Source organism: Gouania willdenowi, chromosome 9, assembly GCF_900634775.1.
Source record: "Gouania willdenowi chromosome 9, fGouWil2.1, whole genome shotgun sequence".
NCBI lineage: Eukaryota > Metazoa > Chordata > Actinopteri > Blenniiformes > Gobiesocidae > Gouania > Gouania willdenowi.
Window position 1 is genome coordinate 16,150,792 of NC_041052.1, and position 72,089 is coordinate 16,222,880.

A 72,089-nucleotide genomic window follows, 5' to 3' on the forward strand; every position below is an offset into this window, starting at 1 on the left:
GTCACTACCTTCTGAGAGAGACACACAGAGACATTAGCAACAACAACAAAAAAAGAAGACATATATAGTAGATATTGCACGGACATGTATGATAGACTGTACATCTTTCACTTTTTACCTGGTGAAATATTTATAATATAAACCCCCTTGTAAAGTGAGCACCACCTACCGACTGAACATTGTCCCTTCTTTCTTCAGCTGTTTTTCAATCCCATCACAAAATTCCTCCACTTCATTGTAATGTTAGAAAACATTATCACTGCATGGTTGACAGAAATACTGGTAACACGTGAAAAGGGTATATTGACTAACACTGGTACTCCTATTTTAAAGGTGTCAACTACTTGTATTTGTAATTGGTTAAAATAACAAAAAATACATATAGTAGAGCAAGCCATGTTAGACAAGTACGTACACAAGTAGTGACATTAAGGCGGGCTAATAATTTAGTCTTTAACAGTGCAGGAGGACAAATATGTATAATAATATTATATGGTGAAGCCTACCTGCAGAAAGAGAACACCACAGATGAACTGTGGTGTTGTGGTGTTGTCCGAGTTTGATCACAGTACCCCTGCTGGACCCCCTGCAGTTTGCCTATCGGGCAAACAGGTCTGTCGAGGATGCAGTCAACATTGGTCTGAACTACATCCTGCACCACCTCGACTCCCCAGGGACCTACGCTAGGATCCTGTTTGTGGATTTCAGCTCTGCATTCAACACCATCATCCCGGACATCCTTCACCAGAAACTCACCCAGCTCACAGTGCCGGCCTCCACCTGTCAGTGGATCACCAACTTCCTGACTGACAGGAAGCAGCAAGTAAGGCTGGGAAGCATCACATCTGGCACCCGGTCACTCAGCACTGGCGCCCCCCAGGGGTGTGTTCTCTCCCCACTGCTATTCTCCCTCTACACCAATGACTGCACCTCAGGGGACCCCTCTGTGAAACTCCTGAAGTTTGCAGACGACACCACCGTCATCGGTCTCATCCGGGAAGGGGACGAGTCTGCCTTCAGACGGGAGGTGGAACAGCTGGCTCTTTGGTGCAGTCAGAACCATCTGGAACTGAACCCGTTCAAGACCGTGGAGATGTCAGTGGACTTCAGAAGAAATCCCCCCCCCACTCCCCCCCCTTACCATTTTAAATAGGGAATTGGCTACCGTGGACTCCTTCAGGTTCTTGGGATCCACAATCTCACAGGACCTGAAGTGGACCTCCCACATAGACTCAACCAGGAAAAAGGCACAGCAGAGGATGTACTTCCTGCGTCAGCTGAGGAAGTTCAACCTGCCCCAGGAGCTGCTGATCATGTTCTACACCTCCATCATTCAATCTGTTCTGTGCACCTCCATCACTGTCTGGTTTGGATCTTCAACCAAACTAGACAGACACAGACTACAAAGGATAGTCAGGACTGCAGAAAAGATCATTGGTGTTGATCTGCCCTCCATCCAAGACTTATACCTGTCCAGGGTCAGGAAACGGGCAGGTAGCATCACTGCAGACCCCTCACACCCTGCACACAATCTGTTTAAACTCCTCCCCTCTGGCAGACGCTACAGATCACTGTACGCCAAAACAACCCGCCATAAAAACAGTTTCTTCCCCCAGGCTGTCACTCTGATCAACACTAAACAGTCAAAGAGTGTCAGACCTGTTTCTGTGAAAAAACCCTGGAACCAAACATAACAACCCTGGATCAATCTGACACTGAGAATGTTCATGTACATACCTTTAATTTAAATGTTCTCCTGCACTACTTATCAATGCTCTACTGCACTATTTTCCTTTTATTAATATTATATTTTATTATTACCTTTCTTTTCTATTATTTTTCCCTTCTTTTTATCTTATTTTTTTTTTAATTTTTATTTTGTATTTATTTATTTTTTTTATACTATTATTATTATTATTATTATTATTATTATTATTATTATTATCATCATCTTGTTATTTGCACATTCTAGTCTAACTACTGTTTTTATTTATACTTATGTTTATACTTATTATCATCTCTTCTAGCTGATTGTTTATTATTGAATTGTTTTCACTATTGGAGAAACATCTGTGAACCTCAGCTGTGTCGGAGTTGTGTGCAGTACAGTCTTTAAGAAGGCAAAGAGCTTGTCCTGTTGTTCCTCACCATGCAGGTAGATGGACGTCTGGGAGGAACTCTGATGAACCGAAGTAGTGAGTTTGCCACAGAGTATTTCCTAAGGGAAAACCAAGGTACAGAAACCATGAATTTGTGGAACTTTGGTATTCTTTTAAAACACAGCCATAAAATGTTATGTCCACAGATAGTATTAGCAACAAAGGCCCAAAGTGAATCTTTTCTGAGTTAGTCTGCAATAATGAGAAAACCGGAACATTTTCATTTCTCAATTATACATTTGAAATGTGTTCTTTGTCTTCAAAATGAATAGTACATTGCAACGACAGAAGCATTTGGAAAGGGCAGTTTCTTCTTTGTGTAAATGTTTTTTTTTTTTTTAAACTAACAAACTCAAACCCTTGGTTTGTGACAATGGAAAGTGTGTACTGTAATAAAGGATGGAAAACACAGCATTTATTTTGCAGTGTTGACAGACGCTTCCACATACTTAGTTTAAAAAATGTGACTTTACCATAAGCATAAAAATCCCAGTCATTTCCATTAATCTGGCGTGTCAAGCCCTAAAAGAAAGAAAAAAAGGAAGTTAAAAAAAGGTAAGATTAGATACATAACTGAAAACTGCTGGCTTCTCAATCACAGGATGACTTTTATATGAAGTAAATAGTGTCAGGGTGGGGTTTTATTTTGTAGGTCAGATCCTACATCGACAACAAGTGTTTTTTCCCTGCATTTGAATGTTCTTCTTGTTTATCCTCACTCCGTGTTTTTGAGTACCTCTGCCTCCCTGGACTGACCACCTGTGTGCCGAATCCCTGCTTGCCTGACCATGCCTAAAAGAACAATAAATATTGGTATAATGCACCTGAACTCCACCTCCGTCCCTGCCACGTCTTTCAAAATGTATTTTACAGAGTAAAAGTTTTTTTTTTTTTCACACCCCCCCAAAAAAAATAAAAAATTCTATCCTGAAATCAGTGATAAAATACTGATAAAAAAAAATAAAAAATCTTCTGAAACAGATAGCTGTGACGACCACTGAGAAATACAGCAATCAGAAAGTGGTCAAAATGTAACCGTTACAGCCTGAAACACAGTCTGCAGTATGAATATAAACATGACAAACAGCAGTGACGTGACGTGCCGTGACCACTAGGGTTGGGTAGGCAAACGAGACCACCAATGACAATTTCATATGTTTCTCCTCAGTGAAGCTCATCCACAAAGCCAATCCTTCCTTTTGTACCATTCACTGTGAAAAGTATGAAACATTTTCTGACCTTACCTTTGCTGAAAGTCTGGTAACTCAGGTGTTGGTCTCCCATCTTTTAGATTTCTCTCTTGACTCCACACAGGTGACCCTTATCCATTAATTAACTTCACTAAAATAACACCATAAAAATATGAAAAAATGACTCATATGCAGACATGGAGCATGTAGGGGCAGCAGGTGTGTGTAAATGGTTATGGAAACCCATTGGAATAAGAAGGACTTTAACAAAACGCTTTGTGAATCACTGAGGCAAAGTCTTTGGTACTGTTTATTTTTAAAAAATCAAATCTACACTGTACCAACATTTATATGGTGCATCTGTTTATCATATCACTGCCATGTCGCTATTGATTACAAATGAGCCATCACTAATCATCTGACCTCTGTCTCCTGCATTAGAAAATCACACCTTTAAAAAAAAATCACAAACATAGGAATTTGCTGTAAATTATCATTGAGAATTGTTCTCGCCAATCAACAAGATGACAACTTGTCTTTGTGTTCTTTCTTCCTAACAAGTGCTCGATTTGAGTACCAGCAGCTTTTAGGACAAGTGAGTTTTTCTGTTTCTTTAGAGCTTTGTAAAGCTCATTCTGAAATAATACCAAAGCAAATCAAGGTGTGAAAAATCATAAGCTTTTCCAGTCCAGTCGAGCAAGTCTCAGAGTATCCTCCTGGTATGAAAAGCTTCCTTATATCTCCAATTCATAACAGTTTTCCTTCCAAAGCCTTCTGGGAACTTATTCATTTGTACTCCAACAGATGGGCTATCATGAGAAGCAGAGAGTCTGGTTAACATCCTTCATTTTCATTTTTGCAAAGAAGATTTGGACCATCTGGCAGATGTGATCAGCCACCTGTCAGCGGATCACTGGACTCCCTGTAGGATTCATGCAAAGGGATCGGACACTCTCCAGCACTGATGGGATGAATCCCAACTGCTTAAACCAAGAGGAATTCTGAGGATGGAGATGATGAGGAGGAGGGAGCTGCTGGAAGGGTGAAGGGTCGTCAAGACTATCCTAGAAAACCTGCTCAGCAGGTGCTGCTATGTGCGAAGCTGGCAGTTGCTCGTAACCACAGTGCATTGTAGAACCATCCCCTTGGACAGTCAGTCAAGTCAGTCTTGTCTTCCATTTTTGATTTATCTTCCTCCAGTGTGCTCCATGGCTGAGAAGTCTGGGACTCAATCTGTTGTCAATATTAAAAACTCCTCAGTGTCTGGGTCCGAGTTTGAATATGGAGTATCTTGAAAGTCTCAGAGGAAAGCATCACATTTACCATCTGCAGTAGACAGAATGCAGAGATTCATCTTCAAGTTTCATTATCCCAACACTCGGAATGATGCCATAAATAAAAACTTCCTTTTTGCTTTACTTTTCTGCTGAACAATATTTTTAAACGGTGACACTGAACACTGTGCAAAAAACAGAAAAACTGTGACAGCATCACGGACTTCTACACTTACCGGAGATGATTACCTTTGCTGTCAGGAAGATACCATTAGTAGAAGCAGGCTGAGGTATATACTGTAGTCTGTGTTTACTCACAGGGATGACGTTTATATAAAAGCTTTTGATGATTCAAATACAGCATCGGCTTCTTACATGCAGCTGTACAATGCCAGACATGGACAACTGGTGACAAGTCTCTCTCTCTCTCTCTCTCTCTCTCTCTCTCTCTCTCTCTCTTTTTATTTATTTTATTGATCCCATATATAACAGAAACAACACCATAAAACAAGAAAACAATGCAGAATATCTACAAGCGATACATATAACCAAAAATTAATAAAAACCAAACAAACAGTGCTTGATACAATGATAATGTAACCTTTTGGGGTTAAGGGACTTGCTCAACATCCCACAGTGATGCCCAGGGGAGATTTGAATCATTGACCCTCCAATTACAAGCCTGCTTCCTTAACCACTAGGCCACCACTCCCCTACAAAAGGGTATTTTATGAAACAACTGAATTCATAATCAGAGCTAAATAAACCAGAAAGCAGTCCCATTACTGTCCAAGCTGTCAGGTTATGTTTAGTTTGTGTTTAGCCCTTGTGTGATTCTGAGTCTTTGTTCTGTTTTCTGCTTGTGGCTCCACCCCCAGTAATGTCTGTGTGCTTGGTTTGTGACTGATTACCTCCCTCATGTTTCCACCCAGGTGTGGCCTCCTCCACTATTTAGCTGAGTGCTTGAACACTGAATGTTTGCTGGTTCATTGTCTTATGTCAACCTCCTCGTGTCTTGCGGCGTTTTGTTCCCTGCTCCCAGTTTCCCCCGCGCTTCCTTGTGTCCGTTTGGAGTTTTATTACTAAATGGACTATTATCAACGCTACACCTGCCCGCTTCCTCCATCTCTCTCTGCATTTGGGTCCGCGCCATCACCTTCCCGTGACACAAGCTGCGTTATTTCATTTGGAAAAAGGCACACCTCAGGCTTGGCGAATGATCACGTCGTTCATTCAGCACGCGCTCACACAGTACAGTATGCTGTTTGACCCACAGGTGCTAAAATGTGAGCTCAATTTTAAGTTGTGCTCAGAACAAGAAGAGAGATGGACAAAAGTGAGAGAGAACAAACTGCTGTTATTACTAGAGGACAAACCCCTGCGTTCCTGTCATGTGTGTCGCAGCCTTAAAATGACTTCCGCTTAAGTCAAGAGAGGAGCACAGTAAAGGGTCTCACAAGAGGCACAGGAGGTGCTGAGAGGTTGGTAACAACACACAGAGACCAACAGGAGAGCAGCAGGGTTCAGAAAGGCGAGAATGTTGAAAGCAGGGTTTTTCGGAAATTACAGCCTCTGTGCAACAAAGAAAAGAACAGCCATTTGCCATATACGCATTGGTGTATGTGATCTTGGGTTTAAGACTCCACACAGTTCATTTAGCTCAGGGCTCTGGGGTAACACCTTTATATTGGGGTCGAGATAAAGAAGCTTTAAATGTAACACCATGTGCTACTTCCATTGACAGCTCCTTATTTTGTCTGTGAGTGTAAAAATCTCATCTTTAGTTGATGAAAAGAGCCTCATTATGTCTAAATTATTGATTCCTAGCATTCAGTCTGCATCACGAGGACTTTTTAGTTATTATGTGTTGTTTATAACTGTCAACACACTGAAACCACACAACTGTGTCTGATCCGATCAGTTACGTTATTAAAAATCAAGTCACCATTTGGAATACTGACCAATAGGAGCATTGATACAGGAAAGAACAATGGGGTTGGTGTATTATTCTGTCATTTTGTGTACTTTTGCTGTTATTTTGTGTTTAATGTGGTAGTATTTTTCTTTCAATTTGTATGTTTTTGTTGTAATTTTATGTAGTTTTGTTTTCATTTTGTGTATTTTTTTTTTTTTTTTGCGCACTCTGCAAGTCCGTTCTCAAAGTCTGGTCCCACGAGTTCGTACCCAGGAGTTCACAAGTACGGAGTGTGCATACTAAGAATTGAGAAACGGCCATTGACAATGATCCAATCATCATTCTGTGTCCAAGCAATCAGGTAAATAGTGAAGGAGGCTTGATTGGGACCGGGCCACACCTGGGTGCAAAACATGAGGCAGCTAAGCATTCACAACCCAAACACACTGACATCACTGGGAGGTGGAATACATGGGAACACAAAGACACAAGAGGTAAAACATGAAACAAGAGCTGAAACTACACAAAATAAACATCCCATGCCTGTCATTTCCCGATCCCGTTAGATTTGGATGGGAGACCACTGAGAATTTCAGGTGCCACAGCAGGGTGGCAGTCACCTCAGTGGTATCTGTCATTGTGTCCTTGGGCAAGACACTTCACCCACATTGCCTAGTGTGACTGTAGCGTGTGAGGGAGTGTTGGTGGTGGTCGGAGGGGCCGATGGTGCACTATGGCAGCCTCGCCTCCGTCAGTCTGCCCCAGGGCAAAAGTAGTTTACCACCACTAAGTGTGGAGTGAAAGAATAATCCCTTAATTCTGTAAAGCGATTCTGAGTGTACAAAATAGCGCTATATAAAATTGATGCATTATTATTATTAGAGAACTAAGGGCCTATGTTACTAATCTAGATTGGATTGATCTTCGTTAAATGGGTTCAACTAACCAAACATTCCCTGTCAGACAGGAGCTGTCTTACGACCGTCGATCACAACATGCTAATTTAAGGCAAGTGATTACAGCCTCGCTACGTGCGTGTGCTTATGAAAGGGGAGGAGATTGCAGCGTCTGACCAATCAATGAAGAGAACTGGCAGACTGAGCGTTTTTACAATGAATGGAGGAGCAGCTTATGATCTTAAACAAATAAAATGAATATAAATCCATAATGACAGTGCAGAGTAACAGTGAGTTAGTGCAGCGCACAGCAGAAGGCGGCGCTTTTATACCCGCTCAGATCTGATCCACTTCATAACTTAAGTTTGAAATGATGAATAATTAAAATCCATAATTCAGAACAAAGACAACCCTGTTGTTACAGAAAAGGCAGGAATGAGGGAACACAGGGAGGAAGCTGCTGACATTGTTAATGTGCAACAGCGTGAGATTATTTATTATATTAATCTATTCGATGATAAACGTTCAGCGTTAATTGCCATAGTGATTAAGCTCTAGCGAGCTTTATAGTCCAGCACACACTAATTAAATCCCGGAAGTTAGCGCAATAAGAGGTGATCTAGATTTGTAGCACCCCTTAGAGAACTAAAAGAGAACCACAAGGGCTAAACACTAACAAAACTACACAGACCCTGACATAAACTAGACTATAACTGAAATAATCCTGAAGAATAAATTTCAACTAAAACTACATTGTATTTTAGTCAGATGACTATGACTAAAACAAAATCCAAATTTGCTGTCAAAATTAACACTGATGTTAAGCTTTTAATTTTTGTATTTCTGATGTTCTGGCTATTTTAGTTTCTGAGAGCCCTTGTTGAATGATAAGTACGCATTTGCCCTTGAATGTTGTAAATTTGTATGATTTATCATAATATCATAGACAATATTGGAAAAACTGCTATAATTGTGAAGCCCTTTGGTTTCTGCATTTTGATACTTTTCCAAACAAACATCTTTAAGAGCATACTCAGACGACGCATGTTTCTGCCAAGGCCAACACTTCATCTTATTTTATGTAAATCTGAAGCAGCAGCAGCCTATCGAGCACTTCTCAGGCCCTGTAGAAAAACACATTTTTTCCCTGAAATTTCTGCCATTTTGCTGCAATTTCTGACTGATGGATGTCTGACGTCATGGCGTGTGCACAAAACCGATGTGGAAAAGCACTTAGAAGTTCATGGACAGACAAAATGCTTGTATCCTTCTCGTCTGGCTCGGAAATAAAAGCGGTTTTTGAGGACTGAAAGGATCTGATCACGTCCTGGTTGTGTGAGGTTCATGCCTCGATGGGTTGGATCTGCAAAAGGGAGACTTACACACTATTAGACATGTGATTATTTTGTTATGGCTGTTTTTGTGGTTTCATTTAGTCCTCAGATACATATACTATAGGCTATTTATCCTTCTGCTGATTGGCTGTAAGACATCACATGATTCTTAGATATCAAAGGAAAACACATGTTTTTTAAGCAGTCACTGATCAGAACAAATATGTAGAATTAACCACTAACGCGATACAAAGCCCTGCTGATCCACAGTCAGACGGAGCTCCATTCTTTATTATCAGTTCATCCTAATGAGCTCATTTATCTGCACACACACAGAGAAATCCTCTGGGCACATCTGAACACAGACCTGATTTAATTCATATGGCTACTTAATGTCAGCGGTGTAGGAGAGCCGGTTCCCAGAGGAGAACAATCTGGACTTCTCTGTAATCCTACAGGGCTTTCTGAATGAGAACATCCAACTTCTTGTCAGTGAACGCTGAACAAGCGGAGTATCAGAGCCAAAATGTCAGCATGGTACCAAAGAGGGAACACGTTTCAGGGGTTTTCTACAAAGCGTGAAGCAGAAGATGGATAACATGCGAAACAACTGATCACCACAGACTGTAACACCACAAGAGTGCATGTGGAGCTTTAGGCCCAGCTACAATTTACCAAGTAAACCTGAGTTTTAGCATCAGGACCAACCATCACCTGTTACCCAACCTCACAAAAAGAAAGACTCTTTTCATATAAACCTAAATCTCCATTTTAGCATGTCAAAAAGAGAAAAATGCTCGTTTATCTCATGGTGATGTACATATTGCTCTGCCAAATCAGCTGCAAATTGTTTGTCCCATAGATATAAATGGGACAAACAATCATTCATACATACACACCATAGGCACATATGGAACAAAATTATCCACACAAGGCTCGACTTTAGCCTTTAAAAATAAAAGCATAAAAACACACATTTAAAACAGTGATAATGTGCTGACACTGGATTGGTATGAGTTATTGCACTGGGTTTATAATAAATTATACTTAACTTTAGCAAACAAACAAATAAACAACCAATTATTGACCAATAGGTTCAATATTTTATCAATCTTTTTTTTTTTTTCCCCCAGCAAATAAAATAAACAAATAAGCAAACAGTCAAATGAATGAATCAAACCAATCCTGGTCTGATAAAGTCTGATGTTGTTGATGTTTGTTGATGATTTTAAATGTTTTGTTGCCGACTTGAATGTTCTTATTGATTTTAAGCTGTTGTCTGTTGCACTTTTTGATCATGTAAAGCACATTGAGTTGCCTTTTGCATGAAATGCGCTATACAAATAAATTTGCCTTGCTTTGCCTTATATTCCTAAATGTAAGGCAAGGGAAATGTATTTGTATTGTGCATTTCACACACAAGGCAATTCAATGTGCTTTACATGATCAAAAAGTGCAACAGAAAACATTTAGCGTTTTCAAAATCAATAAAAACATTCAAATCAGCAGGAAAAACTTTACATCAACAATAATATGATTCCAAATCTCCCTCTCAGTCATACGCAGTGAGAAAAATGAGTGCCTTGAAAATGGATTTCAAAATCTTCACATTGGATGCTGACTTCAGCTCTGCTGTACATTAATCTACAAGTATATTATATTTCTTATAGGATTTTCAACGCTGGTGAAATTCCTAATTTCCCCTGAGGGAGAGAAGCTGCTCAGAGGGATAAAGAGTAAATCCCTAACATACAGTTTTATAGACATGTAAGTTATTATTATTCTATTGTATGTAACTAAATGTTATCTCCCAGAGTTCAGAACATCAATAGTGTTAATATAATATTTTCCTGACACAGCGACGGCTCGACCTCTTCTTCAAAGGATGACGTGTGAGACGCACTTAGACATGTCCATCCGACGATGATGAGGGTGATGATGAAGATGACGGGGGCGCGCACCGCGTTTCGCCTCTTAATCCAGCGCGCAGCCGCTCGCTGGAATCAAACGAGCAGCGGGACGGAGCGCAGCGTTGACGAGTGTGCGAGAGACGCTTCTGTGCGTAAAAGGCGCGTTTCGGTCTTTACGCACGGCTGAGGAGCGCAGGAAACAGCCGGGTGAGCCGCTCTGAGGACCCAGGCTGAACATCTGATCCACTGTGAGTCCTCCAGAACCCATGACGGACAAACTTTCCATCTGACTCTCCTTGTTTCACATCTGCTACAATGGACCCGCTTTTCAATGCCACCTCCGCGCCAAACTGGACCACCAGTGACACCAACAACGGTACCGAGTACTGGAACCAGTTCGTGCAGCCCGTATGGAGGATCGTCCTGTGGGCCATCGCGTACAGCTCCATCGTCATCGTGTCCGTGGTGGGGAACGTGACGGTCATCTGGATCATTATGGCACACAAACGCATGAGGACCGTCACCAATTACTTCCTGCTGAACCTGGCGTTCGCAGAAGCCTCCATGTCCGCCTTCAACACGGTCATCAACTTCACCTACGCCGTGCACAACGAGTGGTACTTCGGTCCCGTTTACTGTCGCTTCCACAACTTCTTCCCCATCGCGGCTGTGTTTGCCAGCATCTACTCTATGACTGCCATCGCCCTGGACAGGTGAGTCTATATACAGCAGACACATTAGGGATGAACCAGTGTCAGAAAATCCAGCAAAAACATTTTTAATGAATTTATCAAATTTGAATCTCAGACATATGTGATGGAAAGGCTAAGAAAAGGATGCATTCATGCCTGTCAACCTTTTTTTTTTTTTTTTTACCTGGGAAAAACCAAAGGCGCTGCATTTAATCCACGTTTATCAAGATGCGAGCTGTATCATGAGCCTGTCTCATAAATACCCTCCAAAAGCAAAAGGCAGCTTCATATTTTGCAGGTTGAAAATAGAAATCTGAATTTCCTTATGGTTTGAAACATATAAAAGCTTGTTTGCGCACCTCTTATCAGATTTAATTTACTTTAGAATTCTATACTGTACAGGTGTGTGTGTGTGTGTTTACAATGATACAAACAAGATCATCAAAACTTGTGAAAGAGAAAATGAGTATTATGCAGGTGTGACGCGAAATCCCCTAATTACACAATTTGGTGATTTTATATATATTTATTTAATGATATTTAAAGTATATAATTGTTTTGATTTATATTCTAGTTGATTTCCTCCACAGTCTATGTTAGTCAAACCGTGGTGGGGGTTGTTGGCTGGGCAGTATGGACCAAAATTCATACCAATATGTTTTCTTAAAATGGCAATTAACGATATAAGTCTCTATATTTATTTCTCAATAAACTCTCAAGCAAGATGTTTCAGGGTCAAAATCACTGGCGCAAAATACTACACAGGCACTTATTGATGTCCAGCTGCCCCATATCAACATGTGGCACATAACAATGTGCTCATTGAGCTGATTCATCTCCATGGAGACAGCATGTGTGAGTAAATTCTGTGCTGTCTTTTAGGGCAGGTCCTGTTTTGTAGCATGTAGTTCTTGGTTACACTCAGCAATTTAATCAACTTAACAGCCTTTTGAGCTTTTGGTGCGTGGCCCCTTTAAGAGAGGAGGGGCCGCGTCACCACATGTGTAAAAGAGAGAGACTGAGTGAGAAGTGTGAACTGAGACAGAGTCAGTCAACACTGTGTCCATCCTCTTTCTTCTGCAAAGGAAGTGAGTGAGGGCATGGTGTTGCCAGGTTGGCGTGGATTTCTCCCCAATTTGAGCTTCTTTTCAACACAATGAGCTGGAAGGAATAGCATTTAGACTTTAAAACAAAATGTAAAATAGGGATGGGCGGTATACCGGTTCATACCGAATACCGGTATATATTTTTGTTATATGAAATTTTAATATACCGCCGTACCGGGGTATTGGATTACACTGCTTTCGGAACGCTACGCTGCGCCGCGTTTCAGACCGGACCCTTTTCAATGTTACACTTCTAGATAGGAAGTTAAACATGGAGAACAACACTCACGGACACGGAGGCACGGTTAGCTTAGCATGTCGGCAATTCAGCAGCCAGTAATAAACCAAAAAAGAAAGGATCGCAATTTGTAATTCCTATAATGCGGAAATAAGTCCTGTTGGAGCTGCAAACAAAACGCTACCTTATTCACCATAAGAAACCACCTCACGACTGAGTATGCAGCATTTGAAGCTAGAAATCAAGCTAATGCTAAAGCTAAGCTAGTGCGGCAAAGAGCCATTGGGCTGCTGTTGCAAACTTGTATTACTACTAGTGGAATTATTCTGCAATATTTACTCATCAAGACAGTAAAATATACCATCCTAAGTCAATCTACTGCAGTAATTCCTCTCAACCAGTAGTAAATGCTGTGAAAACCCGATTATGCATGAAAAAAAATACAGTATTTTGAAAAATACCGTGATATACATTTTTGGTCATACCGCCCAGCCCTAACGTAAAATAACAAAAGCCCCAGCTGAGATTCTTACTATAAGACTTTTAAATTATGTGCCGACACAAGTGTGACTAAAAAGGCCAATATCCAATATGCCAATGTTTTACATATTATTTGGCCGATAACCAATATTTTTAACTCCAAAGATAAAGTAGCTTTTGTCGTGGAATTAAATACAGAATTGTTCCGCATACTCTTTATTTTGTTGGCCCGTTGGTAAATGCAGAAAAATGACAAAGCTGAAAATATATGACAAATATTTTCAAGCAAAATAAATATAGATACTGTACTTGCAACCTATCCTACTTTAAACATTTACTACATACTTACATGTTGTAAAAAAAATGACATTTTTATGAGATCCAAGCATTCTGTGTCATAGCTCTAAATGAGGAAAGGTTCAAACAATTTGGAAATCAGTAAATTAAGTGAATCATTCTACTTTGAGATTGTTGAGAGCCTCTTCCCTCCATTGATTTACAAGCTCTCCTGCAGTCTGCTGCACACGCACAAGATGGCGGCGCTTAGCCACGCCTCTACATAGGCGTTGAGGCGTCTACGTATATATGATGTCTATGGATTGATCAAGGAAGCAAAGCCTGCTATTTTATTGCTTAATTGTATCAGCGTTATGTTTGATCTGCTCATTTTAAAGCCAATATCGTCCGATAACGTGCCAATAATAACAGGTATCACTAGTGACTGATCAATTTCAGTGCTGACAGTTGAGTTTTTGACAGACGGAAAAGAAAAAAAAAACATTTATCTCATCTGTATCTACTTCCTAAAATGTAATTTCCAGCCAAAAGGAAAAATAAATTGAATCATAACGGTGCCTCAGACAATGAAAAAAAACCATCTGCTACAGGACGATGCAGCTGATGAGAGAAAAAGCTTTTAAGCGTTTGATTGGAAACATGTCCTTATTTACAAGATGTTTTCTGAGACCCAAAAATAAAGTCACTTAAGGAAAACATCAACACGTCTTGGATTTTTTGCCAAGCGCTCCTATCAAATATCTGGATGCGACCATATAATAAATGAAATAATATAGATAAATATAATATGAAGCTCTGGTCCTAGGTCCCTCTAAAAGGTTTAGCTCATTGTCAGGGTGTCTATAGAGCTGCCAGATGACACATTAGTTACACTCAGCAGGAAAGTATGCAAAGCAGGCAGGACCACAGCCCTCCAGGTGTTTACAGTGACATGCCTAATTTACTGTGGATAAATGAAAATAAACAGTGCTCTGTCTCACTGTTTGTGTTTGTGACTAGTGTGTGTTTGAGTGCATCGTTTTGTGTGATTCATAAATCTGTGTTTTGGTGTGCATATATATTCAGGATGAACGTGTGCGTACAAGATGCCAAGTGTCCACACATTCGTAATAAAGGACACATGGAAGAATCTATTGAGTGAATACATGAATGAAGTGTGTAAAAGGAAAACCTTTACCTTTTTTACACAAAACAATTAGGCCTGGGCCAATTATCAATAAATCAGTTAACCGGACAATAAATGAAAATGAACTCGATAAGTTTGCCGGCCTCGAGGTTCACGTTGGCAACGGATATAAAACGGCAGATAATTCAGTCAGTTCTAATAATTTCACAGTGAACCTGCAGCGTAATTACTCTGAACTAGTATACGACTGCCAGACAATCTTAGAGTTAGGTAAATCAAACAGTTATTGTCAGGTAGATGTGGCAACTCTGGGCCGACTACGTAGCTTCGGATTGTAGTGAAAAGTAATCCTAATAAAGGTCACTTTTAATTTGAAAGGCCTTCATTGATAAACAATGTAACAGGTTGATTTGATCAGATCATTGATCAGATTATTGCAGTGTGACTGAGTCACAGTTAAAATCTCTTTCCTTGATCAGCACTTCATCATCAGCATCATCATCATCATCGTTGGAGATATGAGGAAATAACGCGGCCGCAGAGTGTCCTGCTTTAATACAGAGGGATGTTTGCAGTGAAACACAACTATTGGCTTCCATAATACGCAGTTTTAAGTATAAATTGTTTAAAGTGACCTGAGCTGAGCCTCATTAAAATATGTGTGGGAACAGTTTGTGGTCTATTCTCATCCACATGACAACTTGTTTCACTCTGTGGTGGATCAAACTGTGACTTTACGTTGGACACAGTATGAAAATAGTTGAATCACTGTGACCAACGTGGACAGAAGTCTGCATCTGTCAAGAGTTTTAATTAATCACACAGCAGCAGCTGCGTAATCACAGCTGCTGCTGCCCGACGCACGAGTCTGTGTGGCTTGAAATGTAACTAAGTCCATATTTCTAGTGCAATATAATGTTTCACCTTATAGGGGCGCTGCACTTATTCCAGGGTTAGAAGCGCGTAAGAGGAAAAGGACTTACGCACACCGGAGAATGCAGGAGCGCAGCGACTGACTTAAGTACAGGGGAAGAATAGCACACAGCCAAAAACAGCACCGCTGCACGGATTTTTGGACTTACACACGGGAGATAGAGCCCTAATAGCGTAGTAAATATTTACACATATACGTACAATATTTTGCTACCTTAAATTTTCCTACTATGATAAACCCTTATTCTAACCCTAACCCTAAAAATTAAAGGAAAGATTCTTACTTTTTTTCAACATGACGGACGCGCATGCGCAGTTCGGCAGGTGCGCATGCCCATTGTGTACCGTAGGAAACTTTCACAAAAGGATTATTCTACACTACACCGGCTACACCCAGCAGAATGTGAAGCAGCGGAGCCGCGTACCAGCAGTGTCCGCCAGCAAAGGAGACGTAAGACGTAAGCATTATGATATGTCATTATATTAGTGGTTAATGTGGTCTAAAAAAATGTCGACAATGTCGTTTATCTGCAATCATTTGTGGGATAATATATCGTCCAGCAAAATCTGTTATCGGCACAGGCAACCGACATTGATAATTGAATTGAATGAATAAATGAACTCTGATCTTGTCTCGTCTGTTCTGGAGAGCTGTGGGAAGCAACTTCCTTTGGCTTTTCAGCCAGATATGTGAGTGTGTGTGTGTGGCTATGATTGTGTCTGCATAGAGTGACCTTTACCAAGATTTTCTTCTTGTTCCCTCTCAATGACGAGAGGGAGGATCAAGAAAACGGAAGAATGGGAAGACCAAAGGGCATACGCGCGCGCACGCACGCAGCCAGGCACGCAAAGTTTTAGACTCACATACACGGTACAGGCACACAGTCTTAGAGTCGCTGCATTTCTTTAAACAATTTCATGAAGCAATTTAATTAAAGTTGCTAAATATTAACATTTCTTGATTAGATAAAGACATAGTGTAGGTGTCATAAATAAATAAATTGAAGATCATTTGCTCAAAGAACGATGTAAAAGGTTAAAATCGCCGCTCAAAATTTTCTTTTGGTCTCTACTCAATTTGGTGTAGAGTTTCGTAAAACGGATGTATAGAAATGTTTTTACCTCATTCTTACCATAATTTCTTGTGTTTCTTCGGCAGACAAAGAGGACAGTGATTCGTTTGACGCCTTTTTTGTTTTAGTTTGTTCCTGGGATTCCCGGTGATATCACCATACTCGGCTTTCAGTTTTGGCTGGATTCAGATCTTTCTGTGTAAACCAAAAATAAACACAATTTTCAGTTCGTGAAAGTACCAGAAATGTGTTGGAAAGGGACTTTGGTTGAGTTTTGTGGGGCAAACACAAGATATCACGTTAAGAATGAAGTAGAAACACCTTTATGCATCTGTCTACGGGACGTCACATTCCACAATGCAATGCGGAATGTGAAATTTTCCGACAATATCAATTAGAGAGTGTTTATAATTAAGATAAGAAGTTTGGGCAACAATTTAAATTTTTTGCATGTTTTTTCAAGCAAATGATCCTCAATTTATTGATCTTTGAGGCCTACACTGTCTTAATCTGATCAATTATTTGTCTACAGCAGCTTTAAAATACAATAACACTCAGATGGACTTTTCAAAGCAGGTGATAACAGTCCAGAAACCACAAGACACTTTTTTTTGCTAATTTGGTATATATTGACTTTTAACTCCCAATCTTTTTATTGTATGACTGTATTAATACCTGTGGTATTCACACATCATTGTGGGTTTTTCCTTTGCAAGTCTTCTCTGTTTATACTGATGCTCTATGCTGCTGATCGCTGCTGGAGGTGATTTCTATCTCTGATCATATAGCCTCATCTTATCCCTGAGTGACATCAATTCCTATCTGCTCAGAGATGACAGGTTGGTATTAAGGAAGATGATCATCCTAAACAAGTGTAAGCGATGACACAAGCGTGCATTTTCTAATGCTTATTTCAATGAAAAAGTTCTCAATCATGCTAATTAGACAGATTGAGGCTGAGATGTATGCTAATCTGCATATCTAATGAATATCTTCAGTAGGCTCATTTACATAACTGTATCTAATCCAATAAAGCAAGTTCAAAGGTACTTTAGTAAGATAGGCCATAATAGACAGCCAGACAAAAAACTTCAAACATGATTACGTATAAAAGATTTTAAACTAATGGAGAACAGTCTAATTACCAAAATGTAAATTAAATTAAAATGAGCAAATCTAATGAAGCAAAAAACAACCTAAAGATCTACCCAATCATTTATATGTCCTTGCCTACTCAGACATGAGAAAACTAAAATTTAGAACAATGATGGTTCTAAATGAGTCTGAGTGACAACACGATTGTGCATTTTCAAATGCCCGTCTCAGCAAAGAAGCTCTTGATCACACTAATAGGACAGGATGAGGCAGAGGTATATGCTAATCAGCATGTCTAATGATGATCCACTGTAGGATCATCTGCATAACTGTAACTAACACAATTAAACAGGAACTGCTTAAAGATACATTGGAAAGTGTTTTATGCTCTGCGTACTTAATAATCAGACATTCATTTTGAAGAGCTTAGAACAAGCCACACTGGCCTCAAAACTCAACAACAGCCAACTAACCAATAAACAATCAAACCAAAATACAAAACAACCAACCAACTTACTACCAACCAACCAACCAACCAATAAGCAAATAGGCCAAAAAACCAACCAACAAAATCCCCAACCAATAAACAAGAAGGCTGAATAACCAACCAACCAACTGAACGAACAACCAACCAAAAAACAAAACAAACAAACAAAAGCCAACTTACCAACCAACCATCAAACCAGCAAACCAACACCCCAACCAATAAACAAAGAGGCTGAACAACCAACCAACCCACCAACCAAAGGGCAAACCATGTACCAACCAACAGAGAAGTTGTGTCAGATCTGACTGAACAACTATAATCAGCATGACCTGAATGGTTGAACACCTTCACAGACATATGAGAAATGTTCACTATTTCTATGAGTACAGGTGTTCAATTCTGTAAAATTCCAGTACTGACACAGAATAACATCAGCAATCAGGCCATGTTCAAAGGCACTGAAACCATGTTTCTTTTCCATTACGATTCTCAGATTGAACGTTTGCAGCACCTTAACGCTATGACTACACACGTAGTAAACTGCTACTGTGACTGGCCTCCTCTGCAGCTCCTCTGGTTTCACGTGCTTCCTTTCCCTCCTACGTCTCTTCCCTCCAGAGGGACCGTCAGAGGAAGTTGTTCTGGCCTCTGGCACCGTTCTGTTTCTTTGCCATTCGTTCTCTGCCCATCAAAAATTGGATGAATTAATTTCCTCAATGCGGTGGAGATCATGTGGCTAAGAACACAGAGCACGGAGTGCAACACAGAGAGAAGATACTGTACAATAATTTGAAAAGGAAATAACACAAAACACTATTTAATTATATAGCTATTTATTCAGTAAACGCCAGAGTACACCCTGGAGAAAAGGACCCTGAAAAAACAAAAAGCAATTGGGTCAGAAAATAGAAAGATGGATGGTTTAAATTAGATTACCTGAAAATAAAATCTAATCTCTGTTTGTGAACTTAAATCATATGAAAAATAGTGAAAACATAGATTAAAGTAGATTTAGTCAAGTGCTCTAAAGCTTCCTGGTAGACGGCTGCGTTGACCTTGGACCTAAGGAAACACAGTAGACCAACACCAGCACATGACATGGCACCCCAAACCATCACTGAATATTTACACTTGACCTCAAGCAATGGATTCTGTGCCTCTCATCTCTTTCTCCAGACTCTGGAACCTTGATTTCCAAAGGACATGCAACATTTACTTTCATCAGAAAACATAACTATGGACCACTCAGCAGCAGTCCAGTCCTTTTTGTTTTTAGCCCAGGCGAGACGCTTCTGACGCTGTCTCTTGTTCAAGAGTGGCTTGACACAAGGAAAGCGACAGCTGAAACCCATGTCCTGCATACGTCTGTGCGTGGTGCTTCTTGAAGCACTGACTCCAGCTGCGGTTCACTCTTTGTGAATCTCCCTCACATTTTTGAATGGGTTTTGTTTTACAATCTTCTCCAGGGCATGGTTATCCCTATTGCTTGCACACCTTTTTCTGCCACATTTTTTCCATCCCTTCACCTCTCTGTTAATGTGCTTGGACACACAGCTCTGTGAACAGCCAGCCTCTTTAGCGATGACCTTTTGCGTCTTGCCCTCTTTGTGCAAAGTGTCAATGGTCGTCTTTTGGACAACTGTCAGGTCAGCAGTTTTTCCCATGATTGTGTAGCCTACAGAACTAGACTGAGAGACCATTTAAAGGACTTTGCAGGTGTTTTGAGTTATTTAGCTGATTTCTGAGATACTCAATTTGGGGTTTTCATTAGTTGTCAGTTATTGTCATCAACATTAAAAGAAATAAACACTTGAAATATGTCAGTCTGTGTGAAATGAATGTATGCATTATTACTGAATTACTGAAATAAATCAACTTTTTCACGATATTCTAATTTTATGACCACCACCTGTACACCCACTCATTGGAAATGACCAAAATGTTGGCAAACAGGACTTTGGATTATCTGAAAGCATTTTTCTATAAAATTCCCAATTGGTGGATGAAGTATTGCCACAGCTATTGAAGAGGTCATAATAGAAGGATTTCAAGCTAGTCTGTCCTTGACCCTCATGGTACAATGTATGATTTCCTGCATGTATGTGCACTCACAAGCTGCACACAATATTCACAAAAGTGATTTACACTGCTTGGGTGTGGATATTGGTTTTTCTGAGACACAGGAGCGTCTGCTGCCTATTAATGAGACGACCAAACCAGTCGTATGTATGCGTTTGGACGATAAAGGAAAACACCAAAGCTCGTGCTTCAAATTACATAATCCAAGGCTCTGTCACCTTGGTCAGACATTTGACATTTCTGCGTAACATTGTGTAGAAAAACAACAACATCACCCAGAGAGACCAATAAAGCAAAGCAAACAAATTTCTTATCAAATCACTGCAACCTGCTGGAAATTTTGTTGTAAAGCCAACAAAGGGAGAGAGTGAATGGCCAGGCGAGCAGAGTCATGGGGTTTGTATCGAACGGCTGCAGCACTTGGGCTGTTATTTGTGGATGATTGGAGGTCTATATCATCCATGAAAACTCTACCACCTCTGGAGGAGGTTTCCTGTTGGGAGAAAGCCGATATTTGAAGTGCAACATCTCAGGGGGAAGTGAAACACGAGGGAGTGGAGCGAGACACCAACAAATTTATAAAGATGAAATGCCTCACAGCTGCAGCGCGGGAAGAAACGCTCTTTGTTGTCGAACAGATGGTAGCACTTGGGACTTAGGTTATTTGTGAAAGCAAAAGTTCAATTTCAAAGAGGTGAGGCATTGAAATGGAAACACAGAAGAGTGGGATTAAATGTGTGTAAACGTGCACTCATGTTTAACTGCTCCATAGTCTCAAAGCCCTCAGGAATAATATCCCTAAACCAAATAAATACACTACTGTTGTGCAGCGTCACTGAAATTACGGCAGCTGAAGATGTATCGTTTCCAAAATTTAAAAGGCCCATGTTACGCTAAATCAACTTTTCTGTGCTTTAAACATGATAAAAGTGCTATTTGGGCTTCATACACATGCCCAAAGTGTTTTTTTCATTGATTCCCTCAATCGTTAGTTAGAGGGTGATTTGCTCCTTTCTTACTGCAGGGTGAGCCCAAACACCTCGCTCCAATTTGATGACGCGTTCCCACTTTGATGACAAATTTGAGGTGGCACTGAGCTGGAGAAGCCGCGCCTCCAGGAAGCTCTCTGCCATGATTGACATGTAAACAGACACGCCCACAAAGGTGAGCATTTCAGCGTCCTTCACGCAGTGCTATGTATGTATTTTCTACAGTCTATGTATGTACCGGTGAACGCCCCGCCCCCACGTTCTGTCTCATCTTTATAAAGCAGCATGAGCCTGGAAGTCAGTGTCCCATCTATAGACACGCCCACTCAGGAATATGTATAAGTAGGACGCAAATCAGCCTGTTTGTGTAGAGTTGCTCAGAAAGTGACTTTTCAGAGGCTAAAACTCTGGAAAACAGGCGAGTTTGCGAAAATTGACCTCAAATACTGTTTTTGGGGTTCTTAGAACAAATGGAGAGGGGTGAAAAATAGTATGACATGGGACTTTTCAGAGGCATGAATGTTGGCTCTGTCCAAAGTCAGATACAGTTACTGATGTAGAGGTACCACTGAGTCACTTTATGGACCTTGGCTTTTGTTAAATGCTTTGAAAAGTAAGGGTTGAATGACTTCAAACTGTATTTTAGCTTTGTAGTTGCACTGGTTGTCGTCTGTCAAGTTGATTAAAGTTTAACTAGTTTTTGTTTTTTTTCTCTAGTTGATATGGCAAATGGGGAGGGGCCAAACCAGCATGATGTGTCCTTTGACGTCTCCTAAGACATTAGAAATAAATGGAAAATAATTCCAGCAATTTCATTTTGTTTTCTTTTTTGAAATATTAAGGTTTCATTTATTCAGAAAACGTTTTTTCAGGAAATTTGATCCCCTGACATGTCCAGTCTTCCTCAGAGGTGATTGCTTTGATGTATCCTTACGAGTTCTTTCATGAGGAAAGCATCAAAATCATCTAAGCGCTAATAAGGACAATTGAAGGCCATACGTAGATGCTTTTATGTTTTCCAAGTTATTATTATTAAATTAAAGCAATCACCTCTGAGGAAGACTGACAGTTGGCAGTCGAAATATGTCAGGAGAATACATTTCCTGAAAAAAAGTTGTCTGAATAAACAAAACCTTAATATATGAATGGAAAATAGCCTGAAATGTGTGCCTTTAACTGGTCTGACCATTTCAGCATTCAGCATTCTCACTCACAATTTCATGTGTAAATGCAATTTGTTTTGTAATTAAGGGTTTTGGGTCTTTGAGATAAATTCTGAGGGGTAAAAAGAATTTGACATGTAATCAGCCTGATAAAGAGTGTTTCTCATTTAAGTTCAATAAAAAAATCAAATTTGACCTTTATTGGACAAAACATGGAATGCATTTCTATAAAATGTACCAACATTAAAGTACGGGAGTCATTTTTCACAGGCCCCAAAATGCTTGCAGTAATAAAATAGAGTTTTATGAGGCGTTTATAGTCTGTAAGTCCTATTTTCATGCTTGCATGCATTTCTTGACATTCAGACTGCATCAAAATATCTGTCTTATATTTGCACATCACAGAAGTGTGGAGAGAGTGCAGGTCACGGTGCGATCTCCGATTTTCTGCATTCTTCACGGAGCTTTGGATTCCAAAGGCCTCTCCTTTTATCCCTGATATCATTAGAAGAGGACTGGTTATTTATCCAATTGATTTGGGCTATTGGTGAGATTAGTGAGACTTAATTATTTGAGTGAGGGTGGCATTTGAGAGGAGAGCTTTGGCCAAGAGGAGGCCACGGTCAACTATCTTCAGCACCTGTTTATCTCAAATCACTGCACTGATGCTGAATAGGGATGTACGTACACCATTTCAACCATTTAAATACACACAAGTTCAAGCCTAAATATAATATAGATAATTAAATTAAGCTAAAATAGAAGTTTGTTAACAAATGAAAGAAGACGAGTCTCACAAGGAGTTAAATAACAGATGCGTATGATATGCTATAAACAGGGAAGGAGTATGAAACAGCCACTGCACAGACTGTCAAACCACTGTGAAAAATGTGGAAGAGATTTTTTTTAGTTTCTGAATCGTCTTTGTTTTACTGTTAAATAGCTGCACGTCAAATGTGCATTATAGGATTTTTTTTGCTTCCAGTTTGCGCATTTAGGGTTTGATATATCAAAAGTTTGTGTGCATAAAAACGTGAAATTTAACACACGGAGGATCGAACAGGCGAAGCTGGAGCTGCTGGTGGTGGTTGCTTATGCATATTGACAGGCAGGTGTTAACTGCCACAGTTTTACTCACAGATGGCTTCCGATATCATTGGAGGAGGAGATGTATAGTAAGAACTAAAAAAGACAGAGAGAATGGTTATTTCCTGCTGAGTTAACATTTCTGGAATTAATGAATCAATAATATAGGTTGTTCTTCTTCTATTGGTCTATCTTTACTTAACTTCATCTGCTGTTATTTTTGTTTTCCACACAGCATTGACTTTTACAGCCTCCCATACAGTATTTCTCCTGCTTAGATTGACATTTGTTAGCTCTGATTTAAATATATGTGAATTCAGCTCATCCTCTAACCTTCAACATTTCATTTAGTGCTTGCTGTCAGTCTGCTCTCCCAGATTTTCCATGTTGGACGGACACCGAAACCTTTAACTAAAGCCGCTCCACCACTTTTGCACCTGTTGTTATCTCCCCACGCAGTGTCAGTAAACCACCCGCAACAGGTGAATTTGCGGGTGCACCTGATTCCTTCAGTTGGGATCTTATGGCCTAACTCACCTTGTTTTGTTTGTCATTGATTATTGTCATTCCCTTGTTCATCTTGTTAAGATTATTTCTGGTCCAGCCTGCTTTTGATCAAATTCACTTATGTATGTTTACCAGAGTTGGGATGAATTACATTTTTTAGTTACAATTTTGTCTTCAATTATACTGTATATGTTTAATTACAACTTAATTACGATTACGTGACCGGCATTTTTTCAATTACAATTATTATTTTCCCCTGAAAATCAATTCCAATTACATTCTCAATTACTAAAGTTCACATTCAATTAATCACAATTACTGAGCCTTTAATAGATAACCTCATAAAACTTGTTAGCTTTTTGTTGGCATCTGTAATGATAACTGTTCAGATTGACCCATGTCTTAAAAAACACTAAATTATATGACCTATCATAATATCTTAATTCGTTTCTTATCTTTTGGTTACTTTGTTAGGCGTCCTAATCAATGAAAATATTGGTATTCATATTTTTATTGTGGGCATCTGAGCATTTTTTCTGTCAGTATACCCCTAGATGTATATCTTTTAAAGACATGGTAAAACGATGCTGAAGAGAATTGACAGGTATACTTAATATGAGACTTATTTTAATAATTATTAACGACGTATGTGTAAGACATAGAACTGTAACATGGTTCACCAGGTGTGCCTTTAATTACAATGTTTTTATAGAATGTCCATCAAAGTTAGTTATCTGAAGTCAGTTAGAATTAAATTACAATTATAACAGCAATATTTTTGTTCAATTACAATTAGAGCTATAATTATGTCATCATTGTAATTAATTACGTAATTACAATTATAATTGATCCCAACCCTGTAGTCAACCGTAACCTAGACTAAGTTTGACACATCTGATCTAAGCCTATCAATAGATATAACTAGTATTTGTCATGTGTTTGCAGTCATGTGTAACTATGTTATATTTCTCAGCAGCACTGGTTCATTCTGCCTGTTATTGCTCCTGTGTGCAGGTACATGGCCATCATCTATCCCCTGCAGCAACGCATGTCCTCCACGGAGACCAAAGTGGTGGTGGCTGTGATCTGGGTACTGGCTCTGCTCCTGGCCTTCCCTCAGTACTACTACTCCAACACGGACGAACTCCCGGGACGGGTGGTGTGCTACATCGACTGGCCCGAGTACACCATGTGTGACTTCAAAAAGATGTGAGTGTGCGTTAACGTGCGAATCCCACCTGTTTTCACGAATGGAAGTACAGCGGAGGCAAAAGTACACACATGCTTTTTGAAATTAAAAGTGCAAATACTTGTGTTCAAACGTACTCTGGAAAAAGACTCGCTATCCTTGAATAAAACCAGCATTATGTTAAAAAATCTTGCTAAGTACAACTGTGGCCATACCAGCCTGTCATTGTCCGATCTCGTTAGATCTCTGAAGCTAAGCAGGTCTGGTTCGTAGGTGGATGGGAGACCATTGAGAATTCCAGGTGCCACAGTGGGGGACAGTCACTCCAGTGGTATCTGTCATTGTGTCCTTGGGCAAGGCACTTCACCCACATTGCCTAGTATGAATGTAGTGTATGAGTGAGTGTTGGTGGTGGGCCGATGACGCACTATGGCCGCCTCACTTCCGTCAGTCTTCCCCAGGGCAACTGTGGCTACAATAGTAGTTTACCACCTCTAAGTGCGGAGTGAAAGAATAATCCCTTAATTCTGTAAAGCGACTTTGAGCGTCCAAATAAGCGCTATATATAATTGATGTATTAATATTAACTAAAAATGAATAACCTAATATAACGGTGACATGCGTTTTGTTGATGACTAATTGTATTATTTATATATAATGGTACATTAAAATATATAATTATAAAATTATACTATTGTCAAATTTATTACTTTTTGTCATTTGGACATTTCTCACATCATCAACCCACAAATGCTTAGCGTGGTGATTCCCATAGTCTTAAACTGGCCATAAATCCCAGTTTTCTTTTGTAAAAAGATCAAAGGATTCCTTTGAAAGTGATCCTACCAACCAAATAAAATGGCAGATTCAACCTGAAGGCCTTAAGTTAAACATGTCTGAATGGATAATGAAGCTAATGAGGCACTTGTTGATCTATTTTTGTTTTTTAACTTTAGGTCTCTCCAAAATCTTTCAGAAACAGTAAAAAGTCTGCTACAGGTGAATAGATACATCTCTTCAAACAGTAAATATACTGTTTCTTGTTAAAAAGACTCCCATCTTATCCTTCAGAATCAGTGCCCCATAGGTCAAAGCTTAGAACAAGAATCCCCACTTACTATAGCTTTTTACACTCTTGTTTGCTCTGAAGCTGTTACTTGACTGAATATATAGCAAGGAAACTGGATGTGATTCTTAAAAAGAGCTAAATGCAAACACAGCCTGTGTGGTCCACTTCATGCATCCATCAAATCCCCCCGGGTCCTTTCTGTCGTTCCCTCTGATAGAGCGTTTTGGTGTTCATCTGTTCTATTGATTCCGACTTCTTGGTGCTACTGTGCTATCATTCTATTCTAAAGAAAGGGCTCTTAAGATTTGTCTCTTCAGCTGAATACAGCCCCGATATTTACACCTAGCTCAACTGCAGAAGAGCCTTAAACAAAATGCAGAAACATTTTTAAACTTGTGTGACTCAGGGAGGTCAGAAATCAGGCCAAATGTACTTAAAACTGAGTTGAATGCTCCATCTGGTAGATCTGCTGCTGTATCTCAATTGGATGATGATGTTGATGTGAGCTTTTCAAAAAAAAAAATGTAAAGGAATGATAATCACTTACATTAATGGTCCTGGTTTAAGCAATTCAAGATATCATTTGTTATAGCTGCCATTTCAACTGATAAGTCACCCCAAATCTATGGCCCCCGCCCATTACTCTTTGACCCTACCCAGCCAGTGAAACTACGTATACTGAGCTAATATGTTAGGGGGGGGGGCCCGACCGTCTCAGAGTCAATTATTGGAACAAATTCACTCTTAACACACCTCTTTTACCGACCAAAGACGCAAATGCTAGATTATTAAGATAATCATACATGTTGTTAAACTTGTTCAATATTTCCTCGTGTGTTTTATGGAAAGCAAATGACTCCCGACCCTTGATATGTGACGTGGAACTGAATGTAGCCAATGAAGAAGTGAGCTGACTGAGAAACACGTGAAGCTGCGAACCGGGTTTGAATTCCCATCTCTGAGTTCAACAGAGTTCAGTGGGATCGCATTGAAATATCTTAAACATAGTTGAGATACCACCCAAGAACATTTGGCATCCCTCTGTTGAGCACACACCAGAATGATGCATCCTAACACTCTATCTTTATGCTACACGGCTGCAAAGGAAGCAGCAGAAGCTGTGACCGCTGCTATCTTGTACTCCTTCATCCCAACATCGAGGTTCAAATGAGAGGCAGGAGGCAAAATGTTTGGCCGGTGCTGGTGTTAAAGCAGAACTAAGCAACTTTTTCACCTTAATAAATCCGTCTTGTGGTCCCTGTGAGGGTAATACAATTGTTTATGGGGTGATTGGTCTTTCACTTCCCCCTGCTGTTTCTGGCCAGAAAACCAAACTTGCAACTCTCCTTGCCTTCGACCCGGTGGGTCCAATGCAAACTAATGCTAGATTATGACCAGCCCCGTGGCTGCACACGGTTGTATACAAATTTCCTTATCTCAAACTTATATCATGGCGGAGCCAGCAAAAAAAAAGGCAGAGAAGACCTTTGTCCGAGGAACTGAGCAACTCCATGCAGTAACAGCTCAGCAGCAACGCACAGCAATCACGCACACTGTCGTCGCAGCAACAGGCACGCACACACACTCACAACCCAGCGCTCCATTAGTCAGCACACACACAAATATCCATCTATCATCTATCTATCCATCCATCCATCCATCCATCCATCCATCCATTTTCAGAGCCGCTTTGTCAGCACACAAACAAACAGATCACACACATTTCCACTCTCCCTTCCGTTTTAATCCCACTTCATTCGTTTATTTTACTTGTCTCTCTTCCTCATACTGTTCACATGGTCACATGGGACTATACGTGTGAAAGCACCCTTAGTGTCACTGTTGTATGAGGATTTTTCAGTGATCAGTTGTTGGAGAGCAAAGTGGGGGGGTGGGGGGGAGTTTTTACGACAGCGACATAACCAAAAGGGACCTTTAGGGGGAGCGCTATGCGCAAGTTACTTAGTTCTGCTTTAATCTTCTCTGTGTACTAGGGATGGGCGATATTGACAAAAAAAAAAAATGTATCACGATAATTTCTGGTATCTATCACAATAATGATAAAAATCACAATAAATAAAAACTATACATAAAAAAATAAATAAAGAAACAACTTATTGTAAACCGATACCTTACAAACACAAGTAAATTCTAATACATTAACACTAGACACATTTAAAAAGATAACTGCTGACTCACAGAGTTCATGAGCTGATATTTCATGGAATATATTTGTGCATGTGGATCACTATTAGTGTTATTGTATGTAATTCATTTATTTCCTCACTTGAAATAAAATTATTTTCACAAAAAAAAAGCACATGAAAAACACAAATAACTCCATTAGTGTTTTTACTGCTGATGAATCTTGTTTCATTTATCTGATAATGAGTTACATAAAGTTATGAATGATAAATAACTCTCTGATTTCCTATAATTAAACCAGATCAAGCTGATGATTTAATCTTCAGTATATTTAGGTGTAATAATCTCAATAGTTACATTAGTCTAATGGGACCAGCTTTGTCTGTGAACACGTGAAATACAGTTAAAAAATATTGCGTTTCACAAATTGGGATGGATGAATAGTTACATTAGTATTTATGCTTAACATTTATTTCACAGTTTTTCTCCTTCCATACAAGTGTTAAATCTGACCATAAAGTCGTAATTTAAAAAAAAAAAAAAATTGCACATGGAGAGAAAATAATAAATAATTTTCTTATTTATTTTTTGCTTCTAGCACCAAATGATCCACGGCTCAGTGGTTGGGGACCACTGCTTTATGGTGTGTCTTCTTAGTTTAAACCCTCATTAAAGTCATCAACAGATCAACACCTGTACACTGTACTTTTTACTTGTATTTGAGAAAAGAAGTTGGGGCGGTACTTAAACTTTTTCCAGATCAGATTTCAAGTATGTGTATTTTAAGTCCTTTTGTGTGTACTTTTATTAAGAATGTGTGTACTTTTTCCTCCTCTGATGCACAGCAACCCATCACACCACATCACGCTGGCAGCCTGCAGTCCCCCTCTCATCTTCTGCTTTAGTGTCATTTCTCCATAGAAATCCAGGTTGTTATCCACATTTCAGCTCCTGTATTGTTCCTCATCATGAGTAGTCTGATGGACTTATTTATGTATCACTAAAACAGTAATCAGTAATGTGTAACAGCCAAGTGAGAGCCCAGAGTGCCACTGATATTGTAAATAACGTGTCTGATTAAAGCTGACCTGGGGTCAGATTGCACATGTCCATCTTTGTTCTGGCACCACATCTGCTGCTGCTATCAAAGCCTGTGGGATTTAATAAGTTAGATCTCAGATGAAGATATTAATAGGTGACATTGTGAGTGAATGTTCAAAGACAAAAGTTGTGTTTGATGGACTGTCTGACAGCTGTTGCTCCCAGTCCCCGCCCCCTTCCCGGTGCTGGAGCGCCCTGTTTTTTACAGTGTATGATCTGAATGAGTAGAAGATGGAATTGGCGACTTTTCTGCTTGAAAGGTAATTATTGCTGCTTGATTTACATTATGTTTGATTTGTAATTGTTACACTAGAACTCTGTAGTGCATGTGTTGTTTGTGTTCGTGCAGTAGCCTCCGTGTGGGCTGCTGTGTTGTTGCTGTTGCTGCTGAGGTGTGTGCACATTGAGAGAGAGAAGAACTGCAGTAATATGCTTTTAACAGAGCATGTTATATTACTCTGATGTTGCTGTCAGGCTAACATTAGCTTGTTAGCGCCTCTGAGGGAGGGACTTTGGAAAGTTTGGAGGCAGGGCAAGAGAGCAGCGGGGAGGGAGGTGGAGAGAGGGATTTGAGAGTTGCGGACTGCTCCTTTAAGTCAACCACTTTTTTTTGGGTAATGTCCTGTACTTAAACTTAATAGTGACTGATAGTTAGCATATGTTTACATGTGTTTTATGTTTGTAATAGTCATTGATATCTTACATTCAGTAAGCAGCATGTCTTTGTTGTGTTTTTAGGTCTTTGAATGAGATCAAAGGTCAACCCAGCACATTGTCAATCATCTTTAAGGCTTGTTAGCTATGTATCTAGCAATAGCAGATCAATTTCCTATCAGAATCTTTTTATTTTTTTTAAAGGCATTGATATAACTATTTTATATTATACTGGTATAAATGTAAATAAATAAATATGTGACTGAGATTTTATCCATTGGGATTTTTTCCAGCCCTTGAAGACTCTGTCTCCCAGTGGTTTCCCTTCCACTGTGATGGAGAAGAAGACAGCATTAAAAGCTGTTAAATGTGTTAAAGAGACTGCACTGCCTTTACAAGTTTGGCCTAAAAGCTTCTAAATGTACTTATGAATAATAATAATAATAATAATAATGCATCAATTTTATATCGCGCTATTTTGGGGCAGACTGATGGAAGCGAGGCTGCCATAGTGCGTCATCAGCCCCTCCGACCACCACCAACACTCACTCACACACTACATTCATACTAGGCAATGTGGGTGAAGTGCCTTGCCCAAGGACACCAATGACAGATACCACTGGGGCGACTGTCCCCCACTGTGGCACCTGGAATTCTCAGTGGTCTCCCATCCAACTACTAACCAGACCTAGACCTGCTTAGCTTCTGAGATCTAACGGGATTGGGCAATGACAGGCTGGTATGAAAATCCCTTTCTCTAAAAAATGGGCTTTATAGAGTTTGTGATACGCCATCATATATTGCAGCAAAGCATCATGGGTTAATGAGGATAGTGTTACAGCAGGTTATTTCTATGTAGTGAAGCACCATTGAGCTTGCTTTGTTTATATTGGCAGTTTTATTCATTTATTTTTTATTTTGGCAAATTCTCTCTTACCAACTAAACCATTTAAAGACCATTTGGTAATACTAGGACAATACAAACATCTTTTTACCAGTGAATGCTATTTCAATCTATCATTCTCACTGTTTTTTTTTTATGAACATTTTTGTTCCTCTACTAATATTCCTCAATTCACTTTCCTAAAGCTGTTTTTATACACAACATAGCTCTCATACACTCTGTGTAAATGAAGGCTGGAAAGCTTCAACGCCTTAAGGGTTTAACTTGGAAGGGTAACCAGTGCAAGCTGTTACAGGTTAAATAAGAGTTACGACATGTTTACCAAGATACCTGCTCATAACCCAACAGCAGAGGAGCTGTGAATACTGTGGATGAAGTCCCATGAGGTCCATCAGGACTTGGATCAATACCTTGTTACTGGAGTTCTGGTTTCAAGGCCTTAAAGGTATCTGAGGATTCAGGAAAATCAGTTTAGCCTTGTTTTCTTTATCGAACAGTTTTAAGTGTGGCTTTAGTTGCTACATTTGCTAATTAACGTAGATCTATAGAAATGTATACAGCGTGGTTTAAAAAAAAAAAATCACATTTATTGGATGGTCTGGAAATTGGCTCAGTATTTTACTCTCATTTGATTGTTGAGGGATTGAAGGAGTAGATAGAGAAACGACGATAGAAATAAGCCTACCATTAACCAAAAAATCTTCTATTCTGTGTTTAAACAAACCGTAAATAGTGCAGGAAAGGCAATCAGGAGATTTGGTTTCACCTGAGTGAAAACAGACAGGTACAGAGTGGGAAACCTAAAGCAGACACCAACAAAATAACTACAAACCAAAATAAAGACCAGCTGACTCAAAATCCAACAGGAAAGAGTAATTGAAATAGGATATACTGTATAACCCAGGACTTGTCAATTCGCTCCAACAACAATCAGCCAAATATAATGTTCATGGACATAATATTTTCATTTAAATGTTCACCTGCACTACTCTTCCATGCACTACTGCACTATTATCTTATTATTATTATTATTGTATTTTTATTTTATTTCATTATTATTATTATTATTATTATTATTATTATTATTATTATTATTATTATTATTATTATTATTATTATCTTGTTATTTTTATTTAGTTTGCACATATTAGTCTAACTACTCTTATATTTATGTTTATACTTTTTTTTAATTTATTTTTCTTTATTCTAGTTGATTGTTATTATTTAATGTTACACTATCTGAGAGAGCACAGGTCACCAAAACAAATTCCTCGTGTGTATTCATACACTCTTGGTCAATAAAGTTGATTCTGATTCTGATTCTGATTCTGATATCAATCAAAACCCAACACAAAAAACAAGGACATAGTCATAAACAACCTAATACCAACAAAAGACAAGAATCCATATTTCTTAATTCATCTCAAACTCCAAAGATCATAACACTTCCTGGATAACCTGGAAGATATTTTAGATGACAGTGATTGTGTGATTGAGTGTTTTTAAGCATAGTGAGCTTTAACTTGAAGCTTTATCTATGCATCATATGTACAACACAAAGGCTTCAGGCACATTTGTCATAAGTCCTTAACAAGCAGCCATGGTTACTAACTGGTCCGTAGCCCCATGCACATTTTCAGCGACGGTTTGTAGAGAATATCTGTGCAGAATAACTGTAGATGTAATGCAGCCTTTCATGAGCTCCTCATGCTCTTTACAACACAGAGAATCCATGTGAGTTCTCATGACGGAGCAGAGTTCCCATTGACCCCATGTGGTGGTAGCCACTTTTGATCTTGCGTCACGCATGTTTGTGGTGGTATTTTCCTCCTCAGAATCAGTAGGATATGATGGCTCACTGTCCTCACAAACATTATCCCCCTCTAGCTGCAACAGGTAACCACTCACACCCATTTAATATCAATTTCATTTATCCTCACCGGTCCGCAGCGTTTCTCCCTGCTCCGTCACACCTGAATCTAATGATGATCAGAAAGCCTGATAACAATCAACTGAGCAGGTCCGATTTTAAAAAGCAGGCTTCAGTGGTTCATTGTGAGCTTCTACATTCATTTACAGGCTGCAAAACAGCACATAGAAATGCTGAGTAATATTATTCTTATAAGTTATAGATGTACATTTTTTGTCTCATAATTTAATGATATTGTGATGAACTTATTGGTAGTGATTGATTTGTGGTGTTGAGTTTCCTGCAATGTCTGGTAAAGGGGTAATAGTATTTTTTATTTATAGGAAATTTCCTTATTTTGTCCTTGAAATACCTAAAAGTAATGGATGCAGGCTCACGATCTCACAGGCTCGGTTGATCCTGCGCACGCTCAAGAAGCAGGGCGAGGACGAGCACACCTCGTCCTTTTCCATCCCACCCATTCAGGCTCAGCACAGTGCGCGCCTGTGATATGCGAGGCGCCCTGTTCTCATATCTTGTGCACGTGCTCAGCAGCAAACGAGTCAAAAGAGCAGCTGCTGCATTTTCCTCCTCCTCCTCCTCCTCCTCCTCCTATCGCTCATTAATTACAGCTATAAACATGTGTAAACACCCACTTCCTGTCTGTAACTCACTGCTTTATTTGAAACTGAGCTTACGGTGTGCTCATCTGTCTGTTTCCTTGTGGTAAATATTTACACACAGACACTTTCATAGACAAAGTGAGGCACATACATTCACACGCATGCGATGTTATGTTTTAAAAGACAACAGGTCCCTTTAACCTTTACCATCAAATTAACTTCTTTAGCCTTTCCAGACCTCGCTAATATTCAATTCAATTCAACTTTTTTTATATAGCGCAAATTACAACAAAGTCATCTCAAAGCGCTTAACAAAATATAGAGTCCACAGTAGGAAAGAAAGAACCCAACAAGATCCACATGAAGAAGCATTTAGCGACAGTGGGAAGAAACAACTCCTTCTTTTTTATAGGAAGAAATCTCTAGCGCAGGGGTGCCCAATCCTTGTCCTCAAGAGGGAAACAACTAAAACATGCTAGATAGGGGCCCTTGAGGACCAGGATTGGGCACCACTGCTCTAGCGAAACCACGTTCAGAGGTGGCAGCCCTCTGCTTCGACTGGTTGGGTTAGTGAACAGAAGGGCAAACAGGACTAGAGTGTCCCAGACTAGTTGAGCCGTCAACCATTGATCTATACTGAAGACCACACTATCTGGGACCAATACTTGCCTGAAATGAGAATGCACTGGGACCAAAACGAGTCAAGACCAGGACCATAAAAATCAATTCTTAAAAACCACGAAAAGTTACAGAGCATTCTCTTTCATTTCAGTTTTCTTTTAAATACATGTCTAAAAGAGTTGCATGTGTGAAACTCTTCTAAAGCATGAAATTATTGCAAAGAATAATTCTTTGCATGTATCTTAAAGCTACTGATGAGTCCAGAATGAATTTTAATATCTGAAAATAAGACATTTATTTTTCTGGTGAATAAGGCCTAAAGTAAGTGTTCAGAGGTATTTCTGACTAGAAATAAGATGGACTGATGTCAAAAAAGACTTCCAGGTAGGCAGAACGATCAGTGAGCTAATGGTAAATGATTGAAGTCACATGGCAACAGGTTCAAGTGCTTCTCCTTATGATAGAGTTAGAGTAGAAGAATAGTAGATCAGTGCTAGTCTCGACTGGGCTTGAAAGGAAATATTTCATCATTATTTAATAAGATACATCTCTATTATCATTATTGCACACCTGTGCAATAATGATGCTGTCTAATCAGCAACTTGGTATGCCACACCTGTGAGGTGGGATGGATTATGTTTGCAAATTATATTATATATATTATACTATTTGTGATAAATAGGTCTTTTGTGAATATAGAAAATGTTTTAGATCTTTGAGGTGAGCTCAAGAAAAATAGGAGCAAAACCAAAAGTGTTGCGTTTAGATTTTTGTTCAGTGTATATTTGACACTTTAATATGGGTCATTCATGAACAGACCAGGTCTAGTTTACTGTTCTAGTATTTCAGTTCGGTGTTTTTAATTTCCATGTTCAGTTCGTTTGTGGAACATGGGTTTGATTTCAGTGTTGCTGTATCTGTAGGTTGAGTTCTAATCCTGGTGTGGTTGCACTTTAATTAGCTTTGTTGGTCTTTTTTTGGTCAAGTTCCCTCTCCCTGAAACACTGTTGGTGGCTTTTTTTTTATTTTTTTTTTTTTAGAAATAAATAATGTACACAAATTCACTAAAGACGTGATATTTTTTTTTTATGTTAAAGCCTCCATGAATGTTATCTACATGTGGTCGAAAGGGAATACAAACAACACCAGCTGCTGTATATGCTCTGAACAATTGAGCGTGTATAGATTTTGTTTGTTTCACAGCTGGTTTAAATGATAAAGTTTCAAATTCCCAAAGTATTGTACATCTCTGAGGGATGCTTTTTTTCTGCTTTCATACTGATCAGGGAACTCCTTGGTTTAGCGAAGGTCATACTTCATCCCCAACAGACTAAACATGCTTTCCTATTCCTCATATTCCCAACGGGCTCCCTCCCAAACAGCGCCTCCTTTATTGAACAAGTGTCAGTGTACCAAAGGCCGGTGTCCGATAAGGACAGTCAGAGACAAATGCATTGATCAATAAGCAATTGAACAACTTATTTTAATCTTACAACATCAGTTAAATACAATCAAATCTGACCAACTTTCCATGTCTTATATTAGTTATGTAGATCTAGGTATAAACAAGTACACTAAAATGTATTGGATTCCTCATTTATTAGATATTTATACTGGCCAGGAAAACATGTACCAGCTAATTCTGGGCATCAGAAAAAGGCAAAAAAAAAAAAAAAAAAATCCAATAATAATTATCACAAAAAATGTAATACATTTTATTACAATTTGCTACTTACTCCTGTTAGGCCAGTTCAAATTTTAGATCTTTTATATCTTAATTTAAGTAATTTAAATAATAAAACATGTTCTCAAACGACAACCAGCGCTCCCAATCAGAAACTTTTGTTGCAACTTCTGTTTCCGTATCAACAATGTCTGTCATTCATGGATTCATAGCTTTCTGAGGAACATATTGGACTCTTTTCTTCTACAACTTACACGAAACTCTACAATTAAATATCAATTTCAATGATCTCAATATCACGGAGGCTGAAATATGAGCACAGTGCTCTTGCGCTACACTACAGGCAAGAATAAAATCTAAACTCTAAGACGAAACAGGTGTAGGAGGTGGAACAATGTGTGCTTTATTTTCTAAAGCTTTTCTGTTGGTATGATGCAAAAACCATTTTTTTTTTTCTTTTTTTCTGAAGATGGTTTTCATCATCTGCAAATCTGTTCCATGGAGTAATTTGGACCTTGAAGCCACTTTAATCATGTAAATCAGACACATGAGTAAATAAGCCGCCAACACTTGTAGCGTGAGATACACTCGACTTTCTGATTTGGTCTGGAGGTGTGACGACGAGGAGGAGGAGGAGGAGGAGGATGAAGCTCTTCCTAATCAGTGCGTCTGTCATTTGGTCGGAGGCAGGGTTTTATTTCAACGCTGTGCTTGGAAAGGCAGCCTCTGTCGTACGATAATGGGAGAATATGAATCAATTGTTGTCATCATTATCGTCTCGCTTCTTCTCTAAGGAGTCCTCCTAAAACTCTTTTTAAAGCTGATCGTTTATAATGAATGTGAAGTGTCTGGCAGAATAGTTTGACAGGGAGAGTCTTAGTTTTCCCACAAAGCTCCAATCTATTTCTTTTTCTTCTATGTCTTTAGTCTGCATGTTCCTATTGGGGATGTTTTTTTAACACTAAATCCAACTTTAACTATCTTATGGAGCATCCGGGCCACACAAATTAAAATTTTGAATTTGAATTTCTGAATTGTATTTTGTCAGTCTTCATAGTAATAACTAGGAAACCAATGTTACTCGATTTACAATACACATTTTGCACAAAGTTTATATATATATATATATATTTATATATATACAGTATGTATACAGTTTATACATTCACATCAAACATGTATACATATACATTCACATTTACACACATACATGCATACATACATACATACATACATATGCATGTACATATTAATAATATACTATTTAATATTTACTACACACATTTGATCAATTAAATTTGATATATAAAATAGTGTGGCAATATTCAAATTAATAATATTCTCTATCAGAATATATATATATTTTTTATGTCTATTTATTAAGTATTAATATATTTAATACCATGATATACATATTATATATTATTGCTGTCCTTTGTAAAACGATTGCTCTTCTTTCTTATACTTACTAACAATATATGATTTAAAAAGCTTTATTTTATTATTATTGTTATTAATAAAATAAATACAATTATTATTATTAGTATCTGGGTCACTCTGTAGACATTTTTTTTTTTGAAGGAGTTCTCAACCCAGGTCCTATACCTGGATTGTTGGAGTCCTGAATACTTACAGGAACTCCGTGACCAGGTTCGTTAACTCACATCATTTGAGTGTTGACTGCTTCTTTGGAGTCAAACTCATATGATTTGGGCTAATGAACAAAAGGGATCTGTGAGTCCATGACTTAGCAAGAAGATATGACTCTTGAATCTTGTTTGCTCATTAACAAAGTATAAGAAATTAATCTTAATTCTGTAACAGGAATCAATTCAAATGTAGCCTTAAATGTATCACAATCGTCACATTGGACATCAGCCAAAGCCTTGACCAATAGATGCTTTTATTTAGATTTGTGAATGAAGAACTTTATTAGTCACAGTTATTTATCACAAGGTCATCTTCACCGTTTTTCACAATCAGTCAGTCTGCAGAGCTTCTACAAATGGAAAAATAAATGGTCAGGATATATTTCATTATGATAAGAATTTTATTTTATCCCCCGTGGGAGAAACTTGGCCATTACAGCAGCTCACAGGGAATAAAAGACATTGTGAAGAATATCAAAAAATATTATTCTTCGAGAAAACTCAGCAGCAAAGGAGAGTACAGTTAAAGCATAACAGCTCACAGTGGACACCTTAAACATTATAAATAACTCACAAAGATGTGAATCAAAGTTAGGATTATGAAAAACCAACTTAATGATCTGCATTAGAGTTCCTACAGAACAACACTATTGAAAAAATCTACGTAAATTCTTCGAAAGCTTTGCTGGGACTTGCATTAAAACGATAGTCGGCCAGGATTATTTGGATTAAATGAAAATAGGGAAGTGGACAGATCCCAGTACGGGCTGACAGACAGCTGATACTGGCTGACAGGTAACTCGATGGGAGCAGCCCTTCCAATTCAACCTGCAGGAAATATTTTTATCCAGCATTTGACACTGTCAATCATGACATTTCATTATCTAAGCTGACGTATTTCAACTTCTCCTCAAATGCTATTCAATGGATAAAATATGATTTGGACTCAAGGAAACAGTGTGTTAACATTAACAGTGTAAAATCTGTTAAAGTCTTTCCTTGATGTCCTCAAGGGTCCTCAAGGGTCAATACTTGGTCCCTTATTATTTTCGTTATATATAATCAACCTTCCTAACACTTGTGTTGAGGTTGAATTTCGAATGTATGCTGATGATGCAGTCATCTACACAAGTGCAAAAAGTATTCAAGATGGCTTCTGCCATTCTGACCTCCACTCTGGTCCCTGTAAATTAATGGATTTTTAAATCCCACCTGCTACTCAATACAAAAAAAAAAAAAAACAGTTTGTATGATGTTCACTAAACAGTCTCACGGCATAAAACAATCTGGTGTATTTTTAAGAGGAGAAGAATTAGAATTTGTCTCAGAATTTAAGTACCTTGGTGTGACCCTTGACTCCTCATTAAGTTTTAAAAAACATGTAAAAAGAATATTGAATACAGTCAAATTTGATGTTTGAAATTTTAAACAAATTCATCAGTTCATACCATTTAGGGCTGCTAAAGTGTTTTTACATTCTATGATTTTATCACATATTGAATATTGTTTTACAAGTGGGTCATTAACTGGTGTAAACACTCAAATGAATAGAAAGCCCTAAAAGTTTTTGATAAAAAAAGCCAATGTCCTTCCATATTTGCAATATTTTACTAAAACATAATCTAGTGAGCCTAGATCATTTTAAACATTTGAAATATGCCTGTTTTGTTTACAAAGTGTTAAATGGATTAGCCCCTCCTCTCCTGTCGGACTTCTTTAATAAACCAAAGACTCACAGTGGACACGGGCCTCCTCAAGAACAACAGCCTTTGGACAAAATGCTGTGTCTGTGAAGGCCTGTAAGTTATGGAACAATCTCCCCCTCACTGTTAGGTAATGTCTCACATTTCCTATATTTAAAACCAAACTCAAAGTGTGGCTTAAAGCAAACCAGTCTCGTGACCATCAAGTGACTCTTCTTTTACTTATTCATTTCTGTTACATTGCTTGTTGTATTTTCTGTATTTCTGTCATCTGCCTAGGGACTACGGATGTAAATTTGCCCTGTGGCATGTTTACGTATGTTTTTGTTGTTTCAATGCAGATGTTCATTAATATGCATTGTCCCTATCAAATAAATAAATAATATTAAAGGAGTTTGCTTCTGTTTCTTTCTGATTTGTTGGCAATAGTGTGGTTTATGTTTTTAATTTGGGTTGAATTTTAAAAAAAAAAAAAGTAAAGCATGCTTTGTGAGGCATTGCTTAAAAAAGTAGATTATTAAAAGATAAATCCTTATTCAAGCCATTTACTGTATATTACACATCATACCAAGACAATTATGTGCTTGTTAAAGTATTGTCTAGATTAGATGATTGTAGTAGGTTTTTTTTCTCCCACTACAACATATCTTGTGTCGATAATGTCAAATAAAGAGTTGCAAAATACCCAGCAATCTTTGGGAAAATTACCCTTAAAATTATAGAGTTTACGTTTCAATTATCAAAACAATCTATTACAATAACCTGAAGAAAAGTCCTGAGGTTTGTGTTGTTATTTCTGTTAAAGACAGATGCAAGTGGTCAGAATTCAGAAAGATTTTGATTATATTATTGTACACGGAGGAAGAACCAACAGCAACCTGTGAAGCGTAGCTGGGACTGAAGCTCTGTTTTGTTCAGTGGAATTGATGCTTGGACTAGAAGTCGCTGGGGTGAGTTTCTATGAGTATGTTAATCTATACTCAATATGCCTAACAGTGTTTCTGAAGAATAACCTTCTTCAAAGAGTCTTTTTTTATTTAACGCAGATCAAAGACCTTTTACTTCAGCTGCACCAGAATATTACCTGTCACTATTTAGTTATTCCATCCAATTGTAGCAGTGCAGCAAACTAACTAATTTGCCTCAGGCAGTGCGGGTACACTTCTAAGGTCCACCAGTTCTTCTCATTTTCTTTAACAACAGGAGTATTAAAGGTCCAGTATTTGCTATTTTTCACCCATCTTCAATTGTTCTGAGAACCCCAACAACAAAGTATTTGAGGTTTATTTTCCCAAACTTGAGCTGGAGTTTTAGCCCTCTGAAAAGTCACTTTCAGAGCGCTCCTAAAAACAGGCTGCTTTGTGGGCCTGCATGCATATGCATGAGTGGGCGTGAACACACACTGCTTCAGGGTGTGTGTTTATCACAGCAGCAGCAGCAGAAAATCATTAAAAGTCGCTTTCTTCTCCTCCTCACCATTACTGACCACAGAAATAGTCCATTGTTTTGTCTTAATATAACAGATCATCCCATAAAAGCGATATGAGGCAGTACAACCGATACTAAAAATGAAACTGATTGTGAGCGCTTGCTGCCTTTCTATGTTTGTTTTACCTCTGAGGTAGTTTGAGTGGGAGGAGCTCACATTTTTATGTAGGGTAGGAGGAGCCAGGATTGTCGGGAGGAGGAGTTTCCCTATTATGATGCATTAGTGGGGAAAAATCCAATTCACCCATTAAGAGCTGACTTTTTTTTTTTTTTTTACAAAATGTGGAATAACAAGGGAAGGAGGAAACAGAACTTATTTAACATTGGCCCTCTGAATGAGACTAAAGGAATGTATATCACTTTATAAAACCATTATAAAGTGGGTTTTTTTTCACAATACGACCCCTTTAACCCTCTGTAACAGTAGATCTATCATAACTAGGGATGGCTATGCAGGAGTTCTCGATGACTCCAAAAACATCATTATGTTTAAAACACACACAACATACAGGTCAACCAAGGTTGAGGAAGTTTCCATGTAGCAGTTTAGGCAGGAATGAGTGCAGGGCTCAGTCTGACCTGCTTTAGCCTCCTCAGTATGTAGAGGTGTCAGTGGGCCTACACCATGCTGATTGCTTGTGGTCCGTTTCAAACCTCTGGAGAAGTGGACCCCAGGGACTTAATGTTGTGGAATGCTGAAATCTACGACCACCTCCTTTGTTTTTCATCAATTCAAAGATTGCTTGAGCTATACCAAAGCACCATTGGTCCTCTTCCTTCTGTCTGTATAATCACTCATCGCCATGGGACCCACCACGACCACATCATCTGACAACTTCATTACGTGACTGTCCAGATGTTTAGCAGAGCAGTATATCAGCGCTGATATATGTATGAAGTTAAAGTGGTGGATTGTATGGTGCATTGGTATTTCTCCCTCCCTTTCTGATGTAAAAATTGAAATGACTAATGTAAATTTTTTTGTTCAGTGTAATTCTATCAGGCTGAGTCATTGGGGATATCTTCACTGCCGAATTAAGCCTAATAACATTAGATACTCCCGTACCTGTACAGTTTGTTACAGTTCCATTTACTTTCCCTCTTAAACCTTGACTTTTGGTGACCAATTTCCAAAGAAATTGCCTGAAAGGCCTCGAAATTACAGCCAATTCCTTCTGTGGCTCAGTCTAAAGGTCTCTCAGGAGAGAACTCAAACATTAATTAATTTTCCTCTCAATGCAGCAGAAAGGACGGGCAGTGGCTGATCTAAAAAAAAAATAGATCAAAGCTCTTTCAGTGTCAGAAGGATTTTTAAATTGAGTGACTTGGGTTCGTGTTACAATTGTTTTTGGCGAAGAATTAGAGCCAAGTACTGGAATGTCCTGAAAGCTGCCTAAAGGTCAGAAAATGAAAGTTTTAAACCCAAACCCAGACTGTCTTGCACTCTTGGGAGCTTTATTACAATAACTTAAATATCATGATATTTTTTAGCAGTGGTTGCCTAACATTTGTGTGCCATGAACGTGATTTTTTTTCTTTGCTGCCTGGCACCAAATATTCCACAGCCTGGTGGTTGGGGCCCACTGGCTTGTGGACAAAAACACATAACTCGATCAACCAATTCACAATTAACTAGGGATGAAACGATTCACTCAACTCCTGATACGATTCGATTCACGATACTGGGTTCACGATACGATTGTCTCACGATTTATTTTACAAAATGGGACTGTAGACAAATGTTGACTGAAAAATATTCCTTTATTTTTTTGGGGGGAAAAACTATAAAAAACGATACTGTTTTCCTTTTATTTTTCATTGTCAAAAGAATCCCTTGATAAACTATTCAAAACAATGCAATTTAACTAAAAATAAATCTTGAATGAAAAAAATAAAGAAATAATACAAGTGAAGAAGAAGCCTATTAATTTAAATTATGGTTCTATAGTAAACAATGCAAAACTGCATAATAGTTCTTTTTCTTTTTAAAAGTGCAACTGAAAATGTATTTTGTGCCTTAACAATTGGACTTAAAAAAAAAAAAGTAATTTCACTGTATTTTGGTCAGATATTTTGGTGGACCAGCAGAGGGCGCTGGTAAACCAGTTGTCGGTTGGCATGCAGATATCTTGCAGTGAAGAAGAGATGCTATGCCAGCAGACAGAGCTAATAGAAAAACGTGACTTTTTCAGGTAATATTACAGATATTTTTTTGGTGCTAAAGGGGTAAGGAGTCATTTATGAACATGTTTAAAAGTAGAAGGTGACCAGAAAGAAAGTATTAGCAGATTCCCCGTGCCGCCAACACTTCTGGATAACACTGCTGGTTAAAAAAAGTACTGCAATTCAATTTTCACAGTATCGATGTGAATCGTGATACCTATGAATCGATTTTAAACTGCCTTACATCCCTACAATTAACTACAGCTTATTAACACTGATATTAAAAGTACTGGGCATGTCTGGATACTACTTTTCCCAGAACAACTTGGAATACCCAGATTAGTGTACTCACCAATAAAGAGTACTGATACAGATATTTGAATCACTGACAGGTAAAATGCGTGCTGGTCCTGATAGAAATGTGTTTGCTTGTCGTGGCAAATACAGAGACCTGCACAATGTGGGGCACGTTGTTTTAAAGCCATGAAATTACTAATCAAACGCTTTTAGGCGCGACGACACGCACAAAACGGACTCCTTACAGTGACTCTGACATGATCAAAGAGTGTGTCTGTGATAAACTAGCCAATCAGCGGCTAAAGACTGAGACTGTCATATTCAATTATTCCGTGAAGGCAATAAATCTGTCAGACAGCAGCAGTAGAGCTCCAAGCTGCAGCAGCTACAACACAATACAAACTATTCCACACATTGACATTAGAGGATTCAGCTCCACTTTATCAAACAAAGGACTTTTTTTTAATTCACTGCACTGCCACCTCAGGCTGATCATCATTGGCTGGTGCAGAACAGACACAAACCCAGAATATTTTTAATAACTGATAGGATTCCCTGTAACCAGGATTAGGAAAATCAATGATCCACCTCATTCCTGATCCTTCCATGTTTTGATTATGGGTGTAAAGTATACATGTGATAAAGAGATAAGGTAATACTTTATTGATCCCAGCAAAGTCCCATTGAGGAACAAAGTGAAACGAACATGGTATCAACAACAGCTTCTTCTTCTTTGGTTGTAGCTGTTGTAGGGCTTCCAATTTTTCATTTTCAAATTTAATAAAATTCTGTCAGTGCATAACAATTTCAATATAATTTCCATTTCATTTGATTTTCCATATTGGATAAAATTACAGAAAAACAAAATGTACAAATACAAGGCTAATATCCTTAATAGTGAATAATTAGGTAAATCTTGTTAATAATTGTATTTTTTCTATGCTTTAGAAGGAGAAAAAAGAGAAGAAAAAAAACACTCAGACTTTCATGAATATTTGTATTCATTAAAGTCCTTCCTGTGGCACAGCTGCTAAACTGACAACATCTTGAACACAAAAACGCTGATCCCAGGATGAAATAACAGAAGATAAACCTCAAACATTTGGGAAATTTAATATTTGTTTAATTTAGTATGAGTTACTGAGAGAAGAAAAATACAATCTGATCAGTAAAACACAAGAAACATAACTTCTATAATTGTTGAATTACATCACCTACTTTTAGAATTAGGAATATGAGACAGGCAAAATTCCTGTCTAAGTAAACATGCAAACTCCATGCAAACATTGTCTGCGTTTGACATGTATATGCTTTACTATGCTTCTCTTTGTAGGTACTACGTGTGTGTGGCCATCCTGATCTACTTCCTTCCATTGCTGGTGATGGGATGTGCCTACAGGGTGGTGGGATTGACGCTGTGGGCCAGTGAGATTCCCGGAGACTCCTCAGATCGCTACAAGGAACAGCTGAACGCCAAACGGAAGGTAATCCCACTTTGTGCTGGGCTATGGATCTCAAACGGGTTGTTTCTACAGGTTTTGAACAGATCGGGACTACTGTTGTTGTTATTCTGCAGTGCTCTACTTTTTTTCAGGTTTATTTTTTCGAAACTCTTAAATTATAACCTTGCCTGCAAGATGGATTCTCCTGGTGTTCACAAACACCAGAATCCGTCTTGTGCTGTTCCCGCCTTTCGAAACCGAACCAAAACGGTTAGAACCAATCATGAGGCAGTACTGTGGTATAGGGCGGAATATCCGGGTGTGACGAAGGCAGAAGTGCCAAAGCAAAACTGGAGCATGCGCAGTTGCGGGGAGAGGAACTAACTGGGCTACCACTATTAGCATAGCTACAACTCAAATTAGACAAATGTCGACGCAGGAGGATGAACATATTGAAGCTGCTATAAACTGAGTTTTAGAAGAATCCAGTATTTCCTTTTTGAAAGAGCAACAGCGAGAGGCGCTTTGTTCATTTTTGGACGGTAAAGATGGTAAAGCCTTGTTTTATTATTGTAGCAGCGTCTCTGCGGTGCATGCTGATGACATCATCATTTGTTACCATGTGATTGGCTAAAACAAATCATGGTGGGCAGGCGCATCACCCAATCGGTTTCAAGCATTCTGTTCATGTCCCTCTCTGGTTCCGAAAGGTTTTGCCAGACATTCGAGTTAGAGTGAGGGTTACATATCAATCTGGCTCTTGCCAGGTTACCTAAATTATGGGCTCGCACAATTTTCCAACTTGTGATGTATACTTTCAAAGTATTGTCTTTGTACAATCCTTTTTTAAATTGTTCTTCCTGCTGTTTTTCTTGGGGGGCGCCTGTAAAAAAGTGTTTTTCTTAATCTAGTCGGGAGCAACAGGCTCTTTTTCACCTTCAGCAGTTATTGGATGTGGACAGAAGCTGTGTTCTCCCTGAAGGAGAGGCGAGGTAACATTATTCCCAGGATCTCACCTACTTCATTCAGCTGGACCAAACTCATTATCATTATTCAGGGCTGTGGTTCCGTATGGTAAACCTGTCTACGGGAGAGAGAAGGGAGCCAGTGGGAGTCATCAGTTAGAGCTCATTCAGCCATCGAGCGAGGATAATGACGGTGGACCTGATGGTCCCTGCACACTCTGCTTTTGATTTGAAGCTCATTGACATCATTGTATCTCTTTAGCTCAGCGGACAGACTCTAACGAAGAAAAACAGCTCTGCAGTTGACACGTTTTTGAACACCACAGGTTTCCACATTTCAGTGTAAAGGAAGCCAGTGTTGGGCAACCCTGACCTAGAACCTTTCTCATGTTCTTCCCCAAGAACGTCCAGTGCTCGACAAACTGCTTTGCTAACTCTACCGTCCACGATTTCTATTGTGCGATGTATAGCTCTGCATGTTTCCTTCTCCTCTCCTTGCCCTCCAGAGTTGTTTACCATACGATGCTACATAGTCACACTTTACTCTGCTGTGAATGAACCAAAAAAATATCTATACTGTAGCTCAACATGGCACTTTTCCTCTTGACATTTTGGCTAGGTTTTATCCTACCACAGAATTTGGAGCAGGAGATACCAACGCTCTGTCTGCGTCTCTATAGGTGGTGAAGATGATGATCGTGGTGGTGTGTACATTCGCCGTTTGCTGGCTGCCGTACCACATCTTCTTCCTGCTGCACGAGTTCCTCCCTGACATGTTTGAAGAGCCGTTCATCCAGCAGGTGTATCTGACCATCATGTGGTTGGCCATGAGTTCCACCATGTACAACCCCATCATCTACTGCTGCCTCAATGACAGGTGGGCTGAGACTCACACACAGATCAACATGAGATACAGAGAAGTGTTTGGTCTGCATTCTCTTCATTGACACCATAATTCAGTCATTGTTATTAGAAGACATTCAAGTTCTTGTCCTTACATTTTCATGTCCCATCGGGCGATTCCACTCCAGATGCTTCGAGTGCTTTGTTTTTCAGTGCTTTCCAGATGCACTTTCACACACTAAACCAACCTGGCAACACATCTTCTGCATTGTTTGTTCTTCCTCTCCCCTTTCTGGGTTGTTATGAGTTTGACACTAAGTTTGTTTTCATCGCCTCTGTTGAGTTAAAGAAAGCAATGAAGCTGTTTTCCAAATTGAAAGAAGTTCAGATATTTGTGTACAAATGTAGAGTTAAAGCAGAATGTTGTCAGGAATATAAATATTTAAGTAAAGAACAGACATCTGGAAAACCTACTTTGCCATCTGATGTTAACTCGATAAAACATCTAAAAGGTTGCCCGTGAATTAAAGCTGTGTTTGCTAAAGGAAGAAGGCAAAGGAGTTTTCTGGTTCAATAGGGAAGAATTGTGGTTGTTGGTGATCAATGTAGACCTAATTCAATAAAAGGGACAGGGAGTGAAAGGTGGAGGGTTCTTATGGCCACATTACAATCCATTGACATTAATCTCTTGGTTTAATTTAATCAGCGTGAGATTTAGTTTGATCAACAGTAAATAGACTGCTCTGCTCTTCTCGCCAGCCAAAATGTCAGTGAATCCACAGATCGTTGCTCAGTGGGATTAGGACAGATGGTCAACGCTGCGTGACGTCTTTAATCAAGAATCTCCCATTGTCGTCCCTCCGAGCCACCTGCTAATTGTTTTGAAATGAGATTTTCACACTGTTGTTTTTGTGGTGGAAATTTTCCATAACTATGGGAAGATGTGGGCTAGTCGGAGGCGAGGTGACGGAGCGTTGTTCGTCTTTGCAGGAAATCAGCAGCCTTCTGTTTTCATCAGCTCATTTTATTTTGGCTGAAATGCAGAAGGGATGACGGCCTTCACCTTTCATTTTCAAATCATTCTTATCAATTTCCTACTATGAGCAATGAGTGTGTGCTTGTTTGTGTATGTGCAAGTGTGTTCGTGTTTGTTTGTGTGCGAGAGAGAAGTTTTCTATTAAATCCTTGTGATTTCTTTATTCCTAGGAGAAAGCACCAGATGCTTTCTCCTAGGAATAAAGATGCAGTCTGCTTTTTGTGGTTTTAGAACAGTTTTACAAAATTGTTTTTTTTTTCTTATCATTCAGCATAAAACCTCAAAAAATCATAACATCTCAAGTTAGATTTTATGCGTTACAAAGGAACATCACTGTTACTTTTGGCTGTAATAATATATTACTTTTCAAATTAAGTAACTCAGCTACAGTTACTCTATGGATTCACAGACTTTGATAGATAGATTGGTAAAGTTATTCATTTTTGGCCAGTTGCTAAATAGTTCTACAACTTATTTTCTGTTTTGGAGACACCTTGTTTGATTGTTTGTTGACTTTTGGAGGAGCACAACAGATTGTGTTGTGTCAGTACGCCATCAAGGACAAATACAAGACCAGTGTAGGTACATTTACATTTTAATGGAGGGACTGTTAACTCAGGACAATAGGAACTGGAAACTCATAATGTAAAAATGATAACAATATTAGTCTGGATTTACCCATTGTGTGGCTCATTAGCATTCTAAAGTATCTATCAGTTGAGTCTATCAACTCCACACTATAAATCCAGAAATTCCAAACAGTCAGAATAAAGGAAAGCCTCATGGATGAAAGGTGAACTTATTCAAGCTAATAATAATAATTATATTGTCTTGTCCTATATCTAATATGGGAACATTTCAGTATATTTACCTTCATCAATATATCTGTGTACTTTTTTAATTTGATGGATTGTGACTTCAGTGGAACAATCCAAGGCCACATTGTTGTGAGCCAGAGATTTCATAGAATCTAAAGCTCATTGAGAGACAGTCTGCGCTTACAGTTTGATGGTCTGGTACTGTTCTAAATTGACAGAGGTCTGATGGTTTCTTCAGGTTAAGGTCACCATCTGATCAAATGTCTAATGTCTACTACATGACAGCACACTTTCAGAGCTGTACAGGCTATGACGAGACGTTCACACTTCTGTCAATTTAGAGAAGCTTAGAAAAGCTTTTAAAAGGTCTGAGTGGGTCATTCAAAGTCCACAATTAAGTTGTGAAATACATTCTGTTCTTACTTCTTACTCCTTCCTGAAGATCTACATTTCAATTTGATCTGATTTAAATAATCTTAAACTGAGGCTGTAGTAATGTAATGAAAGCTATCCCCCATTGTGGGACTATTAAAGTCTTATGTTGCTGTAAACTTGTAGGTTTTGGTGAACATATTTTTAGGATTTTTAATGTCATATGTAAGGATATCAAACAATGTGGACTCCGAACCAAAATTCATTTGCCATATTTGGTCTAGAACAGGGTTGGCGAACTCCAGTCCTCGAGGGCCAGATTCCTGAGACTTTTAAATGTGCCCCTGCTCCATCACACCTGAATCAAATGAATGGCTCGTTATCATGCTTCTGCAGAGCTTGATGACAACACATTGGTTTCATCCAGGTGTGTTTGAGTAAGGACACATCTAGAAGTCTCAGGAATCAGGCCCTCGAGGACTGGAGTTCGCCACCCCTCGTCTAGAACAGGGGTGCCCAATCCTGGTCCTCAAGAGCCACTATCCAGCATGTTTTAGATGTTTCCCTCTTCCAACACACCTGATTCAAACATGCTGGATAGTGGCCCTCGAGGACCAGGATTGGGCACCCCTGGTCTAGAAGATACCAAAGACAAGCTTTATTTTGTCATTCTTTTCCTTAGACTTGGTGTAACATTTCGAAATACCAACGTCAATCAAACCTTCACATTCATGACGCTAGCTACTTCAGTGCATCAATGACTCAGGCCAAAGTTACAATAACCGTGCTACGTTTAAGCTGCTTTCACATCTGATAATTTGGAACTCACATGATTAGGCGGAGAAAAGCTGATTGTTTGTAACCCTGCTGTTTGCATTCATAATGCACTTATGGATTGGCTCCAAATTGACAGAAAAACCCACTCATTTGTAAGAGCTGTTTGTTTTTAATGCAGTAACTCAAATTGTTGATTTACGAAGGTGAAGCGAGTTAGTGACTCCCTAACTCCCTCACTGCTTCACATCCAGACACCAGTTGCATGTTCACACGCGAAGTGAGCCAGGTTTCATTGGCTTGATTGCACCCATAAAGATGCAATGTCTTAGTTAAAGTTAAGAGTTCACCATGAGAAAAACAAGCTCATTCTCATATTTAACAAAAACAAAAAACATCTCAAACCAAACACCAATACCTACCCTGACCCGTTGGAGCAAACGAGATGAGTAATTGTACTTTCTTATCGTAAATATTTGGGGGTTTTTTTAGGTGTGAGCTCCGTTTCAGTACATTGGTAGTTTGGATAGGGGGGTTATTTTGAGTTGTTTGGTTTAATTTGCTTCTTATTTTGGTTGACACCTTCTTTGTTCTTATACAGGTTTCGTGCTGGTTTCAAACAAGCCTTCCACTGCTTTCCCTGTGTCCCCCAAGGCTCTTACGAAGGTCTTGAGCTCAAGTCTGCCCGTTACTATCACACCCAGACCAGTGTTTACAAGACCAGCCGAATGGAAACATCTGTGTCTACAGTTCTCCAGGTAGGAGATGACAAAGAGCAGCACAAGATGAAGGCTTTAGGAGGAACAGGGTCCGGCAGGGCTGCAATGGTTTCCAGGCCTCACAGCATCTCTACGGATGTCACTTCCAATGGATCATCATCTCTGAGCTTCTCCAAAACGATATCAGACATGTCAAGTTTCTACTCAAGCAACAACTTGCAAGAATAGAGAGAGAAAAGGTGTGTGCGTGAGGTGTTCTCAGTGCTAAAAGGTGTGTGTTTGGTTGATCCCTGTGGAGAAAATCAGCTTGTGCCAAAACATTTTCATAAGAAAGCTCACATGCTATTCACAGCTATATCATTGACGAGCAACTTAAAGAATGCTGCGACAACGCAAGCGCCTTCTACACCGACATCTGCGGTCTTCACAGCATTGATTTGTCATCCTTGGTGTGGAAAGAGCATTCGCACATCCTTAAACGCACAAGCTGTGAGAGTTCACACGGTCTATTTTGGAGTAGAGCGTCAATGCCAGACAAGCAGCTTCTCGGGTAAACTGGACCTTCTTCTATCCAATTTTTTTCCAAACATTTGTAAAAATGGAAGGTGTGAAAACTCCTACAAAGACAGAGGACTGGACATAAAAAACCAAACTCTGAATATGCGTGCATGTGAAAGAGATGAGCGGAGAGCAAGACCAGGGCTCCAAAGGAACGCTCTTTAGAGTTTCAGCAGGAATGTCAGCAGCTGTTCTGGCTGAACTCGGCAGCCGTTGACGTCTTTCTGTGATGTAGAGGGACTTAAGATGATGGAGAGGCAGCCACTGGCCTTGAATAGAGATTAGACTGAAGATAAGTACTAATGAAGCACGTCAAGTGTGTTGTTTGCATCATGCTGGTCAAGGGAATGTCATACCAAGTCCATACATCTACATTTGCATTGCCCCTTTTAAGGAAGAGATGATCACATGGCACAGATATACCTCTCCATCCATCCATCCATCCAACCATCCATCATGGTGTTGGTTTCAGCCACCCAATAGCTTAGTCCTGATCTATTTATTGTGCCTGCTGTATTGTGCTCCGTGTTTCACCATTTTACTCATTGTCAAAGCTATAATCTTAACATTAGCTGATATATTTCACTTAGGTTTTTATTATTCAAGTGCAATGGATTGAAAACATAAGGAGTGGAATCATAAGAACTTTATGTTCTCACTGAGTGCCACTTTACAACACTTTTGGGTTCGGAATCATTGTGACCTTATCCAGAGCCTAAACATTTTGCTTTGTATGCTAACACAAATTAGAATGAGTAAAGAAAACAATGTAAGCTAACTACCTCTGAGACAGTGACTGTGACAGATTGCTCTTGATTAGCTAACCTTTGGATTAGCAATTTCAGAGCTCTACAAACTTGTTTGACAGCTACTTAATGGTGATGCAGTGAAAATGAAAACGTAAACGTGCATCAGCACAGACAGTCTGGACTTTATATACATCCAAAAATGTCTTTCCTACAGAGATGATATTGCACCAGACAAGTTTTTGGTTACTTTAGCATTAATGTAATGATTTTTTTTTGGTGATTAATCAATTAATTGGATAGATACTTATTACTTTAATGAATTATTTTTCACCCGCTCTATCCTAAGTGAGCTGAAACTGGGCTTTATTGCCTGTTATAAGTATTTCTGGATTGATTGGGAAGTTTTGGATCAGCTGTATTGCCATCCATCCTTCCATCTTCATACCCTCTTATTCCCGTTTATCAGGGTCGCGGGGGTCTGCCGGTGCCAATCTCCGGCTCTCATAGGGCGCTGGGCGGGGGTACACCCTGGACAGGGCGCCAGTCCATCACAGGGTAACACCGACACAGACAACCATTCACTCTCTCATTCACTCCTATGGGCAATTTAGAGACTCCAGTCAACCTTACAGTCATGTTTTTTGGATTGTGGGAGTTATGTTAATGTGATGTAAGAACTGTCAAGGTCTAATTCAGTGCAGTAAACACATGTAGCCTAGTTTGAAGTATTAATTTTTTTAAGTAAAAAGGTCAATTTTAACTTCACATTGCTCTAGCTTTGATATCAAAACTTGTAAACGTGTTGGTTGTAAAACATACTGTTACAGATTTCTGAAACTAAACTATAGGCTATTTAGCTAATGATTATAGCTTTTCCTGTGTTCTTCTTAATGTTTGTTTTTATTCCACTCATTATGTATTCTTCAATTTGTGCCAAATTTTACATTTGTATTAATTTATTTATTTAACTCTATTTACAGACAGACGGTAGCGGAGGTATCAGTCGTCACTTACATTATTTGTATAAAGCTAAACTAGGCACTGGAACAATTTGTTCCAAAGTTAGCTGCAGAGTTAGCATTCAACATAAGCCTGACACAGAGAGGGATCACCTGCTGAAATGTCACACACACGCACTATTACAGGTCACACACACGTATGTCATCTTGATCTTCCAAACCATTACCCTTCCTTTCTTTTCCCTGACCTTTAAACACATCTTTAAAACCTAACCATTGGCATTCTGCAGACGGACACACACAGGTCCCCACTAGAATAGTAAATCTTACATTGAGCATTGGGATTGCTCATGCACAGATCTATTCTCAGCCATGAAATGCTGTCATTAAAAGATGACGTTATAATCACATGTCGAGCAGCTCGGCAGCATTTTATCAACTTTTGTAACTCTTGGTGACATGGAAACACGTCTCTGGATACACATCCCTCCCCCAAAAGTGATATAAAATATCTTTGGTGTTTCTTTTCCCTTCATTTAACCTTATTTCAAAAGTGTTCTGATAAAGATGAGCAGCAGCAGAGAAAGTTTTTCCCACAAACAATTGGTAGCAATAAACAAAACAAGCAATCCTTAATAATTATTTATTTATTCAACTATCAACGGGATTAAATGATTAAATCCTCTTTTGAAATGATTTTTTTGTTTTTACAAATGTAGAAATGATCCAATTTTAATTATAAATCTGCACTTTAAAAAAATGCCTTACATAGAAACAATCTTTAAGATGGGACTCACAGACAGTTCAAGACTCAGGGGCCCGCCATCTTGAATGGGACGCAAAGCATTGTGGGTCAATGGTGCGTTTTAGCGACTCCGCCTTTACCTCTGATCTGCTACACAGCCATTGTATGAATGCCAGACATCATTCCAAATAACCACACAAGCTCAATTACATTCAGAGTTCAGATTTAAACATCCTCCCAATGACCTGTTTTATTTCATTTCTTGTCTATAAGTCACAACTTTGCCTTCTTTTAATTCATATAACTTTAGACATTGTTTTTCCCTTAAGTAATAGAAAGCATAATGGAACAAGATAAATATTTCTGCAGGACAGCATTGGATAAACACAGGTAACATGAGGATAAGGCTCGGTAATAATAAACCTATGGCAGCATAACAATGAAGAATATGCAGTTGGATTCACCTGCAATGTTTTCTAGCAGGTATAAAGTAACAGTTCAAACTGTAGCTGTAAACCCTGTGTGTGCTGTGACTCATGCTTTGCTGTAATTACAGCCCTTTGTGAGAGCTCGTCTCTGCTGCACTCAGACTGTTCATGGATAATTAGACTTATTAAGCCCTGTTCTCTTACCTATTCCACCCCCTGGCTGGCAGGATTCATTTATGTTCTCATGTGAAGAAGTGCAAGGCCTTCAATCAATATTTACTGATTGTCTTCCAACATCACTTTAAAGGCATGTGTAATGGTACGATCAAAAACAAAATGTCTTTAAATTGCTAGTAAGCGTAAGATGGAAGATGAAAAGAACACAATGGGGAGCATAAAAGATCAAATTAAGAATCTTTGAAACTTAAGGAATCACATTAATTAAAATGGGCACCACTTTCACCAAAGGCAGTGGTTATCCGTACGGTTGCCGTATCAATATACCAACATTCTATCCGTACGCAATGCCCCTATTTGGCCAGTTTAGGTCACGTGACTAGGACTAAACCTAACCCTAAAAATTGTTGCGATATTGGGTTATAACCTAACCCTAACTCTATACATAATCCTAAACCTAACCCTAACCCTAAAACGCTATGTACATGTACTTTGGTGACTGTACCAATAGCACCGGGGGTTGTCCGTACGGCAACCGTACAAATAGACACTTTCTTCACCAAAACACCAGTGAAGCTCTGACCTGCTCATCAAAACCAACTAACTTTACTAAAGATTATCCCTCATTTCATTCAATATGCTGTTAAATTACCTTGCACAAATTTTAGCTGTGATTTTCCTCAGTTAATATCACATTAAGGGAGTATATTTAACGACAACAATGCAATAAAACTGTAGCTGTATTTGTTTTTTCACTGCAAATTAATACATGTGAAGCTTATAGGTTTTTATGTGTGTTTAAAAAAAATCTGTATACATTCGTTGTATAAATACATAGTACTGTATATATTTATTGGTTATTTGTAGGAGGGGCTAAAGTGACTGACTGGTAAAAGTTGTCAATCACTGCATGAGGTAGCATCATCTGTGTCAGTCACAGAGGGATGGACACACACTCACATCATGTTATTGCTTAATTAGATTGGAGCAGTTTGATCATTCCCAGAGAGCCAGCAGTTGCACAAAGCGCTCTCCTCACGCATGCAGGTCAAGTAGGAAAAACCAACAAAAGGCTGGGTCTCTAATAAAAGTGTACGGTAATCAGCTTTGTGCGATGAGTAGGCTCTTGGCGTCTGCCTCCCTCTGTGCCAACACACACTCGCCGACGGCGATGGAGACAAAAGATGCCCGCTAAGCACAGGAGAGTGGCGCCAGGCGGGGTGAATGGCCTCATCAGCAGCGCCATCTCGTTCTGTGTTTCCATCCATCCTTCGCTGTCCAATCAGACTAATTACAGGCAGAGCAGACACATGAGCACCCCGTGTGTACATGTCTAATGAGTGAAGAGGAGCAAATAGACAAAGATGTTATAGAGCGGCCTCAAACATATTTACAGTCTCACAAAAGAGGAAGATTTGTAATAAGTATGCTTTACCAAACTTTTTCTATAAATGTGTTGCTAATGAATCACCAGCTGCCAAATCTATCCTCCATCCCCCTATTCACAGGAAGTTCTATTTAAGCAAACAGGTAGGATGCTCTTTATAGGGGGGTCTCATCTAGTGTAGATGAGCAACTTTAATACAGGTGTTTTTTTTTAATAAATCTACACGATCCTGCATTTCCTCTTCCATTACCAGCTACTTAGAGAGTTTATTCACACATTAACTTGGAAGATGAAGGCTTCCTATGTGATGAAATCTACATTTAGACATTTTTAAATGCCTTGATAAGTTATTCTCAGACACTTTCAGTAAAATCACAGGAAGCATTATGGTTACTCAAGCCTAAACTATTTTTCTTGTGGGTGCGAGATGTTTAGTATATCAGTAATAACATCAATTTTGAAAAATAAGTGTACCCTGAAATTTGAGGCCCTATTTCTGGATTGACTAACAAACTTCCATTCCGTCAATTTTAACAATAATTTAACAGGCAGACAGATCAAGAAGAGACTCTTATTTACAGCCTTTAACAATCCTGTGATAATTTAAATTATACATTTGTTCAAAACAAACTGTAAAGATGAATGATTATGTTGCGTTCACATCAAATGTGGCTTCTACGGCACCGGACACATCTGCCGCACGAAACGTTCCGCATGTGTTGCAGGATCAAAAAATGTCACCATTCGCTTCATATGCATGTTTGAAGCGAAGCCCCGCCCACCAGCGACACATCCAACTCGCCGAGTTTTACTGCCAACTGAAGCGAGGAGCTGCGCTCCTTTTCCTCCTCTCATAAACATAAACCACCAGTGAAAAAAGTCGGTGTGATTAGTGGCTAATGCTATCCTAGCTCAGTGCCGACTTTCAAAGATGAAAAACTACAGAGAGAACTTTTACCTGCTACTACCAACTCTTCGCTGATTCTCCTCCACGCCAAATCCTTCCTAGTCCGGTCCAGGTTATAAAGGCCGTGTCATACAGCTCCATGTGGTCTCCATGGTTGAATGGGTGAACAGACCGGTGTACGTGTTGACGGCCTGACGTCATCGCCAACAAAGACTCTGATTGGCTTTCTTCATGGAAAACAGTTGCAGGATTTCAATATTTTCGACTCTTACAAATGTGCAGATATGCGTAAAATTGGGAGCGCGCTCGCACGACCAATGCTCTTGACGTGCTAATCGGACCACACTGCCGCACAGGGACGTATCTATCCATTGACTTTATATGTAATCTGAAGGTACAGACATTTCATGACGCATGCGGTGTGAATGCATTATCAGAAAGGAGCAAATCTACGCCCCTTAATGCTCAAACATACTCGGGTGCACCGTCACGTAGTAGTTCCCATTAAAATCCTAAATTTTTCACAGTTCTTAGCGCTTCTCTGTAGTCATTGTACTCCTAGGTTGTGTTTTAAAGTTGTTGATACTCGTCTGTCAGTCTCTCTTCTAAGCTTGTGTTCATCTCTCCTGCTCTGTTTTTTAAATGCAGGTCGGTGTTATATTTCTACATCCTATCAGTTTTAGGACTGACAGTTCTGTTACCTGCTAAACTACTTCTGGTGGACTAAACAGATGCTAACCATCCAGGGTGACACCTTGACTCTGCTTTGTTTGGCTGAGCTTCATTAAAATAGCACACAAAATGTAACCTTTTGCTTGATATTTGGCACGCACATTGCTCAAAGCGTAAAGTTCACTCAGCTCGCTGCTTCTGGGACTCAAAGCTGAACACTTGGGTCTCAAAGTTGCTCCTCCTCAATGGTTTACAGATAATCATGAGCCACACACGTCCAAATCGCTCTAATAGTAAATAATCTATATGTTTATAGCATGTGAGACTTATATAAATATGCATCATTTAGTTATTACATGCATTTCATCCATCTTTTACAAACAAACTTTTCAAAATAAAGTTGTCTTTCTGTGTCAAAGGCTGTAAATTAAACAAACGTGGGAGCTGTTCTGTGTTAATAACTCTAGTGATGAAGAACTCTTAGCTCTAGTCTTTATATCTGGATCAGTGTTTAAACATTTGTATGTAATGGTGAGAAAAATGTCATTACAAAGATGGAGAGTAAAGGTTCCAAAGAGCAACCACTGCCATGGAATGGATGAAGAGATGAAATGTTTTGGATTAGATTTGTTGCTTTGTGAAAAGACAATCAATGGGTTTTTTTGTTTGTTTTTTTTTTGTCCATCTGTGACAAAGGTTTGACCTTTCCAACGCTCTTTTCTGTGACTCTGCTTTCTGAATGTCATGTTTTGTTCCAAAACACTGAAATCTTCTTCAGAGGTGTACGTGTACGTGTTGTGTTTAAGTGATGTTGCGTAGTTTTAAACCTTTTACAAAAAAAAAGACTGTCCTTGGGAGAAAGGGTGATGGGATCGGAGAGCTGCCAAGTTTGTTTCATTATGAGACACTCTCATAATACCAGTGCCTCCTTAAATACAGTCATTTTTATCTATGGTCATGTTGTGTCTGGGAAGTGAATGTCACTGCAGCAAGCCTTGTTTACTTGTTTTTAGTTTTTTCTACAGCTTTATACGTTAAAAGGCCCACCCTCAGCTCTGTTACATGTAATTCCATTTGTATTTTGCCAGCATGTAACACTGTAACCTTTTTAAGCTCACGTCCAACCTCAGAGTAAACAGTCAAAATCCTCCCTGCTTACATAAAGTGGCTTTTCATAATTCCCGCTTATCATTCAGAGTGGAAGTTTAGAGGTTTTTGGAAACATTAAGACAGTTTTTACATCATTTTCAAGCCTCTGGATTCTTTCAGCTCATAAAGAGCAGCAACTTCTACTTTGTCATTGAAAGGATGATTAGAAAATAGGAAACTGCAAAGGATCAAGGCATTTTTAGCTATTATTTTGTAGACTCTCCAAATGCAGATGGCAACATGAGCCACTAAAGCTGAGGCATAGCACAGCTGTAGATCGATCTAATCAACTTAACATTTACTACAAGTTATCATGTATCATTTAAATAAGAGGTTGTAGTGACTGTAGCCTATGTGGCGCGATTGTAAAGTTGTGCATACTAAAATGTGTTGTATTTACTTTTCTTGTAAAAAAAAAAAATCAATATTTAATCTAAATGTTAAATATAAAATCTAAATGTTAAATATAAAATCTAAATGTTGAATATAAAATATAAATGTTAAATATAAATGTTAACTCTAAATGTTATATCTAAATGTAAAATGTTGAATCTAAATGTCACTGGTGAGACTAAATATTTGGCTAATATGCAAAATTACCATTTGACATTTAGATTTAAAGGTCACATTTAGATTTAATTTTTTAACATTTAGATTTAATTGTGACATATTTCTACAAGAAAAAAATGTTAAATCTAAATGTCACTGGTGAAACTAAATATTTGGCTAATATGCAAAATTACAATTTGGCATTTAGATTTAACATTTACATTTAAATGTAACATTTAGATTTAACATTATGATTTAGATTTAATATTCAACATTTATATTTAACATTCCGATTTTGATTTAACATTTAGATTTAATATTGAAATTATATTTCTACAAGAAAAAAAATGTTAAATAAAAATGTCACTGGTGAAAGCAAATATTTGGCTAATATGCAAAATTACCATTTGGCATTCAGATTTGGATTTAACATTTAGATTTAAATGTAACATTTAGATTTAAATGTAACATTTAGATATAAGCTTTAGATATAATATTTAACATTTAGATTTATTTGAACATTTTGATTGAACATTTTGATTGAGATTTCATATTTAACATTTAGATTGAACATTTAGATTTAATATTTAACATTAAGATTTAACAATGACATATTTCTACGAGAAAAGTAAATATAACGCATTTCTCAAACATTGCTCTATGTCTGGTCAAAAGAACATTAAAAAAGAATTTGCATATGTTTTTTAAACATTGTTTGTTGCAAAAAGTTGCTTTTTATTTTAATATGTGCCACTTTACAATTGGCGCCCATAGCCAATTGTAAAGCCAAGTGTAATAGACTGTACAAGCACGTGGAACATTCATTGGATTAGGAATCTCTCCATGAAGTTTTGGTAAACATGGTGTCCTCAAACAGCATCTTGCATAAAGCCCCCACAAAGCAAGAAACAGCCCTGCACAGAATAATTGATAGTTTTCTAATCCTCCCTTGTTCGCAGAGTAACACTCCACTCATTCTGAGGCACACTGTTCTATCATAACCAAACTGCAAGATGGATAAACCAAATCTGATTGGTTGAGGCTACAATTATGTGGTATTGGAGCATGTTTTTCGAGTACAAGTACGCACCTCAGTATCACGTCCAATAGCGATGTATCTCTGCCACAGTGCAAATAACAATCCATCTTTTAATGGAATAAAATATCATTAACTTCCAGTCATTAGCGCTTATATTCTTTGGTAATTGATATTTAGAAAGTATGTTTGATGATGTATAATATATATTAGTGTTTGTTTCTACCAGTAATTACTTGTTGATCTTTAATATTCATTTTGAGCCTTTACACCCACCAGCAATGTATTTGTCAGATATTTATAGGTTTTTTCTTATTGTTTTGATACCTAATGATTATATAAATTATATGTACTATATCCCAGTTTATTGCAGGAAACATATTGCAGGCAACTCTGGCCTCTGTGGTCTGCACACAAAAAAAAAAAAAAAAAGGTTCACAGGAGGAGGAGGCAAAGCTCAGAATATATTTTACTCAGCCCTATAATACATTTTCGGGAGAGAAAAAAATAATACATCAAGCTAAAAGCATCAGCCTAAAATCCCAGCTGCAGGACAATGCTTTTACAGTTACATATCTATGGTTACATCAGAATCTGTTGTGGACGTAAAGAAAGAAGCCCCCACCTTAACGTTCAAGATTTAGTTGTTTCTTTTTATTGGCTACTGATAACAATTCACCAAGTGTGTGCAGTTCTCAGACACAGCTTTTGTATGTTTATGTTCAGCTTTATTCTATTGACCTGCACTCATGCTTCTGCCATGTAAAAAATAAATGTATTGTTCGGTTTTTGTGAGCATTTTTATTGATGTTACCGACCATTTGTGCAGATACAATGAATGTACAGTTGGTGTTTTAATCTGTTCTCTCACCAATATGTGAACATGTGTTCCAGTAAAAGCTGTGATTACAGTACTGATTTGTAACAACTCGCATGCGGTTTGCATTTTTGTTTTTCCTCACACCTCACATCAAACACTCACTGTGACAGAAAGATGAAAACACAGCAGCACAAGCACAGCCTTTGTGTGGACAATAAAACGTCTTTGATTTACGTGTGCCTCGGCTGAACCCGTCTTTGTAAATCCTGACTGCAGTTCACAGGCCGTATAGGTAGAGGAAGTCACGTTTGTTTCTGTGTTTGCTGAGGTGTGACGCTGAGTGTGCTGCTGGTGATGGAAATATCTTACACTCAACTTGTGAAAAACGCATGAATAATAAAATATTCAGGACTTCAAATCTCATGCCTAAACGTAGAAGTACAAGCTGTGACGAGGTGAGGTGTTGGAGGATCCAGGCAGGAGGAGTAGCGCTTATAAAATCAGTCCATATTCAAAACTAGGGATGTTGCAGCCTTGCGTATCGGCCGACACCGATATTGATCCAATATCAGCATGAATCATACATACTTTTTTTTTTCTCTCTCTCTCTCTCTCTTTTCTTTTGTTACGGTGGAAAAAAGGAAGGTTACCTCGTTTTGGCTTGTAACGACACCCTCTGCGTTGGTGAGTGAAGAAGACCAGACTGAAGAGTTGGTGAATTAATAAAAAATGATTTTATTCTAAACTAAATAAAAAGAGTACAAAGTGGAACAAAAATTGGTGACCGCCCGGCCAGGCGATCCGAGGACAGAGTGAAACACAATTCGTATATCCCCCCCCAGTCCCCCTCCCTCCTCCCCCCGGGAGATAAGAGGACAGGGTGGAAGAGAAAGAATAGGGTGAAAAGAGACAGTTTCTTCTTTGGGTCAAAACAACCAGTTCTGGTATCTGCTGGTTGTCATGGGAGTGGAGGTGTGTGCGTTTATGTGTTTGTGTGTGTGAATGGATGTGTATGGGGTGTGTATGTGTGACTATGTGAGTGTGTGTAGGCATGTGAGTGTGTACACAGAGGGTGCCTATGTGTCTGACCTTGTGAGATTTCAGCATTGTTTTGGGAAGACATCATGTGCTTTTGAAGAGGTGGCCTGACCCAGAGCTAGAAGCAAAGTTGAAGACATAAAAAAATAATAATCACTTATTTTGTAGTGTGGAATGTTATAAAAGGCTCAAACAGAGAACAATAGACAGCAACAGTAGGTATGAGAAAAACTGACCCATTTATTATTAACCAATTGGTTACATACATTTTAACCTTCAACATAATATCTACAGTATTCTACATTTGAATAAAATAAAAAAATGAAAATAAGAAATTGGAAAATCCGGAACTTTGAATCCGATATCCTATATTCGTTTTCAGGCTGATATCGGACCGATATCGGATCGGGACACCCCTATTCAAAACAAGTACAAAGTGAAAATGGCGGAAACAAAAACCTGTGATGAAGGGAAGACTCCACAGCACATGAGCATGGAATGACCTTGAACCAGCAACCATTCTGTGTTCGAACGCAGAGAGGCTAATCAGGAAATGAAGCACGCCTGCTGAGGGCCTCATCACTCACAGCAGACAAGAGGGAGTGAAATACGCACGAGCTGGATTCCAAAATCAAACAAGAACGAACTAAGAACACATAAAATACTGAAACAAGTTCTAAATCTAACCAAAAATAGAACCTCATGGGCTAAAACACACACATCCCAGCAGGCCATGACAATGATGATCAAACACACACACCAACTACTCTTTTACAAACCAACACTGACAGACTGGGAGTGTAGAAACACATAGAAAAACCCTGACTTACAGACAGACAGTTAGTAATAAACAAACTATTGACTGAAGGTGCTCTCTTAAGGGTTCTTATGGTCAATGATTGATTGCCGGTCGCATTATGAATCCTAAATGAGGTTTTTAAAGTATAACAAATTGCCCACTTAAAGCTCCCAACGGCTTGTTTGGTCACTAACAAGTGTCTTATCCAACAAATGACTTGTTAGCCTGTCTTGAGTTATCTTGTTTTTAAAATAAGGAGTAAAACAAACCAGGCTACAATGAACAGCGGTGACACTATACTGCAGCAGAGACCTGGAGCATTTATCATGACATCACACCAGGAAACCTACACATTTACTCTAGCTCCACAGTAAAATCACTTGTGGAGGTAATGGTTTATCCATGTGTATAATAGCAGTGTAAGCACTAGCGACTTTGCGTTGCCAAATGAGACCGACTTGAGAATTTTGTTATGACATAGCTGGGTTACATCTCTTGACTTACAAAATTAGGGAACACAACTAGTCGAGCAAAGTGCACATTCATCAAGGTCATTTGAAATGGTGTAAACTCAAAAAGCCAGAACAAATGAACTCTGAGAATCAGAAACCAAAAACCAACCAGAGTTCAGACGCAGACCGGCCAAGAGACAATCAGGCAACACAACAATAGAAATTCTGTGTTTGAGCACACCTTAAGTAGCCCAGGGAAGGTAATTGGGAGACGAGGAACACCTGAGTGGAGACAAAAGTGTCTACAAGAGAGTCTAAAAGAGTCACATTTTCCCACTCACAAGACAGTAGGGGGGCAGCCACCGCAGCTCCACCCAAAAGGTACTGTAATGACATGACTCGAGCCGTTATCACAGTTTTACAGGTTTTAACGGAGGTGGTAGTAGCACACCAAAAGTAAACAATCAAACACACAAAGAACCGTCGTACACCGTCATACATTCACACTACCGTGGGAACAGAATTGTTCACTCTTTTCCCCACTTACGCCCGCCCTAATGAGTGACATCTCGGCCCGACCCGCCCCTATTTATTTAATAGGAGCCTTAGAAGATAAGGATATAATGAAAAGAGTGGATGGACGGAATCATAAACATGTGGACATTCACACGGACACACGGACTTATTACTCACAAACGGACATCGGCAAGCTGGAACAAGCTTCATCAGACGGGTAATACTAAAACCAGGAGACGGAGTCATTGCGGCCCCGTACTACATTGTTAGAGATACTATCTTTACCAGGGAGCAAATATTTATCCCTGAGTTTTCTGAAGTTTTACTTGGCTTTATTTACCAGCTATTTATTTTCTTTCTCTTGCTTAGCGGTGAAACAGTATATTATTGTCCATTCAACAGTATTCAAAAGCACAATCAAAATAAAAGTGAAAACAGTTCTCATGTGGTCTTCTATGTTGTAGCCAAAAATAAAAGGTTTGTTATTTGTTTTTCCCGATAGACGTGATACAGCACGTTAGTCCCCTGTCCAATCAGAGCCCTTCCCAAACCCCAAAGCCAAATTAACCTGTTTTCCATGTAAATCTCAAATTGGACTTACTATTTCCATGTAAACACGAAGCAGAACACTTAAATTCGGAATAATTTAATTTGGGATAATTCATTCTGAATAAAAAACATGTAACCGTGGCCGTTACCTCCCTCTGGAGGAGCTATCTAATTAACAACTCTATTCAGGTGTGTTCACAGCTGGGATGGAGCGGGCCACACACACAGGGAGCGCCGAAGAACTTGCAGAAATCATTTAAACATATAAAAGTAGTTTGAATGAAGAGACAATGCATAATTTTGATATAAAATGTAATTAGTCAGACTAATCAGTCATGCTGTGGTATCAGCCACAGCGAGCTCGATGTGGACCAATATGACGATATGACGATTGTGATCAATTTTAATCTTTCTTTTTTTTTTTTTTTTTTTTTTACTGCTAAGCCAAAACCAAAGGGCTGACACTCATAGTAATAAGCGAGTGTTCTGCTGAGCCAACACACTCAGAGTTTATCTTTGGTTGCTACTGGACGCTTCACAAGCTGCTGCGCTTGCCTCAGCTAACCCAGCACGGTCCCCTGAGTGGTATTGATCATCTGCAGCCCACAGTCCCAGAGTAATTCCTTCAAGCTTCACGTTGCACGTTATTGATCTCAAAAGCGATGGCTTGCCATAAAAGGCCAGGAAAACACCTTCAGGTAGTTTAAACAAAGCAGCAGAGTCAACAGTTAGTCGATAGGGGGAAATTTACAGCAAATTAGCCAAACAGCAGTTGATTTAAGCGCAGCCTTAAAATGTCTTAATGAAGCCGTAATCTGAGCTGCAACAGGAGCTCTTGTAAAGAGAAGCAACAACAGTAATATACTTAAGTGTTAAAGAGAGGACAGATATAAGCACTGAACTGTAAACCTGAAGCAGCATGACTATAGCTTTTAACAGAGGAGAGTTCATGGAAATGTGATCATGCAAAATATGATATTTTATCCCTAAATGTAAGACATCAATGTCTGAATTTTCACTTCTTGCAGCCGTGAAACAATGACAGAAACTACCTTAAAACTAAAGGCATGTAGAACTGAATAAAGTAAGTGTTAAACGTAATTTCATGCTCTTTATGCTGGTATATGTTTGAGGTTGTCTTAATGACTTCCCCTATGTTTGTAAAACCCTATTCCATGTTTGTAGTGATGGAATAGGGATTTCGTTGTTGGCATCAGTGCAGATATACCCAAAGGTCTCTCAATCATTCACAGGAAGTGAACTGTTACCCATACCTGTATCTCACACATTACAAACAGGACCTGTTGGAGCAGGAAGACCTCTCAAATCCTCCTGGATTAGTCTCAAGAAAACCACATCATCTTGTACACGGCAGCATGGAAAAAGTAAAATGTGTTATTTTGATATTTTTTCTATTCTGTGTGATATCAAGTAGTTCTCCACTTTTCATTTTGTCCCCCTTTTTTTAACAAACTGGTAAATTTTCAAATTAACTTCAGCAAAAATGACTATAAAGGCAAATGTTGCTAAAAGCTTTTCTTCAAAAACTTTGTATGGCAAAATTACAAAACTATGGGTTAAAGTTGGAATTAGATGACTATGAATCAGGCAAGGATATAATTTCCTTTAAAACTACAGTATGTCATGGGGGTCACAGGCATTATGTATCAATTAACAATCCGCAAAGCAAATGTTATTATATACATCATAATTCTAAACTTTAAAAATGTATCTTTAAAAGTTTACAGAAAGATTTACTAAAATTCTTTACATTAAATTACATTATATTTTTTAAATATTTATCTCCGTGTTCCAATATGCACAGTGTTTGCATTGCAGATCACAAACTATTGGGATATATTATTCAATAAACTCAACACAACTTTGTGTAGCTCTTTAAGACAGCCAGAAGCTGGCACAACATGCCGGACACAATAGGTAAAAATAACAGCAAAACAAAGTAAAACAAGAATAAAAACTAATGTAATGATTAAGCACAACACTAAATAATGACAAACCATGGGACACTAAAACCAGAGCAGAGCTCCCTCTTGCATACTCCAGTTAGGAGGCGAGCGGCTGCGTTTTGCACTGACTAGAGACGTGCGAGGGAGGACCGGCTGACTCCAAAATAAAGTGTATTACAGTAATACAGCCGAGATGTAATAAAGGCATGGATTACTGTTTCTAAGTGCTGTGGTGAGAGGAAAGGTTTCACCTTTGCCAGCTGCCTAATCTAGAAAAACCCAGATGTCACTACAGCACTAATTTGCTGGTCCAATTTCAAATCACTGTCTATCTTAAATAACAAGTTTAAAACTGTTGGCTTTGTATAGTTTGCCAAAGGGCCCAAATCAAAAGGAGGGGAATTACAAGGACCACCAAACACCATCAAGATGCTGATTGGACAGCATGGTTGTTGCACAGGTGTGCCTTAGGCTGGCCACAATAAAAGGCCCCTCTAAAAATGTTCAGTTTAATCACACAGCACAATGCCACAGATGTCGTAAGTTCTGAGGGAGCGTGCAATTGTCATGCTGACTGCAGGAATGTCCACCAGAGCAGTTGCCCATGAACTGAATGTTCATTTCTCTACCATAAGCCATCTCCAAAGGCGTTTCAGAGAATTTTGCCATACATCCAACCGGCCTCACAACATCAGACCACGTGTAACCACACCAGGCCAGGACTTCCACATCCAGCATGTTCACCTCCATGATCGTCTGAGACCAGCCACTTGAACAGCTGCTGCAACATTTGCTTTGCATAACCAAAGAAATTCTTGGCAAACTGTCAGGAACCATGACAGGGAAGCTGATTTGCATGCTCCTCATCGGGGTCTCGACCTGATTGCAGTTTGTCGTCGTAACCAACTTAAGTGGGCAAATGATCACATTTGATGGCGTCTGGCACGGCGGAGAGCCCGTTTGGGATGCTCTGGATCAACGTGTATGACAGCGTGTTCCAGTTCCTGCCAATATCCAGCAACTTCACACACAGCCATTGAAGAGTTGACCAACATTCCACAGGCCACAATCAACAACCTGATCAACTCTATGTAAAGGGGATGTGCTGCACTGCGGGAGGTAAAATGGTGGTCATACCAGATACTGACTGGTTCTCTGACCCCCGCCCCCAATAAAGCAAAACTGAACATTTTTAGAGTGGCCTTTTATTGTGGCCACCCTGAGGCACACCTGTGCAATAATAATGCTGTCTAATCAGCATCTTGATATGCCACACCTGTGAGGTGGGATGGATTATCTCTGCAGAGGTGCTCACTAACACAGATTTAGACACATTTGTGAACAATATTTGATAGAAATAGGTCTTTTATGTATTTAGAAAATGTTTTAGATCTTTGAGTTCAGCTCATGAAAAATGGGAGCCAAAACAAGTGTTGAGTTTATATTTTTTTTTCAATGTATGTATGATCTTAAATTAGGATGTTTTCCCTTCCACAATTAATTAATAATTACAGTGTTTAATACAATACCTACTGCAATACAGTATCCAAACAAAAAGTGACAAATGTCAAGTCCTCCTCGATCTTGATTTTGGGACAATTTCTATGTAATTTGGGGGGATTTTGTGAGATCGTTTGTGAAAAGTTGGACATGATTTTAGAAAAACCAAGACTTCTTTTGACAAATTGCAAACAAAAAAGGGAAAACAGCTAGTCCCTACAAATATTGTGGCATTTTTTTTTCATTCGTGTATTTGGGGGGCCTTGAGTTGGATACATATGCTGTACATCCTCAGCTCACCATTGGGAGGTACTTAGTCCGACCATATATTACCATCTGATTCATTAAATAAAGAAACAGATCATGTGGAACTTCTGATTTCTACCCACTTTATACTGAAAATCTTTAACGTCTCTGTAACGACGAGGTGACGTTACTTATGAACTGTTGCAATTTAAAAAGAGTCAATTGTAATACTGTGACAAACTGCAGTACTTAATGAAATTAAGAGACACATTTTTGTTGTATTGGTTTAATTAATTTATTGGTCAAATGGTGAAGCACATGGTTCAGGCCACAGGATTCATCTAGTGATAAACACAGAAAATACATTTCAGTTAATTGATAAATAACTTAGCAGTGACATGAAAGATAAAACAATTAAATATGTTCTGGTATTTTGCATGTGATTGAAATGTGATCTTCAACAAAGCTTACCTGTGCATGCTCTCTTCCTCTTTCCTGAGATGTTCGGGTAAAAGAATTCCCCGGGGCTTTTGGACACCTTTTTATAGTTCCAGGTGGGAGAGACCAAGCAGAGACTAGGAACAGGGGAGCTGGATGTGTGTAGCTCAATGTAAATATGTAGTTTAATAATTTAGGAGATGTAAATAAGATTAATGATATTAATACAGGGTTAGTGTTTGTGATAATGTCTGTTAGGAAGTGTTTGTGTAAATATTTATGTTGTACTTTTAATATGCACATTATATGTCACCCCATGCTTGGTACAGGCTAATTAGTGGTACACCTGTATATAAGGACATTCATTCTGTTCAGTAGAGAGTGGAATGGAGGTTGAAGTACACTGTGCTTGTGGTGCAAACTAAAAAAAAATAAACAGATAAAACTGATGCATCAAAACCTGGAGCCTGGTTTCCTCATTGACTGCCTCCACTGCTACGGTTGATCCTTGACAGTCTCCTTTTATCAACTCTTCCGTCTGCTTTCTTTCAAATTTCTGCACCCGTCCATCAGCTTCACATGTTGACAGTTAATTAAAATCTACAGTCAATCTTCTGCCATCACTTTGTTAGACCGCTTCTGCCAGATTATCTCCTGTCGGAAATCTCAGTGACTCAGATGAGCCTGTTGTCATCTAAAGCTGAGGTTTCAAACATTTTAATCAGGACCCAGAAATGCATCACAGCCTTGTTTTAGTGAGTTGTAGACAATAAGTCCAGTGTGCATTGTTAACATACTAAAATTGGTGAATCTGTATTGATTTATGCTGACGATGCAAACTGAAATGTAGGTACAGCACTCACCCAAAACGAAACTTGTTTCATTGTAAACCTTGTCACACAATACAGAATAGGCAATTAGCATTCAATTCATGTTAAAGCTGTGTAACACATATTTAAGTAGTTGACTCAAGAATTTAAGGGTGGGTTCAGATTATGAACAGACTAGGCTAGAGTGATTGCACCCTTGTGGCATGTTCAACCCCAGCTACACCTTTGTTATAATCTTTCAGTTTATGACAATTACAGACACTTGTGTGTTTTTTTTTTCCCCCAAAAATGGGTATGAGCAAATAAAGCCACTTCTCGACAAATGAAAACTGGAATTCTGTGTCAACAGTAACCGTGAGATGCGTGTCCCTTGTGACAGCATTCTGATTTATGCAAATAATAACAATGAAGCTCAACTGCTGGATGAACAACAAGGTCCAACAGGATGAAGTTCAGGGTGTTTCTCTCATTGCTGTCTCCACATTCTGTGTGCCATGGACCAGTTCGGGACAAAGTCAGGGTTCAGTGGTGAGTTATTCAAGCACCGCAACAGCTGCACTATTTAGCGTGGAGGTGTCTGCGTGTCGTATTATGGGTACCAGTGGTTCTCACACTTTTTTGGTTCTAGTACCCCCTTTCTCTTATTCCTGAATGCAAGTACCCCCATTGTCCAATTACAACATTTTGCTCAGAGCAGTATGAAAAAACCACTATGCAGCATAATGATGGAATAAACGAATGATAACACACATTATAAAGAATCAAATTATGTAAATAAGTGGAATGAAACAGTATTTAGTGCTTTCTGATCCTGAATAAATATATACTCTATAGTTCTTATTATTTCCAGTCATCTCTCGTGTGGGACCAAAACTGACCCTTGTATTTTCAGTTCATGTTCTAGTCAAGATCATTTCCATCATCGTCATTATTATTATGATCATTTTTAACTTAAAATAAACAATATAAAATCCCATATTTTTAATGCTTTCATTTGATAATGTTCCATTCTTAAGAATTTGACGATGCGAAATACTGTTTTGTTATTAATTATTGATGTTAATTTTGTTTTTGAACTGTTTTGAAGTACAATCGAAATAAATAAATTCATCAAATCAAATCTCTCTCTCTCTCTCTCTCTCTGGCTCAAGTAAACCGTGTGGCGCTATCGTGTACCCCCATTTGAGAAACACTGATACAACACACACAGACCTCAGAAAAACTGAGATGTGTTGGAAAATTGTTATTTTTCTCACGGCTTAAACTAGCATTAGGTTTGCTCTGAAGGAAGAATCCTGTGTGTGTGTGTGTGTGTGTGTGTGTGTGTGTGTGTGTGTGTGTGTGTGTGTGTGTGTGTGTGTGTGTGTGTGTGTGTGTGTGTGTGTGTGTGTGTGTGTGTGTGTGTGTGTGTGTGTGTGTTACCCTGGCAGAGGTACTGAAATGTCTCAGCTCAATGGATATATTTCACCTCTCACACGCTCAAACACTCAAACATGGTATCCTCCTCAAAGGAAGAAATAATGTGTATTCAGATGTTCATCCTCTACCTCAGAGATGATAGGATCACCTTCCTGAATCTTAAACTAAGCTTCCAGTCTCTAAGCAGAGGACAGCACTCTGCATTCTGAAGTGTTGGATGACATTCGTCGCCACACAATAGTTTCTGAAATCTGTAACGATGTAGAGAAACATTTCGTGCTTTTACAGTTTTCTTATTGGTTGACCTCGTTGGGTTTAAGATGGTTCAGGGGTAGTGGGGTCAACTTCTGATTCAACTTTCAATTCAGTTCAGTTTTATTTGTATAGCGCAAATTACAACAAAGTCATCTCAATGCTCTTATTGAAATATAAAATTCATAATAAGAAAGGAAAAAAACCCAACAAGATCCACATGAACAAGCATTTAGCGGCAGTGGGAAGAAACATCAGAGTGTCTCAGACTAGTTGAGCCGTGAACCACAGATCAGGAACTGCCATCATCAGCTTCACGACACCTGAAATAGAAAAGAGAGAGAAGGGAAGAGGAGAAGGCACTGACTGCAGAAAAACATGATACATTATTATCAAGTCAGCCTGCCTTGGCCTTGGGCCTCACTCCCAGTGAGTCCTTGTCAACACTTATTATTAAGATGAAAAATCTCTTCCAGTTTATTGGTAAGCTAACAGAGACTCCAAGGTCTGTAAATGCAACCGTTCACAGACGAGCCCATGCACACACGTTTGTATGTGGGAGTGTCCATGTGCAGACAATGAATAAGCTCTGTCCCATTGGTGTGTGAATGGGTGAATTAAGCTAATATTGTAAACAGCTTTGGGACTTCCTCAGCGCAAGTGCAGCATTAATTGGAGCCAGGCAATTTTGGCCAAAATTAGGCAATTTTGAGTAAATGGTAAAATGAACCTGATGGTGTAAGTAGTACCAATATATCCTACTCAAGTAGAAGTACTTTTAATTGTACTTAAGTAGAAGTACAAGTAAGTCAAACAAACTAGTCAAGTAAAATGTAGCTAAATTATACAGTACTCAAAGTGAAAACTACTAGTTACCTTCACCCCCCCCCCCCCCCCCCCCATGTTTATTTTTGGAAATAAATCTTGCCACGGTTCCCTTGCATACAGTAATACAATAAACTTAAAAAAAAAAAAGAAGAAATCTTGCACATTTGGAACTTCATTTATTTTCCACAAATGCATCTGTATAAAAGAAAATTTTGGTCAAAATGTACAATTATTTTTTATGTAGAAGTAGTATGAACATTCTGTCCAGGGACTACAAATGAAAAATAGCTTTTTGGCTAAATCTGGTCTATTTTCAGTATTGATATTAATGTACACTGCCCCCTGTTAAATAAGCAAACATACAGTATAACACCAATGAGTTCAATTCAAAATAGTTCCCAGGCTCTAATTATCAACACAATAGGTAGAAACCCCAACCTGAACCGAAACAAGTGGCTGGGCGTGAGTCAGAAATGGCACGACTAATAACATATGGTTAATCACACAAAAAAATTACTCAGTAACAGTTGGGTGTAAAATCTATTTTATATTTTAGAAACTACTCGACTACTTAGAGTTCCGTGTCCAGCCTAAGGACTCTTCGACAGGTATAACCTTGGGATTAAACCCACATCTAGTCAGTCCGCTACATCAGACAAAATTAAATTATTCAACCCTAAATTCTATATAAAATTGAGGTAAATATTTACTTGAAGATGTCCGGTACATTTTATATAATGATGTGGTTGCTCTATTTGAGTAATTGTGAATTGAAATTTGGGTAATACTTTATTTGAAGTTGTATACGAGGCTGACATTAAGCTATCATTATCTATCATTAGCATGAATAAGGTGTCATGAAGGCTGTCATTAGGTGTCATTTGATAAATTATGACACCGTTTGTTAATTTCTGAAACTTTT

General features: G+C 38.8%; 1 protein-coding gene across 1 annotated transcript; it reads left to right on the forward strand.

Moving 5' to 3' along the window:
* Positions 1-10,791: 10,791 nt before the first annotated feature.
* On the forward strand, positions 10,792-50,425 carry tacr1a (tachykinin receptor 1a). Its single transcript, XM_028457567.1, has 5 exons — positions 10,792-11,391; positions 25,044-25,238; positions 44,562-44,712; positions 46,316-46,512; positions 50,080-50,425. The coding sequence occupies exons 1-5, from the start codon at positions 10,994-10,996 to the stop codon at positions 50,423-50,425; spliced, it is 1,287 nt and encodes a 428-aa protein (XP_028313368.1). The 5' UTR covers positions 10,792-10,993.
* Positions 50,426-72,089: the final 21,664 nt, after the last annotated feature.

Excerpts from the sequence above, each read along its gene's own strand:
- tacr1a (XM_028457567.1), top strand. The coding sequence starts at position 10,994 with ATGGACCCGCTTTTCAATGCCACCTCCGCGCCAAACTGGACCACCAGT. Across the intron at positions 11,392-25,043 it reads ACTGCCATCGCCCTGGACAG|GTACATGGCCATCATCTATC; the intron begins GTGAGTCTATAT and ends TCCTGTGTGCAG. Across the intron at positions 25,239-44,561 it reads ATGTGTGACTTCAAAAAGAT|GTACTACGTGTGTGTGGCCA; the intron begins GTGAGTGTGCGT and ends TTCTCTTTGTAG.